At 33.8% G+C, this 72,089-nt stretch overlaps 13 non-coding genes across 13 annotated transcripts; all 13 read right to left on the reverse strand.

Moving 5' to 3' along the window:
* Window positions 1-1,541: 1,541 nt before the first annotated feature.
* On the reverse strand, window positions 1,542-1,615 carry TRNAI-AAU (transfer RNA isoleucine (anticodon AAU)). Its single transcript has one exon. It is a non-coding gene; the product is annotated as a tRNA-Ile (tRNA).
* A 4,239-nt stretch (window positions 1,616-5,854) lies between these two features.
* TRNAN-AUU (transfer RNA asparagine (anticodon AUU)) lies at window positions 5,855-5,928 on the reverse strand. Its single transcript has one exon. It is a non-coding gene; the product is annotated as a tRNA-Asn (tRNA).
* A 2,511-nt stretch (window positions 5,929-8,439) lies between these two features.
* On the reverse strand, window positions 8,440-8,513 carry TRNAI-AAU (transfer RNA isoleucine (anticodon AAU)). Its single transcript has one exon. It is a non-coding gene; the product is annotated as a tRNA-Ile (tRNA).
* A 4,236-nt stretch (window positions 8,514-12,749) lies between these two features.
* Window positions 12,750-12,823, reverse strand: TRNAI-AAU (transfer RNA isoleucine (anticodon AAU)). Its single transcript has one exon. It is a non-coding gene; the product is annotated as a tRNA-Ile (tRNA).
* Window positions 12,824-17,798: 4,975 nt separating this feature from the next.
* TRNAN-AUU (transfer RNA asparagine (anticodon AUU)) lies at window positions 17,799-17,872 on the reverse strand. Its single transcript has one exon. It is a non-coding gene; the product is annotated as a tRNA-Asn (tRNA).
* A 2,511-nt stretch (window positions 17,873-20,383) lies between these two features.
* On the reverse strand, window positions 20,384-20,457 carry TRNAI-AAU (transfer RNA isoleucine (anticodon AAU)). The gene has a single exon. It is a non-coding gene; the product is annotated as a tRNA-Ile (tRNA).
* Window positions 20,458-24,696: 4,239 nt separating this feature from the next.
* Window positions 24,697-24,770, reverse strand: TRNAI-AAU (transfer RNA isoleucine (anticodon AAU)). Its single transcript has one exon. It is a non-coding gene; the product is annotated as a tRNA-Ile (tRNA).
* Window positions 24,771-27,285: 2,515 nt separating this feature from the next.
* Window positions 27,286-27,359, reverse strand: TRNAN-AUU (transfer RNA asparagine (anticodon AUU)). The gene has a single exon. It is a non-coding gene; the product is annotated as a tRNA-Asn (tRNA).
* A 2,511-nt stretch (window positions 27,360-29,870) lies between these two features.
* On the reverse strand, window positions 29,871-29,944 carry TRNAI-AAU (transfer RNA isoleucine (anticodon AAU)). The gene has a single exon. It is a non-coding gene; the product is annotated as a tRNA-Ile (tRNA).
* A 5,102-nt stretch (window positions 29,945-35,046) lies between these two features.
* On the reverse strand, window positions 35,047-35,120 carry TRNAI-AAU (transfer RNA isoleucine (anticodon AAU)). Its single transcript has one exon. It is a non-coding gene; the product is annotated as a tRNA-Ile (tRNA).
* Window positions 35,121-35,909: 789 nt separating this feature from the next.
* Window positions 35,910-35,983, reverse strand: TRNAI-AAU (transfer RNA isoleucine (anticodon AAU)). The gene has a single exon. It is a non-coding gene; the product is annotated as a tRNA-Ile (tRNA).
* A 3,378-nt stretch (window positions 35,984-39,361) lies between these two features.
* On the reverse strand, window positions 39,362-39,435 carry TRNAI-AAU (transfer RNA isoleucine (anticodon AAU)). Its single transcript has one exon. It is a non-coding gene; the product is annotated as a tRNA-Ile (tRNA).
* A 24,639-nt stretch (window positions 39,436-64,074) lies between these two features.
* On the reverse strand, window positions 64,075-64,148 carry TRNAI-AAU (transfer RNA isoleucine (anticodon AAU)). Its single transcript has one exon. It is a non-coding gene; the product is annotated as a tRNA-Ile (tRNA).
* Between the last annotated feature and the right edge of the window lie 7,941 nt (window positions 64,149-72,089).

Below are 72,089 nucleotides of genomic sequence, written 5' to 3' on the forward strand. Positions count from 1 at the left end.
TATAATATCAACATGAAGAAACTAATATGACTTTAAAAAAATTACAATACAAAAGAGATTTTCATACTTAGTGTTAGAACTTAGAACCATTAATGTTTTTTCCATGTATTTTAGCAATAAATAACAATTCATCACTTATATGCAATTGACTAATTTAATCATTCTATCAGCTTCCCCTCAAAGGAAATATATAGATACACACGATACAGAAGAAAATACATCTATTTTCAACATTAAAGGAGCATCAAGTATTGGCTTGGAGACTGATTGAAAGTATTTCCTTGGCATTTTTAACTTTATGCTCTAAAGACTAAACTAATAGGCTCAATAAATATATAGCATACTATTGAAGAAATAGCAGATGATGAAGTGATCCCGATTGTTAACCCGGGATAGTTGGAAAGCTTATATTCAGCTGTTTACATTCATACTATCTTTATATTTCATCAACAAGACAAAACAAAAATTACCTCAATAAATTGCAATAAATAAGAGATTTAGTTACTTGGCGTTAGAACTTAGAACCATTAATAGATATTCCAGGAGCTTTCAGAATAATAATTATTTCTACAACTATATCAAATGTATTCATCCAATCCTTCAAGCAGCGTTTGATCCAAGATGATAAACAGTCAAAAATGAGACACAAGAAAAATTAATCTTTTTTCAAACAATTAAACTTGGCCTGTACAGGGATCGAACCAGTGACCTTGGCGTTATTAGCACCACGCTCTAACCATCTGAGCTAACAGGCCATTGTGCACAAATTCCTGGAAGTCCAGCATATGAAGAAGAGCTAATGATAGTTAACCAGGGAGATTTGGAAAGCTTAATTTCAGAGGTTTACCATGAAGTTATAAATATATAATATCAACATGAAGAAACTAATATGACTTTAAAAAAATTACAATACAAAAGAGATTTTCATACTTAGTGTTAGAACTTAGAACCATTAATGTTTTTTCCATGTATTTTAGCAATAAATAACAATTCATCACTTATATGCAATTGACTCATTTAATCATTCTATCAGCTTCCCCTCAAAGGAAATATATAGCTACACACGATACAGAAGAAAATACATCTATTTTCAACATTAAAGGAGCATCAAGTATTGGCTTGGAGACTGATTGAAAGTATGTCCTTGGCATTTTTAACTTTATGCTCTAAAGACTAAACTAATAGGCTCAATAAATATATAGCATACTATTGAAGAAATAGAAGATGGTGAAGTGCTACCGATTGTTAACCCGGGATAGTTGGAAAGCTTATATTCAGCTGTTTACATTCATACTATCTTTATATTTCATCAACAAGACAAAACAAAATGACCTCAATAAATTGCAATAAATAAGAGATTTAGTTACTTGGCGTTAGAACTTAGAACCATTAGTAGATATCCCAGGAGCTTTCAGAATAATAATTAATTCTACAACTATATCAAATGTATTCATCTAATCCTTCAAGCAGCGTTTGATCCAAGGTGATAAACAGTCAAAAATGAGACAAGAAAAATTAATCTTTTTTCAAACAATTAAACTTGGCCTGTACAGGGATCGAACCTGTGACCTTGGCGTTATTAGCACCACGCTCTAACCATCTGAGCTAACAGGCCATTTTGCACAAATTCCTGGAAGTCCAGCATATGAAGAAGTGCTAATGATAGTTAACCCGGGAGATTTGGAAAGCTTAATTTCAGAGGTTTACCATGAAGTTATAAATATATAATATCAACATGAAGAAACTAATATGACTTTAAAAAAATAACAATACGAGAGAGATTTTCATACTTAGTGTTAGAACTTAGAACCATTAATGTTTTTTCCATGTGTTTTAGCACTAAATAACAATTCATCACCTATATGCAATTGAATCATCTAATCATTCTGTCAGCTTCCTCTCAAAGGAAATGTAGACATACACATGATACAGAAGAAAATACATCTATTTTCAACATTAAAGGAGCATCAAGTATTGGCTTGGAGACTGATTGAAAGTATGTCCTTGGCATTTTTAACTTTATGCTCTAAAGACTAATCTAATAGGCTCAATAAATATATAGCATACTATTGAAGAAATAGCAGATGATGAAGTGCTACCGATTGTTAACCCGGGATAGTTGGAAAGCTTATATTCAGCTGTTTACATTCATACTATCTTTATATTTCATCAACAAGACAAAACAAAAATGACCTCAATATATTGCAATAAATAAGAGATTTAGTTACTTGGCATTAGAACTTAGAACCATTAATAGATATTCCAGGAGCTTTCAGAATAATAATTAATTCTGCAACTATATCAAATGTATTCATCCAATCCTTCAAGCAACGTTTGATCCAAGGTGATAAACAGTCAAAAATGAGACACAAGAAAATTAATCTTTTTTCAAACAATTAAACTTGGCCTGTACAGGGATCGAACCTGTGCCCTTGGCGTTATTAGCACCACACTCTAACCATCTGAGCTAACAGGCCATTTTGCACAAATTCCTGGAAGTCTAGCATATGAAGAAGTGCTAATGATAGTTAACCCGGGAGGTTTGGAAAGCTTAATTTCAGAGGTTTACCATGAAGTTATAAATATATAATATATATTTATGAAGAAACTAATATGACTTTAAAAAAATTACAATACAAAAGAGATTTTCATACTTAGTGTAGAACTTAGAACCATTAATGTTTTTTCCATGTGTGTTTTAGCAATAAATAACAATTCATCACCTATATGCAATTGATTCATTTAATCATACTGTCAGCTTACCCTCAAAGGAAATATAGAGATACACATGATACAGAAGAAAATACATCTATTTTCAACATTAAAGGAGCATCAAGTATTGGCTTGGAGACGGATTGTAAGTATGTTCTTGGCATTTTTAACTTTATGCTCTAAAGACAAAACTAATAGGTTCACTAAATATATAGCATACTATTGAAGAAATAGCAGATGATGAAGTGCTACCGATTGTTAACCCGGGATAATTGGAAAGCTTATATTCAGCTGTTTACATTCATACTATCTTTATATTTCATCAACAAGACAAAACAAAAATGACCTCAATAAATTGCAATAAATAAGAGATTTAGTTACTTGGCGTTAGAACTTAGAACCATTAATAGATATTCCAGGAGCTTTCAGAATAATAATGAATTCTACAACTATATCAAATGTATTCATCCAATCCTTCAAGAAGCGTTTGATCCAAGGTGATAAACAGTCAAAAATGAGACACAAGAAAAATTATCTTTTTTTAAACAATTAAACTTGGCCTGTACAGGGATCGAACCTGTGACCTTGGCATTATTAGCACCACGCTCTAACCATCTGAGCTAACAGACCATTTTGCACAAATTGCTGGAAGTCCAGCATATGAAGAAGTGCTAATGATAGTTAACCCGGGAGATTTGGAAAGCTTAATTTCAGAGGTTTACCATGAAGTTAAAAATATATAATATCAACATGAAGAAACTAATATGACTTTAAAAGAATTACAATACGAGAGAGATTTTCATACTTAGTGTTAGAACTTAGAACCATTAATGTTTTTTCCATGTGTTTTAGCAATAAATAACAATTCATCACCTATATGCAATTGAATCATCTAATCATTCTATCAGCTTCCCCTCAAAGGAAATATAGACATACACATGATACAGAAGAAAATACATCTATTTTCAACATTAAAGGAGCATCAAGTATTGGCTTGGAGACTGATTGAAAGTATGTCCTTGGCATTTTTAACTTTATGCTCTAAAGACAAAACTAATAGGTTCACTAAATATATAGCATACTATTGAAGAAATAGCAGATGATGAAGTGCTACCGATTGTTAACCCGGGATAATTGGAAAGCTTATATTCAGCTGTTTACATTCATACTATCTTTATATTTCATCAACAAGACAAAAAAAAAATGACCTCAATAAATTGCAATAAATAAGAGATTTAGTTACTTGGCGTTAGAACTTAAAACCATTAATAGATATTCCAGGAGCTTTCAGAATAATAAATAATTCTGCAACTATATCAAATGTATTCATCCAATCCTTCAAGCAGTGTTAGATCCAAGGGGATAAACAGTCAAAAATTAGACACAAGAAAAATTAATCTTTTTTCAAACAATTAAACTTGGCCTGTACAGGGATCGGACCTGTGACCTTGGCGGTATTAGCACCACACTCTGACCATCTGAGCTAACAGGCCATTTTGCACAAATTCCTGGAAGTCTAGCATATGAAGAAGTGCTAATGATAGTTAACCCGGGAGGTTTGGAAAGCTTAATTTCAGAGTTTTACCATGAAGTTATAAATATATAATATCAACATGAAGAAACTAATATGACTTTAAAAAAATTACAATACAAAAGAGATTTTCATACTTAGTGTAGAACTTAGAACCATTAATGTTTTTTCCATGTGTTTTAGCAACAAATAACAATTCATCACCTATATGCAATGGATTCATTTAATCATTCTATCAGCTTCCCCTCAAAGGAAATATAGAGATACACATGATACAGAAGAAAATACATCTATTTTCAACATTAAAGGAGCATCAAGTATTGGCTTGGAGACGGATTGTAAGTATGTCCTTGGCATTTTTAACTTTATGCTCTAAAGACAAAACTAATAGGCTCACTAAATATATAGCATACTATTGAAGAAATAGCAGATGATGAAGTGCTACTGATTGTTAACCCGGGATAGTTGGAAACCTTATATTCAGCTGTTCACATTCATACTATCTTTATATTTCATCAACAGGACAAAACAAAAATGACATCAATAAATTGCAATAAATAAGAGATTTAGTTACTTGGCGTTAGAACTTAGAACCATTAATAGATATTCCAGGAGCTTTCAGAATAATAATTAATTCTACAACTATATCAAATGTATTCATCCAATCCTTCAAGCAGCGTTTGATCCAAGGTGATAAACAGTCAAAAATGAGACACACGAAAAATTAATCTTTTTTCAAACAATTAAACTTGGCCTGTACAGGGATCAAATCAGTGACCTTGGCGTTATTAGCACCACACTCTAACCATCTGAGCTAACAGGCCATTTTGCACAAATTCCTGGAAGTCCAGCATATGAAGAAGTGTTAATGATAGTTAACCCGGGAGATTTGGAAAGCTTAATTTCAGAGGTTTACCATGAAGTTATAAATATATATTATCAACATGAAGAAATTAATATGACTTTAAAAAATTACAATACAAAAAAATTTTCATACTTAGTGTTAGAACTTAGAACCATTAATGTTTTTTCCATGTGTTTTAGCAATAAATAACAATTCATCACCTATATGCAGTTGAATCATCTAATCATTCTATCAGCTTCCCCTCAAAGGAAATATAGACATACACATGATACAGAAGAAAATACATCTATTTTCAACATTAAAGGAGCATCAAGTATTGGCTTGGAGACTGATTGAAAGCATGTCCTTGGCATTTTTAACTTTATGCTCTAAAGACTAAACTACTAGGCTCACTAAATATATAGCATACTATTGAGGAAATAGCAGATGATGAAGTGCTACCGATTGTTAACCCGGGATAGTTGGAAAGCTTATATTCAGCTGTTTACATTCATACTATCTTTATATTTCATCAACAAGACAAAACAAAAATGACCTCAATAAATTGCAATAAATAAGAGATGTAGTTACTTAGCGTTAGAACTTAGAACCATTAATAGATATTCCAGGAGCTTTCAGAATAATAATTAATTCTACAACTATATCAAATGTTTTCATCCAATCCTTCAAGCAGCGTTTGATCCAAGGTGATAAACAGTCAAAAATGAGACACAAGAAAAATAAATCTTTTTTCAAACAATTAAACTTGGCCTGTACAAGGATCGAACCTGTGACCTTAGCGTTAATAGCACCACACTCTAACCATCTGAGCTAACAGGCCATTTTGCACAAATTGCTGGAAGTCCAGCATATGAAGGAGTGCTAATGATAGTTAACCCGGGGGATTTGGAAAGCTTAATTTCAGAGGTTTACCATGAAGTTATAAATATATAATATCAACATGAAGAAACTAATATGACTTTAAAAGAATTACAATACGAGAGAGATTTTCATACTTAGTGTTAGAACTTAGAACCATTAATGTTCTTTCCATGTGTTTTAGAAATAAATAACAATTTATCACCTATATGCAATTGATTCATTTAATCATTCTATCAGCTTCCCCTCAAAATAAATATAGAGATACACATGATACAGAAGAAAATACATCTATTTTCAACATTAAAGGAGCATCAAGTATTGGCTTGGAGACTGATTGAAATTATGTCCTTGGCATTTTTAACTTTATGCTCTAAAGACTAAACTAATAGGCTCAATAAATATATAGCATACTATTGAAGAAATAGCAGATGATGAAGTGATACCGATTGTTAACCCGGGATAGTTGGAAAGCTTATATTCAGCTGTTTACATTCATACTATCTTCATATTTCATCAACAAGACAAAACAAAAATGACCTCAATAAATTGCAATAAATAGGAGATTTAAGTACTTGGCGTCAGAACTTAGAACCATTGATAGATATTCCAGGAGCTTTCAGAATAATAATTAATTCTACAACTATATCAAATGTATTTATCCAATCCTTCAAGCAGCGTTTGATCCAAGGTGATAAACAGTCAAAAATGAGACACAAGAAAAATTTATCTTTTTTCAAACAATTAAACTTGGCCTGTGTAGGGATCGAACCTCTGACCTTGGCGTTATTAGCACCACACTCTAACCATCTGAGCTAACAGGCCATTTTGCACAAGCTCCTGGAAGTCCAGCATATGAAGAAGTGCTAATGATAACCCGGGAGATTTGGAAAGCTTAATTTCGGAGATTTACCATGAAGTTATAAATATATAATATCAACATAAAGAAACTAATATGACTTTAAAAAAATTACAATACAAAAGAGATTTTCATACTTAGTGTTAGAACTTAGAACTATTAATGCTTTTTCCATGTGTTTTAGCAATAAATAACAATTCATCACCTATATGCAATTGATTCATTTAATCATTCTATCAGCTTCCCCTCAAAATAAATATAGAGATACACATGGTACAGAAGAAAATACATCTATTTTCAACATTAAAGGAGCATCAAGTATTGGCTTGGAGACTGATTGAAAGTATGTCCTTGGCATTTTTAACTTTATGCTCTAAAGACTAAATTAATAGGCTCAATAAATATATAGCATACTATGGAAGAAATAGCAGATGATGAAGTGCTACCGATTGTTAACCCGGGATAGTTGGAAAGCTTATATTCAGCTGTTTACATTCATACTATCTTTATATTTCATCAACAAGACAAAACAAAAATGACCTCAATAAATTGCAATAAATAAGAGATTTAGTTACTTGGCATTAGAACTTAGAACCATTAATAGATATACCAGGAGCTTTCAGAATAATAATTAATTCTACAACAATATCAAATGTATTCATCCAATCCTTCAAGCAGCGTTTGATCCAAGGTGATAAACAGTCAAAAATGAGACACAAGAAAAATTAATCTTTTTTCAAACAATTAAACTTGGCCTGTACAGGAATCGAACCTGTGACCTTGGCGTTATTAGCACCAAGCTCTAACGATCTGAGCTAACAGGCCATTTTGCACAAGTTCCTGGAAGTCCAGCATATGAAGAATTGCTAATGATAGTTAACCCGGGAGATTTGGAAAGCTTAATTTCAAAGGTTTACCATGAAGTTATAAATATATAATATCAACATGAAGAAACTAATATGACTGTAAAAAAATTACAATACAAAAGAGATTTTCATACTTAGTGTTAGAACTTAGAACAATTAATGCTTTTTCCATGTGTTTTAGCAATAAATAACAATTCATCACCTATATGCAATTGATTCATTTAATCATTCTATCAGCTTCCCCTCAAAATAAATATAGAGATACACATGATACAGAAGAAAATACATCTATTTTCAACATTAAAGGAGCATCAAGTATTGGCTTGGAGACTGATTGAAAGTATGTCCTTGGCATTTTTAACTTTATGCTCTAAAGACTAAACTAATAGGCTCAATAAATATATAGCATACTATTGAAGAAATAGCAGATGATGAAGTGCTACCGATTGTTAACCCGGGATAGTTGGAAAGCTTATATTCAGCTGTATACATTCATACTATCTTTATATTTCATCAAAAAGACAAAACAAAAATGACCTCAATAAATTGCAATAAATAAGAGATTTAGTTCCTTGGCGTTAGAACTTAGAACCATTAATAGATATTCCAGGAGCTTTCAGAATAATAATTAATTCTACAACTATATCAAATGTATTCATCCAATCCTTCAAGCAGCGTTTGATCCAAGGTGATAAACAGTCAAAAATGAGACACAAGAAAAATTAATCTTTTTTCAAACAATTAAACTTGGCCTGTACAGGGATCGAACCTGTGACCTTGGCGTTATTAGCACCACGCTCTAACCATCTGAGCTAACAGGCCATTTTGAACAAATTCCTGGAAGTCCAGCATATGAAGAAGTGTTAATGATAGTTAACCCGGGAGATTTGGAAAGCTTAATTTCAGAGGTTTACCATGAAGTTATAAATATATAATATCAACATGAAGAAACTAATATGACTTTAAAAAAATTACAATACAAAAGGTATTTTCATACTTAGTGTTAGAACTTAGAACCATTAATGTTTTTTCCATGTGTTTTAGCAATAAATAACAATTCATCACCTATATGCAATTGATTCATTTAATCTTTCTATCAGCTTCCCCTCAAAATAAATATAGAGATACACATGATACAGAAGAAAATACATCTATTTTCAAAATTAAAGCAGCATCAAATATAGGCTTGGAGACTGATTGAAAGTATGTCCTTGGCATTTTTAACTTTATGCTCTAAAGAATAAATTAATAGACTCAATAAATATATAGCATACTATTGAAGAAATAGCAGATGATGAAGTGCTACCGATTGTTAACCCGGCATGGTTGGAAAGCTTATATTCAGCTGTTTACATTCATACTATCTTTATATTTCATCAACAAGACAAAACAAAAATGACCTCAATAAATTGTAATAAATAAGAGATTTAGTTACTTGGCGTTAGAACTTAGAACCATTAATAGATATTCCAGGAGCTTTCAGAAAAATAATTATTCTAAAACTATATCAAATGTATTCATCCAATCCTTCAAGCAGCGTTTGATCCAAGGTGATAAACAGTCAAAAATGAGACACAAGAAAAATTAATCTTTTTTCAAACAATTAAACTTGGCCTGTACAGGGATCGAACCTGTGACCTTGGCGTTATTAGCACCACGCTCTAACCATCTGAGCTAACAGACCATTTTGCACAAGCTTCTGGAAGTCCAGCATATGAAGAATTGCTAATGATAGTTAACCCGGGAGATTTGGAAAGCTTAATTTCATAGGTTTACCATGAAGTTATAAATATATAATATCAACATGAAGAAACTAATATGACTTTAAAAAAATTACAATACAAAAGAGATTTTCATACTTAGTGTTAGAACTTAGAACCTATAATGTTTTTTCCATGTGTTTTAGCAATAAATAACAATTCATCACCTATATGCAATTGAATCATCTAATAATTCTATCAGCTTCCTCTCAAAGGAAATATAGACATACACATGATACAGAAGAAAATACATCTATTTTCAACATTAAAGGAGCATCAAGTATTGGCTTGGAGACTGATTGAAAGTATGTCCTTGGCATATTTAACTTTATGCTCTAAAGACTAAACGAATAGGCTCAATAAATATATAGCATACTATTGAAGAAATAGCAGATGATGAAGTGCTACCGATTGTTAACCCGGGATAGTTGGAAAGCTTATATTCAGCTGTATACATTCATACTATCTTCATATTTCATCAACAAGACAAAACAAAAATGACCTCAATAAATTGCAATAAATAGGAGATTTAAGTACTTGGCGTCAGAACTTAGAACCATTAATAGATATTCCAGGAGCTTTCAGAATAATAATTAATTCTACAACTATATCAAATGTATTTATCCAATCCTTCAAGCAGCGTTTGATCCAAGGTGATAAACAGTCAAAAATGAGACACAAGAAAAATTTATCTTTTTTCAAACAATTAAACTTGGCCTGTGTAGGGATCGAACCTCTGACCTTGGCGTTATTAGCACCACACTCTAACCATCTGAGCTAACAGGCCATTTTGCACAAGTTCCTGGAAGTCCAGCATATAAAGAAGTGCTAATGATAACCCGGGAGATTTGGAAAGCTTAATTTCGGAGATTTACCATGAAGTTATAAATATATAATATCAACATAAAGAAACTAATATGACTTTAAAAAAATTACAATACAAAAGAGATTTTCATACTTAGTGTTAGAACTTAGAACTATTAATGCTTTTTCCATGTGTTTTAGCAATAAATAACAATTCATCACCTATATGCAATTGATTCATTTAATCATTCTATCAGCTTCCCCTCAAAATAAATATAGAGATACACATGATACAGAAGAAAACACATCTATTTTCAACATTAAAGGAGCATCAAGTATTGGCTTGGAGACTGATTGAAAGTATGTCCTTGGCATTTTTAACTTTATGCTCTAAAGACTAAATTAATAAGCTCAATAAATATATAGCATACTATGGAAGAAATAGCAGATGATGAAGTGCTACCGATTGTTAACCCGGGATAGTTGGAAAGCTTATATTCAGCTGTTTACATTCATACTATCTTTATATTTCATCAACAAAACAAAACAAAAATGACCTCAATAAATTGCAATAAATAAGAGATTTAGTTACTTGGCGTTAGAACTTAGAACCATTAATAGATATACCAGGAGCTTTCAGAATAATAATTAATTCTACAACAATATCAAATGTATTCATCCAATCCTTCAAGCAGCGTTTGATCCAAGGTGATAAACAGTCAAAAATGAGACACAAGAAAAATTAATCTTTTTTCAAACAATTAAACTTGGCCTGTACAGGAATCGAACCTGTGACCTTGGCGTTATTAGCACCAAGCTCTAACGATCTGAGCTAACAGGCCATTTTGCACAAGTTCCTGGAAGTCCAGCATATGAAGAATTGCTAATGATAGTTAACCCGGGAGATTTGGAAAGCTTAATTTCAAAGGTTTACCATGAAGTTATAAATATATAATATCAACATGAAGAAACTAATATGACTTTAAAAAAATTACAATACAAAAGAGATTTTCATACTTAGTGTTAGAACTTAGAACTATTAATGCTTTTTCCATGTGTTTTAGCAATAAATAACAATTCATCACCTATATGCAATTGATTCATTTAATCATTCTATCAGCTTCCCCTCAAAATAAATATAGAGATACACATGATACAGAAGAAAATACATCTATTTTCAACATTAAAGGAGCATCAAGTATTGGCTTGGAGACTGATTGAAAGTATGTCCTTGGCATTTTTAACTTTATGCTCTAAAGACTAAACTAATAGGCTCAATAAATATATAGCATACTATTGAAGAAATAGCAGATGATGAAGTGCTACCGATTGTTAACCCGGGATAGTTGGAAAGCTTAAATTCAGCTGTATACATTCATACTATCTTTATATTTCATCAAAAAGACAAAACAAAAATGACCTCAATAAATTGCAATAAATAAGAGATTTAGTTCCTTGGCGTTAGAACTTAGAACCATTAATAGATATTCCAGGAGCTTTCAGAATAATAATTAATTCTACAACTATATCAAATGTATTCATCCAATCCTTCAAGGAGCGTTTGATCCAAGGTGATAAACAGTCAAAAATGAGACACAAGAAAAATTAATCTTTTTTCAAACAATTAAACTTGGCCTGTACAGGGATCGAACCTGTAACCTTGGCGTTATTAGCACCACGCTCTAACCATCTGAGCTAACAGGCCATTTTGAACAAATTCCTGGAAGTCCAGCATATGAAGAAGTGTTAATGATAGTTAACCCGGGAGATTTGGAAAGCTTAATTTCAGAGGTTTACCATGAAGTTATAAATATATAATATCAACATGAAGAAACTAATATGACTTTAAAAAAATTACAATACAAAAGGTATTTTCATACTTAGTGTTGGAACTTAGAACCATTAATGTTTTTTCCATGTGTTTTAGCAATAAATAACAATTCATCACCTATATGCAATTGATTCATTTAATCATTCTATCAGCTTCCCCTCAAAATAAATATAGAGATACACATGATACAGAAGAAAATACATCTATTTTCAAAATTAAAGCAGCATCAAATATAGGCTTGGAGACTGATTGAAAGTATGTCCTTGGCATTTTTAACTTTATGCTCTAAAGAATAAATTAATAGACTCAATAAATATATAGCATACTATTGAAGAAATAGCAGATGATGAAGTGCTACCGATTGTTAACCCGGCATGGTTGGAAAGCTTATATTCAGCTGTTTACATTCATACTATCTTTATATTTCATCAACAAGACAAAACAAAAATGACCTCAATAAATTGTAATAAATAAGAGATTTAGTTACTTGGCGTTAGAACTTAGAACCATTAATAGATATTCCAGGAGCTTTCAGAAAAATAATTAATTCTAAAACTATATCAAATGTATTCATCCAATCCTTCAAGCAGCGTTTGATCCAAGGTGATAAACAGTCAAAAATGAGACACAAGAAAAATTAATCTTTTTTCAAACAATTAAACTTGGCCTGTACAGGGATCGAACCTGTGACCTTGGCGTTATTAGCACCACGCTCTAACCATCTGAGCTAACAGGCCATTTTGCACAAGCTCCTGGAAGTCCAGCATATGAAGAATTGCTAATGATAGTTAACCCGGGAGATTTGGAAAGCTTAATTTCATAGGTTTACCATGAAGTTATAAATATATAATATCAACATGAAGAAACTAATATGACTTTAAAAAAATTACAATACAAAAGAGATTTTCATACTTAGTGTTAGAACTTAGAACCTATAATGTTTTTTCCATGTGTTTTAGCAATAAATAACAATTCATCACCTATATGCAATTGAATCATCTAATAATTCTATCAGCTTCCCCTCAAAGGAAATATAGACATACACATGATACAGAAGAAAATACATCTATTTTCAACATTAAAGGAGCATCAAGTATTGGCTTGGAGACTGATTGAAAGTATGTCCTTGGCATATTTAACTTTATGCTCTAAAGACTAAACTACTAGGCTCACTAAATATATAGCATACTCAATAAATTGCAATAAATAAGAGATTTAGTTCCTTGGCGTTAGAACTTAGAACCATTAATAGATATTCCAGGAGCTTTCAGAATAATAATTAATTCTACAACTATATCAAATGTATTCATCCAATCCTTCAAGCAGCGTTTGATCCAAGGTGATAAACAGTCAAAAATGAGACACAAGAAAAATTAATCTTTTTTCAAACAATTAAACTTGGCCTGTACAGGGATCGAACCTGTGACCTTGGTGTTATTAGCACCACGCTCTAACCATCTGAGCTAACAGGCCATTTTGAACAAATTCCTGGAAGTCCAGCATATGAAGAAGTGTTAATGATAGTTAACCCGGGAGATTTGGAAAGCTTAATTTCAGAGGTTTACCATGAAGTTATAAATATATAATATCAACATGAAGAAACTAATATGACTTTAAAAAAATTACAATACAAAAGGTATTTTCATACTTAGTGTTAGAACTTAGAACCATTAATGTTTTTCCATGTGTTTTAGCAATAAATAACAATTCATCACCTATATGCAATTGATTCATTTAATCTTTCTATCAGCTTCCCCTCAAAATAAATATAGAGATACACATGATACAGAAGAAAATACATCTATTTTCAAAATTAAAGCAGCATCAAATATAGGCTTGGAGACTGATTGAAAGTATGTCCTTGGCATTTTTAACTTTATGCTCTAAAGACTAAATTAATAGGCTCAATAAATATATAGCATACTATGGAAGAAATAGCAGATGATGAAGTGCTACCGATTGTTAACCCGGGATAGTTGGAAAGCTTATATTCAGCTGTTTACATTCATACTATCTTTATATTTCATCAACAAGACAAAACAAAAATGACCTCAATAAATTGCAATAAATAAGAGATTTAGTTACTTGGCATTAGAACTTAGAACCATTAATAGATATACCAGGAGCTTTCAGAATAATAATTAATTCTACAACAATATCAAATGTATTCATCCAATCCTTCAAGCAGCGTTTGATCCAAGGTGATAAACAGTCAAAAATGAGACACAAGAAAAATTAATCTTTTTTCAAACAATTAAACTTGGCCTGTACAGGAATCGAACCTGTGACCTTGGCGTTATTAGCACCAAGCTCTAACGATCTGAGCTAACAGGCCATTTTGCACAAGTTCCTGGAAGTCCAGCATATGAAGAATTGCTAATGATAGTTAACCCGGGAGATTTGGAAAGCTTAATTTCAAAGGTTTACCATGAAGTTATAAATATATAATATCAACATGAAGAAACTAATATGACTTTAAAAAAATTACAATACAAAATAGATTTTCATACTTAGTGTTAGAACTTAGAACTATTAATGCTTTTTCCATGTGTTTTAGCAATAAATAACAATTCATCACCTATATGCAATTGATTCATTTACTCATTCTATCAGCTTCCCCTCAAAATAAATAAAGAGATACACATGATACAGAAGAAAATACATCTATTTTCAACATTAAAGGAGCATCAAGTATTGGCTTGGAGACTGATTGAAAGTATGTCCTTGGCATTTTTAACTTTATGCTCTAAAGACTAAACTAATAGGCTCAATAAATATATAGCATACTATTGAAGAAATAGCAGATGATGAAGTGCTACCGATTGTTAACCCGGGATAGTTGGAAAGCTTATATTCAGCTGTATACATTCATACTATCTTTATATTTCATCAAAAAGACAAAACAAAAATGACCTCAATAAATTGCAATAAATAAGAGATTTAGTTCCTTGGCGTTAGAACTTAGAACCACTAATAGATATTCCAGGAGCTTTCAGAATAATAATTAATTCTACAACTATATCAAATGTATTCATCCAATCCTTCAAGCAGCGTTTGATCCAAGGTGATAAACAGTCAAAAATGAGACACAAGAAAAATTAATCTTTTTTCAAACAATTAAACTTGGCCTGTACAGGGATCGAACCTGTGACCTTGGCGTTATTAGCACCACGCTCTAACGATCTGAGCTAACAGGCCATTTTGAACAAATTCCTGGAAGTCCAGCATATGAAGAAGTGTCAATGATAGTTAACCCGGGAGATTTGGAAAGCTTAATTTCAGAGGTTTACCATGAAGTTATAAATATATAATATCAACATGAAGAAACTAATATGACTTTAAAAAAATTACAATACAAAAGGTATTTTCATACTTAGTGTTAGAACTTAGAACCATTAATGTTTTTTCCATGTGTTTTAGCAATAAATAACAATTCATCACCTATATGCAATTGATTCATTTAATCTTTCTATCAGCTTCCCCTCAAAATAAATATAGAGATACACATGATACAGAAGAAAATACATCTATTTTCAAAATTAAAGCAGCATCAAATATAGGCTTGGAGACTGATTGAAAGTATGTCCTTGGCATTTTTAACTTTATGCTCTAAAGAATAAATTAATAGACTCAATAAATATATAGCATACTATTGAAGAAATAGCAGATGATGAAGTGCTACCGATTGTTAACCCGGCATGGTTGGAAAGCTTATATTCAGCTGTTTACATTCATACTATCTTTATATTTCATCAACAAGACAAAACAAAAATGACCTCAATAAATTGTAATAAATAAGAGATTTAGTTACTTGGCGTTAGAACTTAGAACCATTAATAGATATTCCAGGAGCTTTCAGAAAAATAATTATTCTAAAACTATATCAAATGTATTCATCCAATCCTTCAAGCAGCGTTTGATCCAAGGTGATAAACAGTCAAAAATGAGACACAAGAAAAATTAATCTTTTTTCAAACAATTAAACTTGGCCTGTACAGGGATCGAACCTGTGACCTTGGCGTTATTAGCACCACGCTCTAACCATCTGAGCTAACAGACCATTTTGCACAAGCTTCTGGAAGTCCAGCATATGAAGAATTGCTAATGATAGTTAACCCGGGAGATTTGGAAAGCTTAATTTCATAGGTTTACCATGAAGTTATAAATATATAATATCAACATGAAGAAACTAATATGACTTTAAAAAAATTACAATACAAAAGAGATTTTCATACTTAGTGTTAGAACTTAGAACCTATAATGTTTTTTCCATGTGTTTTAGCAATAAATAACAATTCATCACCTATATGCAATTGAATCATCTAATAATTCTATCAGCTTCCTCTCAAAGGAAATATAGACATACACATGATACAGAAGAAAATACATCTATTTTCAACATTAAAGGAGCATCAAGTATTGGCTTGGAGACTGATTGAAAGTATGTCCTTGGCATATTTAACTTTATGCTCTAAAGACTAAACTAATAGGCTCAATAAATATATAGCATACTATTGAAGAAATAGCAGATGATGAAGTGCTACCGATTGTTAACCCGGGATAGTTGGAAAGCTTATATTCAGCTGTATACATTCATACTATCTTCATATTTCATCAACAAGACAAAACAAAAATGACCTCAATAAATTGCAATAAATAGGAGATTTAAGTACTTGGCGTCAGAACTTAGAACCATTAATAGATATTCCAGGAGCTTTCAGAATAATAATTAATTCTACAACTATATCAAATGTATTTATCCAATCCTTCAAGCAGCGTTTGATCCAAGGTGATAAACAGTCAAAAATGAGACACAAGAAAAATTTATCTTTTTTCAAACAATTAAACTTGGCCTGTGTAGGGATCGAACCTCTGACCTTGGCGTTATTAGCACCAAGCTCTAACGATCTGAGCTAACAGGCCATTTTGCACAAGTTCCTGGAAGTCCAGCATATGAAGAATTGCTAATGATAGTTAACCCGGGAGATTTGGAAAGCTTAATTTCAAAGGTTTACCATGAAGTTATAAATATATAATATCAACATGAAGAAACTAATATGACTTTAAAAAAATTACAATACAAAAGAGATTTTCATACTTAGTGTTAGAACTTAGAACTATTAATGCTTTTTCCATGTGTTTTAGCAATAAATAACAATTCATCACCTATATGCAATTGATTCATTTAATCATTCTATCAGCTTCCCCTCAAAATAAATATAGAGATACACATGATACAGAAGAAAATACATCTATTTTCAACATTAAAGGAGCATCAAGTATTGGCTTGGAGACTGATTGAAAGTATGTCCTTGGCATTTTTAACTTTATGCTCTAAAGACTAAACTACTAGGCTCACTAAATATATAGCATACTATTGAGGAAATAGCAGATGATGAAGTGCTACCGATTGTTAACCCGGGATAGTTGGAAAGCTTATATTCAGCTGTTTACATTCATACTATCTTTATATTTCATCAACAAGACAAAACAAAAATGACCTCAATAAATTGCAATAAATAAGAGATGTAGTTACTTAGCGTTAGAACTTAGAACCATTAATAGATATTCCAGGAGCTTTCAGAATAATAATTAATTCTACAACTATATCAAATGTTTTCATCCAATCCTTCAAGCAGCGTTTGATCCAAGGTGATAAACAGTCAAAAATGAGACACAAGAAAAATAAATCTTTTTTCAAACAATTAAACTTGGCCTGTACAAGGATCGAACCTGTGACCTTAGCGTTAATAGCACCACACTCTAACCATCTGAGCTAACAGGCCATTTTGCACAAATTGCTGGAAGTCCAGCATATGAAGGAGTGCTAATGATAGTTAACCCGGGGGATTTGGAAAGCTTAATTTCAGAGGTTTACCATGAAGTTATAAATATATAATATCAACATGAAGAAACTAATATGACTTTAAAAGAATTACAATACGAGAGAGATTTTCATACTTAGTGTTAGAACTTAGAACCATTAATGTTTTTTCCATGTGTTTTAGCAATAAATAACAATTTATCACCTATATGCAATTGATTCATTTAATCATTCTATCAGCTTCCCCTCAAAATAAATATAGAGATACACATGATACAGAAGAAAATACATCTATTTTCAACATTAAAGGAGCATCAAGTATTGGCTTGGAGACTGATTGAAATTATGTCCTTGGCATTTTTAACTTTATGCTCTAAAGACTAAACTAATAGGCTCAATAAATATATAGCATACTATTGAAGAAATAGCAGATGATGAAGTGATACCGATTGTTAACCAGGGATAGTTGGAAAGCTTATATTCAGCTGTTTACATTCATACTATCTTCATATTTCATCAACAAGACAAAACAAAAATGACCTCAATAAATTGCAATAAATAGGAGATTTAAGTACTTGGCGTCAGAACTTAGAACCATTGATAGATATTCCAGGAGCTTTCAGAATAATAATTAATTCTACAACTATATCAAATGTATTTATCCAATCCTTCAAGCAGCGTTTGATCCAAGGTGATAAACAGTCAAAAATGAGACACAAGAAAAATTTATCTTTTTTCAAACAATTAAACTTGGCCTGTGTAGGGATCGAACCTCTGACCTTGGCGTTATTAGCACCACACTCTAACCATCTGAGCTAACAGGCCATTTTGCACAAGTTCCTGGAAGTCCAGCATATGAAGAAGTGCTAATGATAACCCGGGAGATTTGGAAAGCTTAATTTCGGAGATTTACCATGAAGTTATAAATATATAATATCAACATAAAGAAACTAATATGACTTTAAAAAAATTACAATACAAAAGAGATTTTCATACTTAGTGTTAGAACTTAGAACTATTAATGCTTTTTCCATGTGTTTTAGCAATAAATAACAATTCATCACCTATATGCAATTGATTCATTTAATCATTCTATCAGCTTCCCCTCAAAATAAATATAGAGATACACATGGTACAGAAGAAAATACATCTATTTTCAACATTAAAGGAGCATCAAGTATTGGCTTGGAGACTGATTGAAAGTATGTCCTTGGCATTTTTAACTTTATGCTCTAAAGACTAAATTAATAGGCTCAATAAATATATAGCATACTATGGAAGAAATAGCAGATGATGAAGTGCTACCGATTGTTAACCCGGGATAGTTGGAAAGCTTATATTCAGCTGTTTACATTCATACTATCTTTATATTTCATCAACAAGACAAAACAAAAATGACCTCAATAAATTGCAATAAATAAGAGATTTAGTTACTTGGCATTAGAACTTAGAACCATTAATAGATATACCAGGAGCTTTCAGAATAATAATTAATTCTACAACAATATCAAATGTATTCATCCAATCCTTCAAGCAGCGTTTGATCCAAGGTGATAAACAGTCAAAAATGAGACACAAGAAAAATTAATCTTTTTTCAAACAATTAAACTTGGCCTGTACAGGAATCGAACCTGTGACCTTGGCGTTATTAGCACCAAGCTCTAACGATCTGAGCTAACAGGCCATTTTGCACAAGTTCCTGGAAGTCCAGCATATGAAGAATTGCTAATGATAGTTAACCCGGGAGATTTGGAAAGCTTAATTTCAAAGGTTTACCATGAAGTTATAAATATATAATATCAACATGAAGAAACTAATATGACTTTAAAAAAATTACAATACAAAAGAGATTTTCATACTTAGTGTTAGAACTTAGAACTATTAATGCTTTTTCCATGTGTTTTAGCAATAAATAACAATTCATCACCTATATGCAATTGATTCATTTAATCATTCTATCAGCTTCCCCTCAAAATAAATATAGAGATACACATGATACAGAAGAAAATACATCTATTTTCAACATTAAAGGAGCATCAAGTATTGGCTTGGAGACTGATTGAAAGTATGTCCTTGGCATTTTTAACTTTATGCTCTAAAGACTAAACTAATAGGCTCAATAAATATATAGCATACTATTGAAGAAATAGCAGATGATGAAGTGCTACCGATTGTTAACCCGGGATAGTTGGAAAGCTTATATTCAGCTGTATACATTAATACTATCTTTATATTTCATCAAAAAGACAAAACAAAAATGACCTCAATAAATTGCAATAAATAAGAGATTTAGTTCCTTGGCGTTAGAACTTAGAACCATTAATAGATATTCCAGGAGCTTTCAGAATAATAATTAATTCTACAACTATATCAAATGTATTCATCCAATCCTTCAAGCAGCGTTTGATCCAAGGTGATAAACAGTCAAAAATGAGACACAAGAAAAATTAATCTTTTTTCAAACAATTAAACTTGGCCTGTACAGGGATCGAACCTGTGACCTTGGCGTTATTAGCACCACGCTCTAACCATCTGAGCTAACAGGCCATTTTGAACAAATTCCTGGAAGTCCAGCATATGAAGAAGTGTTAATGATAGTTAACCCGGGAGATTTGGAAAGCTTAATTTCAGAGGTTTACCATGAAGTTATAAATATATAATATCAACATGAAGAAACTAATATGACTTTAAAAAAATTACAATACAAAAGGTATTTTCATACTTAGTGTTAGAACTTAGAACCATTAATGTTTTTCCATGTGTTTTAGCAATAAATAACAATTCATCACCTATATGCAATTGATTCATTTAATCTTTCTATCAGCTTCCCCTCAAAATAAATATAGAGATACACATGATACAGAAGAAAATACATCTATTTTCAAAATTAAAGCAGCATCAAATATAGGCTTGGAGACTGATTGAAAGTATGTCCTTGGCATTTTTAACTTTATGCTCTAAAGACTAAATTAATAGGCTCAATAAATATATAGCATACTATGGAAGAAATAGCAGATGATGAAGTGCTACCGATTGTTAACCCGGGATAGTTGGAAAGCTTATATTCAGCTGTTTACATTCATACTATCTTTATATTTCATCAACAAGACAAAACAAAAATGACCTCAATAAATTGCAATAAATAAGAGATTTAGTTACTTGGCATTAGAACTTAGAACCATTAATAGATATACCAGGAGCTTTCAGAATAATAATTAATTCTACAACAATATCAAATGTATTCATCCAATCCTTCAAGCAGCGTTTGATCCAAGGTGATAAACAGTCAAAAATGAGACACAAGAAAAATTAATCTTTTTTCAAACAATTAAACTTGGCCTGTACAGGAATCGAACCTGTGACCTTGGCGTTATTAGCACCAAGCTCTAACGATCTGAGCTAACAGGCCATTTTGCACAAGTTCCTGGAAGTCCAGCATATGAAGAATTGCTAATGATAGTTAACCCGGGAGATTTGGAAAGCTTAATTTCAAAGGTTTACCATGAAGTTATAAATATATAATATCAACATGAAGAAACTAATATGACTTTAAAAAAATTACAATACAAAAGAGATTTTCATACTTAGTGTTAGAACTTAGAACTATTAATGCTTTTTCCATGTGTTTTAGCAATAAATAACAATTCATCACCTATATGCAATTGATTCATTTACTCATTCTATCAGCTTCCCCTCAAAATAAATAAAGAGATACACATGATACAGAAGAAAATACATCTATTTTCAACATTAAAGGAGCATCAAGTATTGGCTTGGAGACTGATTGAAAGTATGTCCTTGGCATTTTTAACTTTATGCTCTAAAGACTAAACTAATAGGCTCAATAAATATATAGCATACTATTGAAGAAATAGCAGATGATGAAGTGCTACCGATTGTTAACCCGGGATAGTTGGAAAGCTTATATTCAGCTGTATACATTCATACTATCTTTATATTTCATCAAAAAGACAAAACAAAAATGACCTCAATAAATTGCAATAAATAAGAGATTTAGTTCCTTGGCGTTAGAACTTAGAACCATTAATAGATATTCCAGGAGCTTTCAGAATAATAATTAATTCTACAACTATATCAAATGTATTCATCCAATCCTTCAAGCAGCGTTTGATCCAAGGTGATAAACAGTCAAAAATGAGACACAAGAAAAATTAATCTTTTTTCAAACAATTAAACTAGGCCTGTACAGGGATCGAACCTGTGACCTTGGCGTTATTAGCACCACGCTCTAACCATCTGAGCTAACAGGCCATTTTGAACAAATTCCTGGAAGTCCAGCATATGAAGAAGTGTTAATGATAGTTAACCCGGGAGATTTGGAAAGCTTAATTTCAGAGGTTTACTATGAAGTTATAAATATATAATATCAACATGAAGAAACTAATATGACTTTAAAAAAATTACAATACAAAAGGTATTTTCATACTTAGTGTTAGAACTTAGAACCATTAATGTTTTTTCCATGTGTTTTAGCAATAAATAACAATTCATCACCTATATGCAATTGATTCATTTAATCTTTCTATCAGCTTCCCCTCAAAATAAATATAGAGATACACATGATACAGAAGAAAATACATCTATTTTCAAAATTAAAGCAGCATCAAATATAGGCTTGGAGACTGATTGAAAGTATGTCCTTGGCATTTTTAACTTTATGCTCTAAAGAATAAATTAATAGACTCAATAAATATATAGCATACTATTGAAGAAATAGCAGATGATGAAGTGCTACCGATTGTTAACCCGGCATGGTTGGAAAGCTTATATTCAGCTGTTTACATTCATACTATCTTTATATTTCATCAACAAGACAAAACAAAAATGACCTCAATAAATTGTAATAAATAAGAGATTTAGTTACTTGGAGTTAGAACTTAGAACCATTATTAGATATTCCAGGAGCTTTCAGAAAAATAATTATTCTAAAACTATATCAAATGTATTCATCCAATCCTTCAAGCAGCGTTTGATCCAAGGTGATAAACAGTCAAAAATGAGACACAAGAAAAATTAATCTTTTTTCAAACAATTAAACTTGGCCTGTACAGGGATCGAACCTGTGACCTTGGCGTTATTAGCACCACGCTCTAACCATCTGAGCTAACAGACCATTTTGCACAAGCTTCTGGAAGTCCAGCATATGAAGAATTGCTAATGATAGTTAACCCGGGAGATTTGGAAAGCTTAATTTCATAGGTTTACCATGAAGTTATAAATATATAATATCAACATGAAGAAACTAATATGACTTTAAAAAAATTACAATACAAAAGAGATTTTCATACTTAGTGTTAGAACTTAGAACCTATAATGTTTTTTCCATGTGTTTTAGCAATAAATAACAATTCATCACCTATATGCAATTGAATCATCTAATAATTCTATCAGCTTCCTCTCAAAGGAAATATAGACATACACATGATACAGAAGAAAATACATCTATTTTCAACATTAAAGGAGCATCAAGTATTGGCTTGGAGACTGATTGAAAGTATGTCCTTGGCATATTTAACTTTATGCTCTAAAGACTAAACTAATAGGCTCAATAAATATATAGCATACTATTGAAGAAATAGCAGATGATGAAGTGCTACCGATTGTTAACCCGGGATAGTTGGAAAGCTTATATTCAGCTGTTTACATTCATACTATCTTTATATTTCATCAACAAAACAAAACAAAAATGACCTCAATAAATTGCAATAAATAAGAGATTTAGTTACTTGGCGTTAGAACTTAGAACCATTAATAGATATACCAGGAGCTTTCAGAATAATAATTAATTCTACAACAATATCAAATGTATTCATCCAATCCTTCAAGCAGCGTTTGATCCAAGGTGATAAACAGTCAAAAATGAGACACAAGAAAAATTAATCTTTTTTCAAACAATTAAACTTGGCCTGTACAGGAATCGAACCTGTGACCTTGGCGTTATTAGCACCAAGCTCTAACGATCTGAGCTAACAGGCCATTTTGCACAAGTTCCTGGAAGTCCAGCATATGAAGAATTGCTAATGATAGTTAACCCGGGAGATTTGGAAAGCTTAATTTCAAAGGTTTACCATGAAGTTATAAATATATAATATCAACATGAAGAAACTAATATGACTTTAAAAAAAATACAATACAAAAGAGATTTTCATACTTAGTGTTAGAACTTAGAACCTATAATGTTTTTTCCATGTGTTTTAGCAATAAATAACAATTCATCACCTATATGCAATTGAATCATCTAATAATTCTATCAGCTTCCTCTCAAAGGAAATATAGACATACACATGATACAGAAGAAAATACATCTATTTTCAACATTAAAGGAGCATCAAGTATTGGCTTGGAGACTGATTGAAAGTATGTCCTTGGCATATTTAACTTTATGCTCTAAAGACTAAACTAATAGGCTCAATAAATATATAGCATACTATTGAAGAAATAGCAGATGATGAAGTGCTACCGATTGTTAACCCGGGATAGTTGGAAAGCTTATATTCAGCTGTTTACATTCATACTATCTTTATATTTCATCAACAAAACAAAACAAAAATGACCTCAATAAATTGCAATAAATAAGAGATTTAGTTACTTGGCGTTAGAACTTAGAACCATTAATAGATATACCAGGAGCTTTCAGAATAATAATTAATTCTACAACAATATCAAATGTATTCATCCAATCCTTCAAGCAGCGTTTGATCCAAGGTGATAAACAGTCAAAAATGAGACACAAGAAAAATTAATCTTTTTTCAAACAATTAAACTTGGCCTGTACAGGGATCGAACCTGTGACCTTGGCGTTATTAGCACCACGCTCTAACCATCTGAGCTAACAGGCCATTTTGAACAAATTCCTGGAAGTCCAGCATATGAAGAAGTGTTAATGATAGTTAACCCGGGAGATTTGGAAAGCTTAATTTCAGAGGTTTACCATGAAGTTATAAATATATAATATCAACATGAAGAAACTAATATGACTTTAAAAAAATTACAATACAAAAGGTATTTTCATACTTAGTGTTAGAACTTAGAACCATTAATGTTTTTTCCATGTGTTTTAGCAATAAATAACAATTCATCACCTATATGCAATTGATTCATTTAATCATTCTATCAGCTTCCCCTCAAAATAAATATAGAGATACACATGATACAGAAGAAAATACATCTATTTTCAAAATTAAAGCAGCATCAAATATAGGCTTGGAGACTGATTGAAAGTATGTCCTTGGCATTTTTAACTTTATGCTCTAAAGAATAAATTAATAGACTCAATAAATATATAGCATACTATTGAAGAAATAGCAGATGATGAAGTGCTACCGATTGTTAACCCGGCATGGTTGGAAAGCTTATATTCAGCTGTTTACATTCATACTATCTTTATATTTCATCAACAAGACAAAACAAAAATGACCTCAATAAATTGTAATAAATAAGAGATTTAGTTACTTGGCGTTAGAACTTAGAACCATTAATAGATATTCCAGGAGCTTTCAGAAAAATAATTAATTCTAAAACTATATCAAATGTATTCATCCAATCCTTCAAGCAGCGTTTGATCCAAGGTGATAAACAGTCAAAAATGAGACACAAGAAAAATTAATCTTTTTTCAAACAATTAAACTTGGCCTGTACAGGGATCGAACCTGTGACCTTGGCGTTATTAGCACCACGCTCTAACCATCTGAGCTAACAGACCATTTTGCACAAGCTTCTGGAAGTCCAGCATATGAAGAATTGCTAATGATAGTTAACCCGGGAGATTTGGAAAGCTTAATTTCATAGGTTTACCATGAAGTTATAAATATATAATATCAACATGAAGAAACTAATATGACTTTAAAAAAATTACAATACAAAAGAGATTTTCATACTTAGTGTTAGAACTTAGAACCTATAATGTTTTTTCCATGTGTTTTAGCAATAAATAACAATTCATCACCTATATGCAATTGAATCATCTAATAATTCTATCAGCTTCCTCTCAAAGGAAATATAGACATACACATGATACAGAAGAAAATACATCTATTTTCAACATTAAAGGAGCATCAAGTATTGGCTTGGAGACTGATTGAAAGTATGTCCTTGGCATACTTAACTTTATGCTCTAAAGACTAAACTAATAGGCTCAATAAATATATAGCATACTATTGAAGAAATAGCAGATGATGAAGTGCTACCGATTGTTAACCCGGGATAGTTGGAAAGCTTATATTCAGCTGTATACATTCATACTATCTTCATATTTCATCAACAAGACAAAACAAAAATGACCTCAATAAATTGCAATAAATAGAAGATTTAAGTACTTGGCGTCAGAACTTAGAACCATTAATAGATATTCCAGGAGCTTTCAGAATAATAATTAATTCTACAACTATATCAAATGTATTTATCCAATCCTTCAAGCAGCGTTTGATCCAAGGTGATAAACAGTCAAAAATGAGACACAAGAAAAATTTATCTTTTTTCAAACAATTAAACTTGGCCTGTGTAGGGATCGAACCTCTGACCTTGGCGTTATTAGCACCAAGCTCTAACGATCTGAGCTAACAGGCCATTTTGCACAAGTTCCTGGAAGTCCAGCATATGAAGAATTGCTAATGATAGTTAACCCGGGAGATTTGGAAAGCTTAATTTCAAAGGTTTACCATGAAGTTATAAATATATAATATCAACATGAAGAAACTAATATGACTTTAAAAAAATTACAATACAAAAGAGATTTTCATACTTAGTGTTAGAACTTAGAACTATTAATGCTTTTTCCATGTGTTTTAGCAATAAATAACAATTCATCACCTATATGCAATTGATTCATTTAATCATTCTATCAGCTTCCCCTCAAAATAAATATAGAGATACACATGATACAGAAGAAAATACATCTATTTTCAACATTAAAGGAGCATCAAGTATTGGCTTGGAGACTGATTGAAAGTATGTCCTTGGCATTTTTAACTTTATGCTCTAAAGACTAAACTACTAGGCTCACTAAATATATAGCATACTATTGAGGAAATAGCAGATGATGAAGTGCTACCGATTGTTAACCCGGGATAGTTGGAAAGCTTATATTCAGCTGTTTACATTCATACTATCTTTATATTTCATCAACAAGACAAAACAAAAATGACCTCAATAAATTGCAATAAATAAGAGATGTAGTTACTTAGCGTTAGAACTTAGAACCATTAATAGATATTCCAGGAGCTTTCAGAATAATAATTAATTCTACAACTATATCAAATGTTTTCATCCAATCCTTCAAGCAGCGTTTGATCCAAGGTGATAAACAGTCAAAAATGAGACACAAGAAAAATAAATCTTTTTTCAAACAATTAAACTTGGCCTGTACAAGGATCGAACCTGTGACCTTAGCGTTAATAGCACCACACTCTAACCATCTGAGCTAACAGGCCATTTTGCACAAATTGCTGGAAGTCCAGCATATGAAGGAGTGCTAATGATAGTTAACCCGGGGGATTTGGAAAGCTTAATTTCAGAGGTTTACCATGAAGTTATAAATATATAATATCAACATGAAGAAACTAATATGACTTTAAAAGAATTACAATACGAGAGAGATTTTCATACTTAGTGTTAGAACTTAGAACCATTAATGTTTTTTCCATGTGTTTTAGCAATAAATAACAATTTATCACCTATATGCAATTGATTCATTTAATCATTCTATCAGCTTCCCCTCAAAATAAATATAGAGATACACATGATACAGAAGAAAATACATCTATTTTCAACATTAAAGGAGCATCAAGTATTGGCTTGGAGACTGATTGAAATTATGTCCTTGGCATTTTTAACTTTATGCTCTAAAGACTAAACTAATAGGCTCAATAAATATATAGCATACTATTGAAGAAATAGCAGATGATGAAGTGATACCGATTGTTAACCAGGGATAGTTGGAAAGCTTATATTCAGCTGTTTACATTCATACTATCTTCATATTTCATCAACAAGACAAAACAAAAATGACCTCAATAAATTGCAATAAATAGGAGATTTAAGTACTTGGCGTCAGAACTTAGAACCATTGATAGATATTCCAGGAGCTTTCAGAATAATAATTAATTCTACAACTATATCAAATGTATTTATCCAATCCTTCAAGCAGCGTTTGATCCAAGGTGATAAACAGTCAAAAATGAGACACAAGAAAAATGTATCTTTTTTCAAACAATTAAACTTGGCCTGTGTAGGGATCGAACCTCTGACCTTGGCGTTATTAGCACCACACTCTAACCATCTGAGCTAACAGGCCATTTTGCACAAGTTCCTGGAAGTCCAGCATATGAAGAAGTGCTAATGATAACCCGGGAGATTTGGAAAGCTTAATTTCGGAGATTTACCATGAAGTTATAAATATATAATATCAACATAAAGAAACTAATATGACTTTAAAAAAATTACAATACAAAAGAGATTTTCATACTTAGTGTTAGAACTTAGAACTATTAATGCTTTTTCCATGTGTTTTAGCAATAAATAACAATTCATCACCTATATGCAATTGATTCATTTAATCATTCTATCAGCTTCCCCTCAAAATAAATATAGAGATACACATGGTACAGAAGAAAATACATCTATTTTCAACATTAAAGGAGCATCAAGTATTGGCTTGGAGACTGATTGAAAGTATGTCCTTGGCATTTTTAACTTTATGCTCTAAAGACTAAATTAATAGGCTCAATAAATATATAGCATACTATGGAAGAAATAGCAGATGATGAAGTGCTACCGATTGTTAACCCGGGATAGTTGGAAAGCTTATATTCAGCTGTTTACATTCATACTATCTTTATATTTCATCAACAAGACAAAACAAAAATGACCTCAATAAATTGCAATAAATAAGAGATTTAGTTACTTGGCATTAGAACTTAGAACCATTAATAGATATACCAGGAGCTTTCAGAATAATAATTAATTCTACAACAATATCAAATGTATTCATCCAATCCTTCAAGCAGCGTTTGATCCAAGGTGATAAACAGTCAAAAATGAGACACAAGAAAAATTAATCTTTTTTCAAACAATTAAACTTGGCCTGTACAGGAATCGAACCTGTGACCTTGGCGTTATTAGCACCAAGCTCTAACGATCTGAGCTAACAGGCCATTTTGCACAAGTTCCTGGAAGTCCAGCATATGAAGAATTGCTAATGATAGTTAACCCGGGAGATTTGGAAAGCTTAATTTCAAAGGTTTACCATGAAGTTATAAATATATAATATCAACATGAAGAAACTAATATGACTTTAAAAAAATTACAATACAAAAGAGATTTTCATACTTAGTGTTAGAACTTAGAACTATTAATGCTTTTTCCATGTGTTTTAGCAATAAATAACAATTCATCACCTATATGCAATTGATTCATTTAATCATTCTATCAGCTTCCCCTCAAAATAAATATAGAGATACACATGATACAGAAGAAAATACATCTATTTTCAACATTAAAGGAGCATCAAGTATTGGCTTGGAGACTGATTGAAAGTATGTCCTTGGCATTTTTAACTTTATGCTCTAAAGACTAAACTAATAGGCTCAATAAATATATAGCATACTATTGAAGAAATAGCAGATGATGAAGTGCTACCGATTGTTAACCCGGGATAGTTGGAAAGCTTATATTCAGCTGTATACATTCATACTATCTTTATATTTCATCAAAAAGACAAAACAAAAATGACCTCAATAAATTGCAATAAATAAGAGATTTAGTTCCTTGGCGTTAGAACTTAGAACCATTAATAGATATTCCAGGAGCTTTCAGAATAATAATTAATTCTACAACTATATCAAATGTATTCATCCAATCCTTCAAGCAGCGTTTGATCCAAGGTGATAAACAGTCAAAAATGAGACACAAGAAAAATTAATCTTTTTTCAAACAATTAAACTTGGCCTGTACAGGGATCGAACCTGTGACCTTGGCGTTATTAGCACCACGCTCTAACCATCTGAGCTAACAGGCCATTTTGAACAAATTCCTGGAAGTCCAGCATATGAAGAAGTGTTAATGATAGTTAACCCGGGAGATTTGGAAAGCTTAATTTCAGAGGTTTACCATGAAGTTATAAATATATAATATCAACATGAAGAAACTAATATGACTTTAAAAAAATTACAATACAAAAGGTATTTTCATACTTAGTGTTAGAACTTAGAACCATTAATGTTTTTCCATGTGTTTTAGCAATAAATAACAATTCATCACCTATATGCAATTGATTCATTTAATCTTTCTATCAGCTTCCCCTCAAAATAAATATAGAGATACACATGATACAGAAGAAAATACATCTATTTTCAAAATTAAAGCAGCATCAAATATAGGCTTGGAGACTGATTGAAAGTATGTCCTTGGCATTTTTAACTTTATGCTCTAAAGACTAAATTAATAGGCTCAATAAATATATAGCATACTATGGAAGAAATAGCAGATGATGAAGTGCTACCGATTGTTAACCCGGGATAGTTGGAAAGCTTATATTCAGCTGTTTACATTCATACTATCTTTATATTTCATCAACAAGACAAAACAAAAATGACCTCAATAAATTGCAATAAATAAGAGATTTAGTTACTTGGCATTAGAACTTAGAACCATTAATAGATATACCAGGAGCTTTCAGAATAATAATTAATTCTACAACAATATCAAATGTATTCATCCAATCCTTCAAGCAGCGTTTGATCCAAGGTGATAAACAGTCAAAAATGAGACACAAGAAAAATTAATCTTTTTTCAAACAATTAAACTTGGCCTGTACAGGAATCGAACCTGTGACCTTGGCGTTATTAGCACCAAGCTCTAACGATCTGAGCTAACAGGCCATTTTGCACAAGTTCCTGGAAGTCCAGCATATGAAGAATTGCTAATGATAGTTAACCCGGGAGATTTGGAAAGCTTAATTTCAAAGGTTTACCATGAAGTTATAAATATATAATATCAACATGAAGAAACTAATATGACTTTAAAAAAATTACAATACAAAAGAGATTTTCATACTTAGTGTTAGAACTTAGAACTATTAATGCTTTTTCCATGTGTTTTAGCAATAAATAACAATTCATCACCTATATGCAATTGATTCATTTACTCATTCTATCAGCTTCCCCTCAAAATAAATAAAGAGATACACATGATACAGAAGAAAATACATCTATTTTCAACATTAAAGGAGCATCAAGTATTGGCTTGGAGACTGATTGAAAGTATGTCCTTGGCATTTTTAACTTTATGCTCTAAAGACTAAACTAATAGGCTCAATAAATATATAGCATACTATTGAAGAAATAGCAGATGATGAAGTGCTACCGATTGTTAACCCGGGATAGTTGGAAAGCTTATATTCAGCTGTATACATTCATACTATCTTTATATTTCATCAAAAAGACAAAACAAAAATGACCTCAATAAATTGCAATAAATAAGAGATTTAGTTCCTTGGCGTTAGAACTTAGAACCATTAATAGATATTCCAGGAGCTTTCAGAATAATAATTAATTCTACAACTATATCAAATGTATTCATCCAATCCTTCAAGCAGCGTTTGATCCAAGGTGATAAACAGTCAAAAATGAGACACAAGAAAAATTAATCTTTTTTCAAACAATTAAACTAGGCCTGTACAGGGATCGAACCTGTGACCTTGGCGTTATTAGCACCACGCTCTAACCATCTGAGCTAACAGGCCATTTTGAACAAATTCCTGGAAGTCCAGCATATGAAGAAGTGTTAATGATAGTTAACCCGGGAGATTTGGAAAGCTTAATTTCAGAGGTTTACTATGAAGTTATAAATATATAATATCAACATGAAGAAACTAATATGACTTTAAAAAAATTACAATACAAAAGGTATTTTCATACTTAGTGTTAGAACTTAGAACCATTAATGTTTTTTCCATGTGTTTTAGCAATAAATAACAATTCATCACCTATATGCAATTGATTCATTTAATCTTTCTATCAGCTTCCCCTCAAAATAAATATAGAGATACACATGATACAGAAGAAAATACATCTATTTTCAAAATTAAAGCAGCATCAAATATAGGCTTGGAGACTGATTGAAAGTATGTCCTTGGCATTTTTAACTTTATGCTCTAAAGAATAAATTAATAGACTCAATAAATATATAGCATACTATTGAAGAAATAGCAGATGATGAAGTGCTACCGATTGTTAACCCGGCATGGTTGGAAAGCTTATATTCAGCTGTTTACATTCATACTATCTTTATATTTCATCAACAAGACAAAACAAAAATGACCTCAATAAATTGTAATAAATAAGAGATTTAGTTACTTGGAGTTAGAACTTAGAACCATTATTAGATATTCCAGGAGCTTTCAGAAAAATAATTATTCTAAAACTATATCAAATGTATTCATCCAATCCTTCAAGCAGCGTTTGATCCAAGGTGATAAACAGTCAAAAATGAGACACAAGAAAAATTAATCTTTTTTCAAACAATTAAACTTGGCCTGTACAGGGATCGAACCTGTGACCTTGGCGTTATTAGCACCACGCTCTAACCATCTGAGCTAACAGACCATTTTGCACAAGCTTCTGGAAGTCCAGCATATGAAGAATTGCTAATGATAGTTAACCCGGGAGATTTGGAAAGCTTAATTTCATAGGTTTACCATGAAGTTATAAATATATAATATCAACATGAAGAAACTAATATGACTTTAAAAAAATTACAATACAAAAGAGATTTTCATACTTAGTGTTAGAACTTAGAACCTATAATGTTTTTTCCATGTGTTTTAGCAATAAATAACAATTCATCACCTATATGCAATTGAATCATCTAATAATTCTATCAGCTTCCTCTCAAAGGAAATATAGACATACACATGATACAGAAGAAAATACATCTATTTTCAACATTAAAGGAGCATCAAGTATTGGCTTGGAGACTGATTGAAAGTATGTCCTTGGCATATTTAACTTTATGCTCTAAAGACTAAACTAATAGGCTCAATAAATATATAGCATACTATTGAAGAAATAGCAGATGATGAAGTGCTACCGATTGTTAACCCGGGATAGTTGGAAAGCTTATATTCAGCTGTTTACATTCATACTATCTTTATATTTCATCAACAAAACAAAACAAAAATGACCTCAATAAATTGCAATAAATAAGAGATTTAGTTACTTGGCGTTAGAACTTAGAACCATTAATAGATATACCAGGAGCTTTCAGAATAATAATTAATTCTACAACAATATCAAATGTATTCATCCAATCCTTCAAGCAGCGTTTGATCCAAGGTGATAAACAGTCAAAAATGAGACACAAGAAAAATTAATCTTTTTTCAAACAATTAAACTTGGCCTGTACAGGAATCGAACCTGTGACCTTGGCGTTATTAGCACCAAGCTCTAACGATCTGAGCTAACAGGCCATTTTGCACAAGTTCCTGGAAGTCCAGCATATGAAGAATTGCTAATGATAGTTAACCCGGGAGATTTGGAAAGCTTAATTTCAAAGGTTTACCATGAAGTTATAAATATATAATATCAACATGAAGAAACTAATATGACTTTAAAAAAAATACAATACAAAAGAGATTTTCATACTTAGTGTTAGAACTTAGAACCTATAATGTTTTTTCCATGTGTTTTAGCAATAAATAACAATTCATCACCTATATGCAATTGAATCATCTAATAATTCTATCAGCTTCCTCTCAAAGGAAATATAGACATACACATGATACAGAAGAAAATACATCTATTTTCAACATTAAAGGAGCATCAAGTATTGGCTTGGAGACTGATTGAAAGTATGTCCTTGGCATATTTAACTTTATGCTCTAAAGACTAAACTAATAGGCTCAATAAATATATAGCATACTATTGAAGAAATAGCAGATGATGAAGTGCTACCGATTGTTAACCCGGGATAGTTGGAAAGCTTATATTCAGCTGTTTACATTCATACTATCTTTATATTTCATCAACAAAACAAAACAAAAATGACCTCAATAAATTGCAATAAATAAGAGATTTAGTTACTTGGCGTTAGAACTTAGAACCATTAATAGATATACCAGGAGCTTTCAGAATAATAATTAATTCTACAACAATATCAAATGTATTCATCCAATCCTTCAAGCAGCGTTTGATCCAAGGTGATAAACAGTCAAAAATGAGACACAAGAAAAATTAATCTTTTTTCAAACAATTAAACTTGGCCGGTACAGGGATCGAACCTGTGACCTTGGCGTTATTAGCACCACGCTCTAACCATCTGAGCTAACAGGCCATTTTGAACAAATTCCTGGAAGTCCAGCATATGAAGAAGTGTTAATGATAGTTAACCCGGGAGATTTGGAAAGCTTAATTTCAGAGGTTTACCATGAAGTTATAAATATATAATATCAACATGAAGAAACTAATATGACTTTAAAAAAATTACAATACAAAAGGTATTTTCATACTTAGTGTTAGAACTTAGAACCATTAATGTTTTTTCCATGTGTTTTAGCAATAAATAACAATTCATCACCTATATGCAATTGATTCATTTAATCATTCTATCAGCTTCCCCTCAAAATAAATATAGAGATACACATGATACAGAAGAAAATACATCTATTTTCAAAATTAAAGCAGCATCAAATATAGGCTTGGAGACTGATTGAAAGTATGTCCTTGGCATTTTTAACTTTATGCTCTAAAGAATAAATTAATAGACTCAATAAATATATAGCATACTATTGAAGAAATAGCAGATGATGAAGTGCTACCGATTGTTAACCCGGCATGGTTGGAAAGCTTATATTCAGCTGTTTACATTCATACTATCTTTATATTTCATCAACAAGACAAAACAAAAATGACCTCAATAAATTGTAATAAATAAGAGATTTAGTTACTTGGCGTTAGAACTTAGAACCATTAATAGATATTCCAGGAGCTTTCAGAAAAATAATTAATTCTAAAACTATATCAAATGTATTCATCCAATCCTTCAAGCAGCGTTTGATCCAAGGTGATAAACAGTCAAAAATGAGACACAAGAAAAATTAATCTTTTTTCAAACAATTAAACTTGGCCTGTACAGGGATCGAACCTGTGACCTTGGCGTTATTAGCACCACGCTCTAACCATCTGAGCTAACAGGCCATTTTGCACAAGCTCCTGGAAGTCCAGCATATGAAGAATTGCTAATGATAGTTAACCCGGGAGATTTGGAAAGCTTAATTTCATAGGTTTACCATGAAGTTATAAATATATAATATCAACATGAAGAAACTAATATGACTTTAAAAAAATTACAATACAAAAGAGATTTTCATACTTAGTGTTAGAACTTAGAACCTATAATGTTTTTTCCATGTGTTTTAGCAATAAATAACAATTCATCACCTATATGCAATTGAATCATCTAATAATTCTATCAGCTTCCTCTCAAAGGAAATATAGACATACACATGATACAGAAGAAAATACATCTATTTTCAACATTAAAGGAGCATCAAGTATTGGCTTGGAGACTGATTGAAAGTATGTCCTTGGCATATTTAACTTTATGCTCTAAAGACTAAACTAATAGGCTCAATAAATATATAGCATACTATTGAAGAAATAGCAGATGATGAAGTGCTACCGATTGTTAACCCGGGATAGTTGGAAAGCTTATATTCAGCTGTATACATTCATACTATCTTTATATTTCATCAAAAAGACTTAACAAAAATGACCTCAATAAATTGCAATAAATAAGAGATTTAGTTCCTTGGCGTTAGAACTTAGAACCATTAATAGATATTCCAGGAGCTTTCAGAAAAATAATTAATTCTAAAACTATATCAAATGTATTCATCCAATCCTTCAAGCAGCGTTTGATCCAAGGTGATAAACAGTCAAAAATGAGACACAAGAAAAATTAATCTTTTTTCAAACAATTAAACTTGGCCTGTACAGGGATCGAACCTGTGACCTTGGCGTTATTAGCACCACGCTCTAACCAGCTGAGCTAACAGGCCATTTTGCACAAGCTCCTGGAAGTCCAGCATATGAAGAATTGCTAATGATAGTTAACCCGGGAGATTTGGAAAGCTTAATTTCATAGGTTTACCATGAAGTTATAAATATATAATATCAACATGAAGAAACTAATATGACTTTAAAAAAATTACAATACAAAAGAGATTTTCATACTTAGTGTTAGAACTTAGAACCTATAATGTTTTTTCCATGTGTTTTAGCAATAAATAACAATTCATCACCTATATGCAATTGAATCATCTAATAATTCTATCAGCTTCCTCTCAAAGGAAATATAGACATACACATGATACAGAAGAAAATACATCTATTTTCAACATTAAAGGAGCATCAAGTATTGGCTTGGAGACTGATTGAAAGTATGTCCTTGGCATATTTAACTTTATGCTCTAAAGACTAAACTAATAGGCTCAATAAATATATAGCATACTATTGAAGAAATAGCAGATGATGAAGTGCTACCGATTGTTAACCCGGGATAGTTGGAAAGCTTATATTCAGCTGTATACATTCATACTATCTTTATATTTCATCAAAAAGACTTAACAAAAATGACCTCAATAAATTGCAATAAATAAGAGATTTAGTTCCTTGGCGTTAGAACTTAGAACCATTAATAGATATTCCAGGAGCTTTCAGAAAAATAATTAATTTAAAACTATATCAAATGTATTCATCCAATCCTTCAAGCAGCGTTTGATCCAAGGTGATAAACAGTCAAAAATGAGACACAAGAAAAATTAATCTTTTTTCAAACAATTAAACTTGGCCTGTACAGGGATCGAACCTGTGACCTTGGCGTTATTAGCACCACGCTCTAAGCATCTGAGCTAACAGGCCATTATGCACAAGTTCCTGGAAGTCCAGCATATGAAGAATTGCTAATGATAGTTAACCCGGGAGATTTGGAAAGCTTAATTTCATAGGTTTACCATGAAGTTATAAATATATAATATCAACATGAAGAAACTAATATGACTTTAAAAAAATTACAATACAAAAGAGATTTTCATACTTAGTGTTAGAACTTAGAACCAATAATGTTTTTTCCATGTGTTTTAGCAATAAATAACAATTCATCACCTATATGCAATTGAATCATCTAATAATTCTACCAGCTTCCTCTCAAAGGAAATATAGACATACACATGATACAGAAGAAAATACATCTATTTTCAACATTAAAGGAGCATCAAGTATTGGCTTGGAGACTGATTGAAAGTATGTCCTTGGCATATTTAACTTTATGCTCTAAAGACTAAACTAATAGGCTCAATAAATATATAGCATACTATTGAAGAAATAGCAGATGATGAAGTGCTACCGATTGTTAACCCGGGATAGTTGGAAAGCTTATATTCAGCTGTATACATTCATACTATCTTTATATTTCATCAAAAAGACTTAACAAAAATGACCTCAATAAATTGCAATAAATAAGAGATTTAGTTGCTTGGCGTTAGAACTTAGAACCATTAACAGATATTCCAGGAGCTTTCAGAATAATAATTATTTCTACAACTATATCAAATGTATTCATCCAATCCTTCAAGCAGCGTTTGATCCAAGGTGATAAACAGTCAAAAATGAGACACAAGAAAAATTCATCTTTTTACAAACAATTAAACTTGGCCTGTACAGGGATCGAACCTGTGACCTTGGCGTTATTAGCACCACACTTTAACCATCTGAGCTAACAGGGCATTTTGCACAAGTTCCTGGAAGTCCAGCATATGAAGAATTACTAATGGTAGTTAACCCGGGAGATTTGGAAAGCTTAATTTCAGAGGTTTACCATGAAGTTATAAATATATAATATCAACATGAAGAAACTAATATGACTTTAAAAAAATAACAATACAAAAGAGATTTTCATACTTAGTGTTAGAACTTAGAACAATTAATGTTGTTTCCATGTGTTTTAGCAATAAATAACAATTCATCACCTATATGCAATTGAATCATCTAATCATTCGATCAGCTTCCCCTCAAAGGAAATATAGACATACACATGATACAGAAGAAAATACATCTATTTTCAACATTAAATAAGCATCAAGTATTGGCTTGGAGACTGATTGAAAGTATCTCCTTGGCATTTTTAACTTTATGCTCTAAAGACTAAACTAATAGGCTCAATAAATATATAGCATACTATGGAAGAAATAGCAGATGATGAAGTGCTACCGATTGTTAACCCGGGATAGTTGGAAAGCTTATATTCAGCTGTTTACATTCATACTATCTTTATATTTCATCAACAAGACAAAACAAAAATGACCTCAATAAATTGCAATAAATAAGAGATTTAGTTACTTGGCATTAGAACTTAGAACCATTAATAGATATACCAGGAGCTTTCAGAATAATAATTAATTCTACAACAATATCAAATGTATTCATCCAATCCTTCAAGCAGCGTTTGATCCAAGGTGATAAACAGTCAAAAATGAGACACAAGAAAAATTAATCTTTTTTCAAACAATTAAACTTGGCCTGTACAGGAATCGAACCTGTGACCTTGGCGTTATTAGCACCAAGCTCTAACGATCTGAGCTAACAGGCCATTTTGCACAAGTTCCTGGAAGTCCAGCATATGAAGAATTGCTAATGATAGTTAACCCGGGAGATTTGGAAAGCTTAATTTCAAAGGTTTACCATGAAGTTATAAATATATAATATCAACATGAAGAAACTAATATGACTTAAAAAAAATTACAATACAAAAGAGATTTTCATACTTAGTGTTAGAACTTAGAACTATTAATGCTTTTTCCATGTGTTTTAGCAATAAATAACAATTCATCACCTATATGCAATTGATTCATTTAATCATTCTATCAGCTTCCCCTCAAAATAAATATAGAGATACACATGATACAGAAGAAAATACATCTATTTTCAACATTAAAGGAGCATCAAGTATTGGCTTGGAGACTGATTGAAAGTATGTCCTTGGCATTTTTAACTTTATGCTCTAAAGACTAAACTAATAGGCTCAATAAATATATAGCATACTATTGAAGAAATAGCAGATGATGAAGTGCTACCGATTGTTAACCCGGGGCTAGTTGGAAAGCTTATATTCAGCTGTATACATTCATACTATCTTTATATTTCATCAAAAAGACAAAACAAAAATGACCTCAATAAATTGCAATAAATAAGAGATTTAGTTCCTTGGCGTTAGAACTTAGAACCATTAATAGATATTCCAGGAGCTTTCAGAATAATAATAAATTCTACAACTATATCAAATGTATTCATCCAATCCTTCAAGCAGCGTTTGATCCGAGGTGATAAACAGTCAAAAATGAGACACAAGAAAAATTAATCTTTTTTCAAACAATTAAACTTGGCCTGTACAGGGATCGAACCTGTGACCTTGGCGTTATTAGCACCACGCTCTAACCATCTGAGCTAACAGGCCATTTTGAACAAATTCCTGGAAGTCCAGCATATGAAGAAGTGTTAATGATAGTTAACCCGGGAGATTTGGAAAGCTTAATTTCAGAGGTTTACCATGAAGTTATAAATATATAATATCAACATGAAGAAACTAATATGACTTTAAAAAAATTAAAATACAAAAGGTATTTTCATACTTAGTGTTAGAACTTAGAACCATTAATGTTTTTTCCATGTGTTTTAGCAATAAATAACAATTCATCACCTATATGCAATTGATTCATTTAATCTTTCTATCAGCTTCCCCTCAAAATAAATATAGAGATACACATGATACAGAAGAAAATACATCTATTTTCAACATAAAAAGGAGCATCAAGTATTGGCTTGGAGACTGATTGAAAGTATGTCCTTGGCATTTTTAACTTTATGCTCTAAAGAATAAATTAATAGACTCAATAAATATATAGCATACTATTGAAGAAATAGCAGATGATGAAGTGCTACCGATTGTTAACCCGGCATGGTTGGAAAGCTTATATTCAGCTGTTTACATTCATACTATCTTTATATTTCATCAACAAGACAAAACAAAAATGACCTCAATAAATTGTAGAAAATAAGAGATTTAGTTACTTGGCGTTCGAACTTAGAACCATTAATAGATATTCCAGGAGCTTTCAGAAAAATAATTATTCTAAAACTATATCAAATGTATTCATCCAATCCTTCAAGCAGCGTTTGATCCAAGGTAATAAACAGTCAAAAATGAGACACAAGAAAAATTAATCTTTTTTCAAACAATTAAACTTGGCCTGTACAGGGATCGAACCTGTGACCTTGGCGTTATTAGCACCACGCTCTAACCATCTGAGCTAACAGACCATTTTGCACAAGCTTCTGGAAGTCCAGCATATGAAGAATCGCTAATGATAGTTAACCCGGGAGATTTGGAAAGCTTAATTTCATAGGTTTACCATGAAGTTATAAATATATAATATCAACATGAAGAAACTAATATGACTTTAAAAAAATTACAATACAAAAGAGATTTTCATACTTAGTGTTAGAACTTAGAACCTATAATGTTTTTTCCATGTGTTTTAGCAATAAATAACAATTCATCACCTATATGCAATTGAATCATCTAATAATTCTATCAGCTTCCTCTCAAAGGAAATATAGACATACACATGATACAGAAGAAAATACATCTATTTTCAACATAAAAAGGAGCATCAAGTATTGGCTTGGAGACTGATTGAAAGTATGTCCTTGGCATATTTAACTTTATGCTCTAAAGACTAAACTAATAGGCTCAATAAATATATAGCATACTATTGAAGAAATAGCAGATGATGAAGTGCTACCGATTGTTAACCCGGGATAGTTGGAAAGCTTATATTCAGCTGTATACATTCATACTATCTTCATATTTCATCAACAAGACAAAACAAAAATGACCTCAATAAATTGCAATAAATAGGAGATTTAAGTACTTGGCGTCAGAACTTAGAACCATTAATAGATATTCCAGGAGCTTTCAGAATAATAATTAATTCTACAACTATATCAAATGTATTTATCCAATCCTTCAAGCAGCGTTTGATCCAAGGTGATAAACAGTCAAAAATGAGACACAAGAAAAATTTATCTTTTTTCAAACAATTAAACTTGGCCTGTGTAGGGATCGAACCTCTGACCTTGGCGTTATTAGCACCACACTCTAACCATCTGAGCTAACAGGCCATTTTGCACAAGCTCCTGGAAGTCCAGCATATGAAGAAGTGCTAATGATAACCCGGGAGATTTGGGAAGCTTAATTTCGGAGATTTACCATGAAGTTATAAATATATAATATCAACATAAAGAAACTAATATGACTTAAAAAAAATTACAATACAAAAGAGATTTTCATACTTAGTGTTAGAACTTAGAACTATTAATGCTTTTTCCATGTGTTTTAGCAATAAATAACAATTCATCACCTATATGCAATTGATTCATTTAATCATTCTATCAGCTTCCCCTCAAAATAAATATAGAGATACACATGATACAGAAGAAAATACATCTATTTTCAACATTAAAGGAGCATCAAGTATTGGCTTGGAGACTGATTGAAAGTATGTCCTTGGCATTTTTAACTTTATGCTCTAAAGACTAAATTAATAGGCTCAATAAATATATAGCATACTATGGAAGAAATAGCAGATGATGAAGTGCTACCGATTGTTAACCCGGGATAGTTGGAAAGCTTATATTCAGCTGTTTACATTCATACTATCTTTATATTTCATCAACAAAACAAAACAAAAATGACCTCAATAAATTGCAATAAATAAGAGATTTAGTTACTTGGCGTTAGAACTTAGAACCATTAATAGATATACCAGGAGCTTTCAGAATAATAATTAATTCTACAACAATATCAAATGTATTCATCCAATCCTTCAAGCAGCGTTTGATCCAAGGTGATAAACAGTCAAAAATGAGACACAAGAAAAATTAATCTTTTTTCAAACAATTAAACTTGGCCTGTACAGGAATCGAACCTGTGACCTCGGCGTTATTAGCACCAAGCTCTAACAATCTGAGCTAACAGGCCATTTTGCACAAGTTCCTGGAAGTCCAGCATATGAAGAATTGCTAATGATAGTTAACCCGGGAGATTTGGAAAGCTTAATTTCAAAGGTTTACCATGAAGTTATAAATATATAATATCAACATGAAGAAACTAATATGACTTTAAAAAAATTACAATACAAAAGAGATTTTCATACTTAGTGTTAGAACTTAGAACCTATAATGTTTTTTCCATGTGTTTTAGCAATAAATAACAATTCATCACCTATATGCAATTGAATCATCTAATAATTCTATCAGCTTCCTCTCAAAGGAAATATAGACATACACATGATACAGAAGAAAATACATCTATTTTCAACATTAAAGGAGCATCAAGTATTGGCTTGGAGACTGATTGAATGTATGTCCTTGGCATATTTAACTTTATGCTCTAAAGACTAAACTAATAGGCTCAATAAATATATAGCATACTATTGAAGAAATAGCAGATGATGAAGTGCTACCGATTGTTAACCCGGGATAGTTGGAAAGCTTATATTCAGCTGTATACATTCATACTATCTTCATATTTCATCAAAAAGACTTAACAAAAATGACCTCAATAAATTGCAATAAATAAGAGATTTAGTTCCTTGGCGTTAGTACTTAGAACCATTAATAGATATTCCAGGAGCTTTCAGAAAAATAATTAATTTAAAACTATATCAAATGTATTCATCCAATCCTTCAAGCAGCGTTTGATCCAAGGTGATAAACAGTCAAAAATGAGACACAAGAAAAATTAATCTTTTTTCAAACAATTAAACTTGGCCTGTACAGGGATCGAACCTGTGACCTTGGCGTTATTAGCACCACGCTCTAACCATCTGAGCTAAAAGGCCATTTTGCACAAGTTCCTGGAAGTCCAGCATATGAAGAATTGCTAATGATAGTTAACCCGGGAGATTTGGAAAGCTTAATTTCATAGGTTTACCATGAAGTTATAAATATATAATATCAACATGAAGAAACTAATATGACTTTAAAAAAATTACAATACAAAAGAGATTTTCATACTTAGTGTTAGAACTTAGAACCAATAATGTTTTTTCCATGTGTTTTAGCAATAAATAACAATTCATCACCTATATGCAATTGAATCATCTAATAATTCTATCAGCTTCCTCTCAAAGGAAATATAGACATACACATGATACAGAAGAAAATACATCTATTTTCAACATTAAAGGAGCATCAAGTATTGGCTTGGAGACTGATTGAAAGTATGTCCTTGGCATATTTAACTTTATGCTCTAAAGACTAAACTAATAGGCTCAATAAATATATAGCATACTATTGAAGAAATAGCAGATGATGAAGTGCTACCGATTGTTAACCCGGGATAGTTGGAAAGCTTATATTCAGCTGTATACATTCATACTATCTTTATATTTCATCAAAAAGACTTAACAAAAATGACCTCAATAAATTGCAATAAATAAGAGATTTAGTTGCTTGGCGTTAGAACTTAGAACCATTAACAGATATTCCAGGAGCTTTCAGAATAATAATTATTTCTACAACTATATCAAATGTATTCATCCAATCCTTCAAGCAGCGTTTGATCCAAGGTGATAAACAGTCAAAAATGAGACACAAGAAAAATTCATCTTTTTACAAACAATTAAACTTGGCCTGTACAGGGATCGAACCTGTGACCTTGGCGTTATTAGCACCACACTTTAACCATCTGAGCTAACAGGGCATTTTGCACAAGTTCCTGGAAGTCCAGCATATGAAGAATTACTAATGGTAGTTAACCCGGGAGATTTGGAAAGCTTAATTTCAGAGGTTTACCATGAAGTTATAAATATATAATATCAACATGAAGAAACTAATATGACTTTAAAAAAATAACAATACAAAAGAGATTTTCATACTTAGTGTTAGAACTTAGAACAATTAATGTTGTTTCCATGTGTTTTAGCAATAAATAACAATTCATCACCTATATGCAATTGAATCATCTAATCATTCGATCAGCTTCCCCTCAAAGGAAATATAGACATACACATGATACAGAAGAAAATACATCTATTTTCAACATTAAATAAGCATCAAGTATTGGCTTGGAGACTGATTGAAAGTATCTCCTTGGCATTTTTAACTTTATGCTCTAAAGACTAAACTAATAGGCTCAATAAATATATAGCATACTATTGAAGAAATAGCAGATGATGAAGTGCTACCGATTGTTAACCCGGGATAGTTGGAAAGCTTATATTCAGCTGTATACATTCATACTATCTTTATATTTCATCAAAAAGACTTAACAAAAATGACCTAAATAAATTGCAATAAATAAGAGATTTAGTTCCTTGGCGTTAGAACTTAGAACCATTAATAGATATTCCAGGAGCTTTCAGAAAAATAATTAATTCTAAAACTATATCAAATGTATTCATCCAATCCTTCAAGCAGCGTTTGATCCAAGGTGATAAACAGTCAAAAATGAGACACAAGAAAAATTTATCTTTTTTCAAACAATTAAACTTGGCCTGTACAGGGATCGAACCTGTGACTTTGGCGTTATTAGCATCACGCTCTAACCATCTGAGCTAACAGGCCATTTTGCACAAGTTCCTGGAAGTCCAGCATATGAAGAATTGCTAATGATAGTTAACCCGGGAGATTTGGAAAGCTTAATTTCATAGGTTTACCATGAAGTTATAAATATATAATATCAACATGAAGAAACTAATATGACTTTAAAAAAATTAAAATACAAAAGAGATTTTCATACTTAGTGTTAGAACTTAGAACCAATAATGTTTTTTCCATGTGATTTAGCAATAAATAACAATTCATCACCTATATGCAATTGAATCATCTAATAATTCTATCAGCTTCCTCTCAAAGGAAATATAGACATACACATGATACAGAAGAAAATACATCTAATTTCAACATTAAAGGAGCATCAAGTATTGGCTTGGAGACTGATTGAAAGTATGTCCTTGGCATATTTAACTTTATGCTCTAAAGACTAAACTAATAGGCTCAATAAATATATAGCATACTATTGAAGAAATAGCAGATGATGAAGTGCTACCGATTGTTAACCCGGGATAGTTGGAAAGCTTATATTCAGCTGTATACATTCATACTATCTTTATATTTCATCAAAAAGACTTAACAAAAATGACCTCAATAAATTGCAATAAATAAGAGATTTAGTTGCTTGGCGTTAGAACTTAGAACCATTAACAGATATTCCAGGAGCTTTCAGAATAATAATTAATTCTACAACTATATCAAATGTATTCATCCAAACCTTCAAGCAGCGTTTGATCCAAGGTGATAAACAGTCAAAAATGAGACACAAGAAAAATTCATCTTTTTACAAACAATTAAACTTGGCCTGTACAGGGATCGAACCTGTGACCTTGGCGTTATTAGCACCACACTTTAACCATCTGAGCTAACAGGGCATTTTGCACAAGTTCCTGGAAGTCCAGCATATGAAGAATTACTAATGGTAGTTAACCCGGGAGATTTGGAAAGCTTAATTTCAGAGGTTTACCATGAAGTTATAAATATATAATATCAACATGAAGAAACTAATATGACTTTAAAAAAATAACAATACAAAAGAGATTTTCATACTTAGTGTTAGAACTTAGAACAATTAATGCTGTTTCCATGTGTTTTAGCAATAAATAACAATTCATCACCTATATGCAATTGAATCATCTAATAATTCTATCAGCTTCCTCTCAAAGGAAATATAGACATACACATGATACAGAAGAAAATACTTCTAATTTCAACATTAAATAAGCATCAAGTATTGGCTTGGAGACTGATTGAAAGTATCTCCTTGGCATTTTTAACTTTATGCTCTAAAGACTAAACTAATAGGCTCAATAAATATATAGCATACTATTGAAGAAATAGCAGATGATGAAGTGCTACCAATTGTTAACCCGGGATAGTTGGAAAGCTTATATTCAGCTGTATACATTCATACTATCTTTATATTTCATCAAAAAGACAAAACAAAAATGACCTCAATAAATTGCAATAAATAAGAGATTTAGTTACTTGGCGTTAGAACTTAAAACCATTAATAGATATTCCAGGAGCTTTCAGAATAATAATTAATTCTACAACTATATCAAATGTATTCATCCAATCCTTCAAGCAGCGTTTGATCCAAGGTGATAAACAGTCAAAAATGAGACACAAGAAAAATTAATCTTTTTTCAAACACTTAAACATGGCCTGTACAGGGATCAAACCTGTGACCTTGGCGTTATTAGCACCACGCTCTAACCATCTGAGCTAACAGGCCATTTTGCACAAATTCCTGGAAGTCCAGCATATGAAGAAGTGTTAATGATAGTTAACCCGGGAGATTTGGAAAGCTTAATTTCAGAGGTTTACCATGAAGTTATAAATATATAATATCAACATGAAGAAACTAATATGACTTAAAAAAATTACAATACAAAAGGTATTTTCATACTTAGTGTTAGAACTTAGAACCATTAATGTTTTTTCCATGTGTTTTAGCAATAAATAACAATTCATCACCTATATGCAATTGATTCATTTAATCATTCTATCAGCTTCCCCTCAAAGGAAATATAGAGATACACATGATACACAAGAAAATACATCTATTTTCAACATTAAAGAAGCATCAAGTATTGGCTTGGAGACAGATTGTAAGTATCTCCTTGGCATTTTTAACTTTATGCTCTAAAGACAAAACTAATAGGCTCACTAAATATATAGCATACTATTGAAGAAATAGCAGATGATGAAGTGCTACTGATTGTTAACCCGGGATAGTTGGAAAGCTTATATTCAGCTGTTTACATTCATACTATCTTTATATTTCATCAACAGGACAAAACAAAAATGACCTCAATAAATTGCAATAAATAAGAGATTTAGTTACTAGGCGTTAGAACTTAGAACCATTAATAGATATTCCAGGAGCTTTCAGAATAATAATTAATTCTACAACTATATCAAATGTATTCATCCAATCCTTCAAGCAGCGTTTGATCCAAGGTGATAAACAGTCAAAAATGAGACACAAGAAAAATTAATCTTTTTTCAAACAATTAAACTTGGCCTGCACAGGGATCGAACCTGTGACCTTGGCATTATTAGCACCATGCTCTAACCATCTGAGCTAACAGGTCATTTCGCACACTTGCCTGGAAGTCCAGCATATGAAGAAGTGCTAATGATAGTTAACCCGGGAGATTTGGAAAGCTTAATTTCAGAGGTTTACCATGAAGTTATAAATATATAATATCAACATGAAGAAACTAATATGACTTTAAAAAAATTACAATACAAAAGAGATTTTCATACTTAGTGTTAGAACTTAGAACCATTAATGTTTTTCCATGTGTTTTAGCAATAAATAACAATTCATCACCTATATGCAATTGATTAATTTAATCATTCTATCAGCTTCCCCTCAAAGGAAATATAGAGACACACATGATACAGAAGAAAAAACATCTATTTTCAACATTAAAGGAGCATCAAGTATTGGCTTGGAGACTGATTGAAAGCATGTGCTTGGCATTTTTAACTTTATGCTCTAAAGACTAAACTACTAGGCTCACTAAATATATAGCATACTATTGAGGAAATAGCAGATGATGAAGTGCTACCGATTGTTAACCCGGGATAGTTGGAAAGCTTATATTCAGCTGTTTACATTCATACTATCTTTATATTTCATCAACAGGACAAAACAAAAATGACCTCAATCAATTGCAATAAATAAGAGATTTAGTTACTTGGCGTTAGAACTTAGAACCATTAATAGATATTCCAGGAGCTTTCAGAATAATAATGAATTCTACAACTATATCAAATATATTCATCCAATCCTTCAAGCAGCTTTTGATCCAAGGTGATAAACAGTCAAAAATGAGACACAAGAAAAATTAATCTTTTTTCAAATAATTAAACTAGGCCTGTACAGGGATCGAACCTGTGACCTTGGCGTTATTAGCACAACGCTCTAACCATCTGAGCTAACAGGCCATTTTGCACAAGTTTCTGGAAGTCCAGCATATGAAGAAGTGCTAATGATAACCCGGGAGATTTGGAAAGCTTAATTTCGGAGGTTTACCATGAAGTTATAAATATATAATATCAACATGAAGAAACTAATATGACTTTAAAAAAATTACAATACAAAAGAGATTTTCATACTTAGTGTTAGAACTTAGAACTATTAATAGATATTCCAGGAGCATTCAGAATAATAATTAATTCTACAACTATATCAAATGTATTCATCCAATCCTTCAAGCAGCGTTTAATCCAAGGTGATAAACAGTCAAAAATGAGACACAAGAAAAATTTATCTTTTTTCAAACAATTAAACTTGGCCTGTACAGGGATCGAACCTGTGACCTTGGCGTTATTAGCACCACGCTCTGTCCATCTGAGATAACAGGTCATTTTGCACACTTGCCTGGAAGTCCAGCATATGAAGAAGGGCTAATGATAGTTAACCCGGGAGATTTGGAAAGCTTAATTTCAGAGGTTTACCATGAAGTTATAAATATATAATATCAACATGAAGAAACTAATATGACTTTAAAAAAATTACAATACAAAAGAGATTTTCATACTTAGTGTTAGAGCTTAGAACCATTAATGTTTTTTCCATGTGTTTTAGCAATAAATAACAATTCATCACCTATATGCAATTGAATCATCTAATCATTCTATCAGCTTCCCCTCAAAGGAAATATAGACATACACATGATACAGAAGAAAATGGAAAGGGGCGACCACTCGGTCCCCCCGAACGTATGGTGGGGGGCCGGGATCCCCCCGGGAAGCCATTTTGGACGGGGGGCGTGTCACGGCTGGTATGCCCGAAGCGGCGTAGCTGGGGCGCGCCTTTTCCCGCCCAAGAAGGGTTGTCCTAGACACCTACACCGTTGGCCACGCCCCGTAGGCGTACCGGAGGAGGGTACACGCCCTCCCGAAGAGGAATAAAAGGAGCAGCAATCCGAAGAAGCATCCTCTTGTTCCTGTGCTTGGAAGCTGCACCCTCTCGTTGCACGTGAGCCCTCGACGGAACAAGGAGCAATTTTTGAGAACTTGTAATTTTTGTGTTTCTCTTCCAGTGACTTCGAACCTTCGGATCCAGGACCGTGTTGAGCAACAAGGATCGAACATCCGACCACAATGCCTGGCAGGAAGGCTGGAAAGAAGTCAGGGACTGATCAGATGCTTCGCATGCTGATGAAAGATATGGCGAGTATGAAGAAGCAGATGGCAGCGATGAACAATACGGGCAGACCGAAGAAGGTCATAGGACCGGCGTTGCCCGGAGCCGTCCCCGCTGGGAGAGGTAAAAGGATCAGGAATAGGGCAGCAGGGGGGGAGGCCCTGATTCCCAAATTACCCCCGGCAAGCCTGGTCATTCCAGTTGAGGCCCCAGTCCCGATCCCGGATGCGGGCCAACCGATTCCGGTTGTTGTTACGCCCGCCAGCGGGGAGGATATGCCTCCGGAGATAGCCGCCCAGTTAGCCGCATGGCTCGGCAGGAACACAGGGGGTGCTACGGCACCGGGAGACACGGCCGAAGAGGCCAAACTACTAATGCAGCAGTTGCGGCAGTCGCGAGACGCCGCGAAGGCGAATCTCCCTCTTGTCCCCCCACAGGTGACCTCGGAAGGACCAGCAGCCGGCGTCGAAAAAACGGCGGGACCAGCAATGGAGCCGGGTAAGCAGGCATTGCCAATGGCAAGGGAGGGGTCGTTGCCCTCGAGAAGGGAAAAGGTGGTCCAACATATACCGCTGGCCACAAAAGAGATGATTTGGGCTGATAAATATGTGAATATGTTTTCTCTCCTGACCGACCATCGCGAGATGGAGTATGTAAAGACTCAGAAGGATTTGTGGCATCCGAGTGTGTGGCGAGCAAAAATGGCGGGATTCAGGGTTGACGAGATGATCTCAAATTGGGCCAGGCCTTTGCAATGTTTACGGCAATTATTGGGGAACGTCAGCCCGAGGTTTTGACCGAATTGGCCTGCTATCAGGCACGTATAATGGATTTTTATGAAACTTATGAGGGAGATGAATGGATGGGTTATGATATGAAGTTTCGCAAAGCCAAGGAGTACGATTCATCTCTGACGTGGGATTGTCTCGACTCGATCTCTTGGCAGAAGCAGCTCCTGCCGGGCGCGACAAAGTCGTCCTCGCTTGGCGGGAATGGGTCGGGGCCGTCCCGCCACCAGCCGGCGGCACCATTTCGAGCGGGCCCCGCTGGTGACCACCAACCAAAGAGTGGTGGGAACGGGGTAGAAAAGGGGTCTGTTGGAATTTTAACAGGGGCAAGTGCACTAGGCCACAAGGGACGTGTAAGTTCAGACATGAATGTGCAAGTTGCGGAAACTCTTCTCACCCCGAGAGTTCGTGCAGAGCCAAGAATGGTGATACGGGGGTAGAGGAGGGGCCAAACAGGTCTGATGTGGACCAAGGAGTTCCGCTACCAACCCCCGTAGATATCATGGCAATGATCCCCTGGCTAAATGAATACCCTGATCATGTCTCCGCTGGGGTGTTGAGGAACGGCTTCTCGTACGGTTTCCGCATCCCGGCGGTGGATTTTCGGGGGGAATCATTGTGTAGAAACCAACTGTCGGCACAGCATAATCCAGCGGTGGTGGAAAGAAAGATTGCAAAAGAGATTGCCCTTGGCCGAGTCGCTGGACCATATAGGCACCCGCCAGTCACTAATTTCATCTGTTCCCCTGTTGGGAGTAGTCCCCAAGAGGGACCCGGGGGAGTTTAGGTTGATCCACAACTTGTCAGCTCCTAGGGGTCTTTCGGTGAACGATGCGATTGACCCGGGAGTTTGTTCGGTGTGGTACGCATCCTTCGATGATTCCATCGCCATGTTGAATCGCCTGGGGCCCGGAGCGCTGATGGCAAAGTCAGATATCGAGTCAGCGTTCCGGTTGCTCCCGGTACACCCACAGGATCAGCGTCTGTTAGGCTTTGTTTTTCAAAGACGTTACTACATGGATAGATGTATGCCAATGGGTTGCTCCATTTCTTGTGCTTATTTTGAAAAGTTCAGTTCTTTTCTGCAATGGGCGTTCACCAAGGCCACGGGCCATACCCAGGTTATGCATTACCTAGACGATTTCTTGTTCTTGGGGGCAGCCGGCGACACTCAGTGTGCGCTGGTGTTACGAGATTTTTGCACTCTCATGGAGCGATTCGGGGTGCCATTGGCACCAAGTAAGACGGTTGGACCATCGACTTCACTCGAGTTTCTAGGCATTGAGCTCGATTCTGTGGAGGGATGTTTCCGTTTGCCGGTGGGGAAGGTAGCGAAGTTCAGGGCTTCCTTGGAATTGTGCATCAGCAAAGAAAAAGTCACGCTCCATCAGCTACAACAAGCTGTGGGCCAGCTTAACTTTGCCCTCCGAGTGATACCAATGGCCCGCCCCTTTTCCCACTCTATTGCACAAGCCATGGTTGGTCTCAAGGAAGGACACCATTGCACGAGACTGTCTGCAGAAGTTCGCCAGGACATGCGCATATGGTTGGCATTTCTGGCGGATTTCAACGGTCGAGTGGTGTGGACCAAACCACCAGCGTCCTCGGACGAGCTGGGTTTGTGGACCGACTCGGCGGGGAGCGTGGAATTTGGCGCCATCTTTGGTAATCGCTGGTCGGCGCAAACATGGCCGACGTGGTGGCACACCAGCGGTCTCACAGGTAACATTGGGTTTCTCGAGTTGTTCCCCATTTTGGTGGCTCTGATGGCATGGCCGGATGAGTTCAGAGATCGCTCTGTGGTGTTTTGGTCCGACAATATGACTGTTGTTGAATGTATAAATAGTCAGGCAGCACGCTGCAAGTGGATATTGAGATTACTGAAGGAAATTGTACTAATTTGCATGAGACTGAACGTACAATTCAGGGCGAAGCATGTGCCAGGGGTACAGATCCAGGCGACTGATGCACTCTCTCGTTCACACATGCAGGCTTTCAGGGGTTATCTACCTTCCGCGGACCTAGCGGCGGCCCCATTTCCCGAAGCACTCTGGCTACTCGGTGCCCCGGATTACAAGACCTCGTGGCAGCAAGCCTAACCGCCAGGACATGGAAGGCATACGAAGGAGCGTTTCGTTCCTATTGTGCATTTTTGGGTCCGGCAGGGGGGGTCAATTGGGGTCAGGAGGAGTATGTCCTGAAGTTTCTTGTAGCACTACAAAGTGCAGGCCGATCAGTCGCAACGGCCAATAGGCACCGGGCCGCCATTTCATTCATGGCGCAGGCGCATGGCATCGAGGACCCCACATCGTCCTTTTTGGTAAAGAAGGCCCTTCGTGGTTGGCAACGCCTTGAGGGTCGTAGAGTAGACGAAAGGCACCCTTTTGGGTTAGAAAGGTTGTCCCTGCTAATGTCGATACTCCCCACGACATGTTCCTCCCAGTTCGAGGCAGTGCTGTTCCGGGCCACTTTCGCATTAGCGTTCCATGGGGCGATGCGGGTGAGCAAGCTGGTAGCAAGAAATAAGAAAGATGTAGAGGGAGGCCTGTGTCGGGATCACATTCTGATCAAGGGTGATTCAATGGTGGTCACAATAGCCAGGTCCAAGACCGACCAGGGTGCTATGGGAGACAGTATTGTCGTCCAGCGCATGCGAGGGTCCCCCATGTGCCCGGTGAAGTGCGTTGAGGAATATTTGGCGCGAAGGGCGGATGCATGGGGGGGAAGCTTGCTGAGACACATCGACGCCACCCCACTGACAAGGTTTCAGTTTCAGCGGGTGCTAACGATGGCAATCGCAGCGGCTGGCTTGGACCCGGGCGATTTCGGGACCCATTCCTTTAGGATAGGGGCTGCTACAGAGGCTACAGCCAGGGGTCAGAGTGTTGAGAAGGTGAAACAACTGGGACGATGGTCCTCGAACTGTTATAAAAGGTATGTGCGGTTGCACATGTTGTGAAGCCAATGTCATGCACTCACGCTTCTTGTCTTCTGTTTGGTTTACAGTTTCGCGAGCATGCGATGCGGCGCGGACTGTGCAGTCCACCCGGCACCTGGGGACCAGCGGTCAGAGATCACGGGCTGAGGAAAGAGTGGTGTGGGTCGTGGGCCACTCATACGTGAGGTGGGCCGGGGACGTATTCAAAGCAGGTGACGTGATTCACGCAGCTGGGGAATACGGGTACAGGGTGACCTTCCATGGAAGGGGCGGGCTCTGTATTGACCGGTTTCAATGTTTTGTTGAGGAACTGTTAGGGCGGACAAGGTCACCGCCGTCTGTAATCATAGTTCACCTGGGAGGCAATGACTTGGTGACACTCGGTCGGCGAGTACTACTCGAGCGAGTTCTATCTACTGTTAGCTGGCTGGCGAGAAGGATCCCTGGGTGCACGATAGCATGGTCCCACATGATTCCCAGGAAGGTGTGGCGGGGGGGCCTCTCTGTGTCAGCACTGAACCATTCAGTGAAGAAGGTCAATAACAAACTTGGTAAGTTGTTTCGCTCGGCGCAGTTGCACTGTATTCCGCGTGGATGTATTCGGGGGGATCACATGTATCTCGAGGATGGGGTCCATTTGTCCCGGGAGGGGAATGTCTTACTCATAGGAGACTTCATAGCATGGTTAAGGGGTTTGTAAAAGCATGACCTTTAGTAGGAGTTTGTGGGGGGGCCGGATAGCCGGTCAACTATCCGGCCTGTGGCGGTAAGGTCATGATCGGTGAGCAGTAATTTCAAGGTCCCTAGAGGGGGGGCGCCACCCATTATGGATGGGAGCGCCCGGGGGAGGCGGCCATTGGCCCCTCACACGGGGAGGCGGCACCCACTAAGTATGGGGTCGCCTAAGGGAAGGCGGTCATAGGCCCCTTCCAGGGGAGGAGGCGGCTAGATGCCTCTCCTACGAATTTCCCGGGGCTCGGATATCCGCGACGGCGGATGTGATAAACAGTGTGGGGTGGGAGGGGGGTCCACGCTACCTTCTAGACACCTCACACGAGTCCTCGGACGACCATTAAGATGGCGTCGAGTTAAATAGGGGGCCCCCGCAAAGACAAGGGAAATTGGAGTTGGCACAGAGGTACAGTCCTCGGTGCGCCCGCCCCTCACACCGTGAGGGGGGAGTTCTGGTAGTAGGGATCTGACACCGGTTGCGACCTTGCCGTTGGCCCGTAATGCTAGGATGTACAATTTTAATTTAGAAAGTATGCATTTGCAGGATGCTAGACTCGGCTAGGAAAACCTTTGTACTAGAGATTTGTTAAGGTTAGCCAATGAACGTGTCTTCATCGTAATGTAATAAATGAAAATTGTACATGATATGAAACTGTTATTTTAATGTTTTATTTTGTTTCATATTTTAATAAATACGGCCGGGAGGGTAACTCCCTCCCGCCTTCCAAAAGTTTAAAACTGCGTCCGTCTTCCCATCCTTGGGGATTGTGTTGGGAGCGGGTGACAGGCATCCCGGCCATATGGAAAGGGGCGACCACTCGGTCCCCCCAAACGTATGGTGGGGGGCCCGGATCCCCCCGGGAAGCCATTTTGGGCAGGGGGCGTGTCACGGCTGGTATGCCCGAAGCGGCGTAGCCGGGGCGCGCCTTTTCCTGCCCAAGAAGGGTTGTCCTAGACACCTACACCGTTGGCCACGCCCCGTAGGCGTACCGGAGGAGGGTACACGCCCTCCCGAAGAGGAATAAAAGGAGCAGCAATCCGAAGAAGCATCCTCTTGTTCCTGTGCTTCGAAGCTGCACCCTCTCGTTGCACGTGAGCCCTCGACGGAACAAGGAGCAATTTTTGACCCACCCACCAGCCCCTTATGGCAACGTTAGTACTGCAATAAAATGATTTGCTTTTATAATATCTTTTCTCTCCTGGTTTAGTGGTTAATAGAATGTCAATGTTGGTACTGCAATACAGTGATTTGCTTCATAACATTTTCTTCCTTAGCGGAGCGGAGTATAACAGTCTAGTTGAAGGATGTGTTGGATGTATAAGTAATAGGATAAATATTGCAATGTGAAGTTGATTTTCTTTCTTAGTAGGTAAACAAACGTCGTATTTATTTTAGGTCGGGCGGTAAGGTCATGATGGGTGAGCAGTAATTTCAAGGTCCCTAGAGGGGGGGCGCCACCCATTATGGATGGGAGCGCCCGGGGGGAGGCGGCCATTGGCCCCTCACACGGGGAGGCGGCACCCACTAAGTATGGGGTCGCCTAAGGGAAGGCGGTCATAGGCCCCTTCCAGGGGAGGAGGCGGCTAGATGCCCCTCCTACGAATTTCCCGGGGCCCGGATATCCGCGACGGCGGATGTGATAAACAGTGTGGGGTGGGAGGGGGTCCACGCTACCTTCTAGACACCTCACACGAGTCCTCGGACGACCATTAAGATGGCGTCGAGTTAAATAGGGGGCCCCAGCAAAGACAAGGGAAATTGGAGTTGGCACAGAGGTACAGTCCTCGGTGCGCCCGCCCCTCACACCGTGAGGGGGGAGTTCTGGTAGTAGGGATCTGACACCGGTTGCGACCTTGCCGTTGGCCCGTAATGCTAGGATGTACAATTTTAATTTAGAAAGTATGCGTTTGCAGGATGCTAGACTCGGCTAGGAAAACCTTTGTACTAGAGATTTGTTAAGGTTAGCCAATGAACGTGTATTCATCGTAATGTAATAAATGAAAATTGTACATGATATGAAACTGTTATTTTAATGTTTTCATTTTGTTTCATATTTTAATAAATACGGCCGAGAGGGTAACTCCCTCCCGCCTTCCAAAAGTTCAAAACTGCGTCCGTCTTCCCATCCTTGGGGATTGTGTTGGGAGGGGGTGACAGGCATCCCGGCCATATACATCTATTTTCCACATTAAAGAAGCATCAAGTATAGGCTTGGAGACTGATTGAAAGTATGTCCTTGGCATTTTTAACTTTATGCTCTAAAGACTAAACTAATAGGCTCAATAAATATATAGCATACTGTTGAAGAAATAGCAGATGATGAAGTGCTACTGATTGTTAACCCGGGATAGATGGAAAGCTTATATTCAGCTGTTTACATTCATACTATCTGTATATTTCATCAACAAGACAAAACAAAAATGACCTCAATAAATTGCAATAAATAAGAGATTTAGTTACTTGGCGTTAGAACTTAGAACCATTAATAGATATTCCAGGAGCTTTCAGAATAATAATTAATTCTACAACTATATCAAATGTATTCATCCAATCCTTCAAGCAGCGTTTGATCCAAGGTGATAAACAGTCAAAAATGAGACACAAGAAAAATGTATATTTTTTCAAACAATTAAACTTGGCCTGTACAGGGATCGAACCAGTGACCTTGGCGTTATTAGCACCACAATCTAACCATCTGAGCTAACAGGCCATTTTGCACAAATTCCTGGAAGTCTAGCACATGAAGAAGTGCTAATGATAGTTAACCCGGGAGGTTTGGAAAGCTTAATTTCAGAGGTTTACCATGAAGTTATAAATATATAATATCAACATGAAGAAACTAATATGACTTTAAAAAAATTACAATACAAACGAAATTTTCATATTTAGTGTAGAACTTAGAACAATTAATGTTTTTTCCATGTGTTTTAGCAATAAATAACAATTCATCACCTATATGCAATTGATTAATTTAATCATTCCATCAGCTTCCCCTCAAAGGAAATATAGAGATACACATGATACAGAAGAAAATACATCTATTTTCAACATTAAAGGAGCATCAAGTATTGGCTTGGAGACTGATTGAAAGCATGTCCTTGGCATTTTTAACTGTATGCTCTAAAGACTAAACTACTAGGCTCACTAAATATATAGCATACTATTGAGGAAATAGCAGATGATGAAGTGCTACCGATTGTTAACCCGGGATAGTTGGAAAGCTTATATTCAGCTGTTTACATTCATACTATCTTTATATTTCATCAACAAGACAAAACAAAAATGACCTCAATAAATTGCAATAAATAAGAGATTTAGTTACTTGGCGTTAGAACTTAGAACCATTAATAGGTATTCCAGGAGCTTTCAGAATAATAATTAATTCTACAACTATATCAAATGTATTCATCCAATCCTTCAAGCAGCGTTTGATCCAAGGTGATAAACAGTCAAAAATGAGACACAAGAAAAATTTATCTTTTTTCAAACAATTAAACTTGGCCTGTACAGGGATCGAACCAGTGACCTTGGCGTTATTAGCACCACAATCTAACCATCTGAGCTAACAGGCCATTTTGCACAAATTCCTGGAAGTCTAGCATATGAAGAAGTGCTAATGATAGTTAACCCAGGAGGTTTGGAAAGCTTAATTTCAGAGGTTTACCATGAAGTTATAAATATATAATATCAACATGAAGAAACTAATATGACTTTAAAAAAATTACAATACAAAAGAGATTTTCATATTTAGTGTAGAACTTAGAACAATTAATGTTTTTTCCATGTGTTTTAGCAATAAATAACAATTCATCACCTATATGCAATTGATTAATTTAATCATTCTATCAGCTTCCCCTCAAAGGAAATATAGAGATACACATGATACAGAAGAAAATACATCTATTTTCAACATTAAAGGAGCATCAAGTATTGGCTTGGAGACTGATTGAAAGCATGTCCTTGGCATTTTTAACTGTATGCTCTAAAGACTAAACTACTAGGCTCACTAAATATATAGCATACTATTGAGGAAATAGCAGATGATGAAGTGCTACCGATTGTTAACCCGGGATAGTTGGAAAGCTTATATTCAGCTGTTTACATTCATACTATCTTTATATTTCATCAACAAGACAAAACAAAAATGACCTCAATAAATTGCAATAAATAAGAGATTTAGTTACTTGGCATTAGAACTTAGAACCATTAATAGATATTCCAGGAGCTTTCAGAATAATAATTAATTCTACAACTATATCAAATATATTCATCCAATCCTTCAAGCAGCGTTTGATCCAAGGTGATAAACAGTCAAAAATGAGACACAAGAAAAATTAATCTTTTTTCAAACAATTAAACTTGGCCTGTACAGGGATCGAATCTGTGACCTTGGCGTTATTAGCACCAGGCTGTAACCATCTGAGCTAACAGGTCATTTCGCACACTTGCCTGGAAGTCCAGCATATGAAGGAGTGCTAATGATAGTTAACCCGGGAGATTTGGAAAGCTTAATTTCAGAGGTTTACCATGAAGTTATAAATATGTAATATCAACATGAAGAAACTAATATGACTTTAAAAGAATTACAATACGAGAGAGATTTTCATACTTAGTGTTAGAACTTAGAACCATTAATGTTTTTTCCATGTGTTTTAGCAATAAATAACAATTCATCACCTATATGCAATTGATTCATTTAATCATTCTATCAGCTTCCCCTCAAAATAAATATAGAGATACACATGATACAGAAGAAAATACATCTATTTTCAGCATTAAAGGAGCATCAAGTATTGGCTTGGAGACTGATTGAAAGTATGTCCTTGTCATTTTTAACTTTATGCTATAAAGACTAAACTAATAGGCTCAATAAATATATAGCATACTATTGAAGAAATAGCAGATGATGAAGTGCTACCGATTGTTAACCCGGCATGGTTGGAAAGCTTATATTCAGCTGTGTACATTCATACTATCTTTATATATCATCAAAAGAAAAAACAAAAATGACCTCAATAAATTGCAATAAATAAGAGATTTAGTTACTTGGCGTAAGAACTTAGAACCATTAATAGATATTCCAGGAGCTTTCATAATAATAATTAATTCTACAACTATATCAAATGTATTCATCCAATCCTTCAGGCAGCATTTGATTTAGGTGATAAACAGTCAAAAATGAGACACAAGAAAAATTAATCTTTTTTCAAATAATTAATCTAGGCCTGTACAGGGATCGAACCTGTGACCTTGGCGTTATTAGCACCACGCTCTAACAATCCAGCATTTGAAGAAGTGCTAATGATAACCCGGGAGATTTGGAAAGCTTAATTTCGGAGGTTTACCATGAAGTTATAAATATATAATATCAACATGAAGAAACTAATATGACTTTAAAAAAATTACAATACAAAAGAGATTTTCATACTTAGTGTTAGAACTTAGAACTATCAATGCTTTTTCCATGTGTTTTAGCAATAAATAACAATTCATCACCTATATGCAATTGATTCATTTAATCATTCTATCAGCTTCCCCTCAAAATAAATATAGAGATACACATGATACAGAAGAAAATACATCTATTTTCAACATTAAAGGAGCATCAAGTATTGGCTTGGAGACTGATTGAAAGTATGTCCTTGGCATTTTTAACTTTATGCTCTAAAGACAAAACTAATAGTCTCACTAAATATATAGCATACTATTGAAGAAATAGCAGATGATGAAGTGCTACTGATTGTTAACCCGGGATAGTTGGAAAGCTTATATTCAGCTGTTCACATTCATACTATCTTTATATTTCATCAACAGGACAAAACAAAAATGACCTCAATAAATTGCAATAAATAACAGATTTAGTTACTTGGCGTTAGAACTTAGAACCATTAATAGATATTCCAGGAGCTTTCAGAATAATAACTAATCCTACAACTATATCAAATGTATTCATCCAATCCTTCAAGCAGCATTTGATCCAAGGTGATAAACAGTCAAAAATAAGACACAAGAAAAATTAATCTTTTTTCAAACAATTAAACTTGGCCTGTACAGGGATCGAACCTCTGACCTTGGCGTTATTAGCACCACGCTCTAACCATCTGAGCTAGCAGGCCATTTTGCACAAATTCCTGGAAGTCCAGCATATGAAGAAGTGCTAATGATAGTTAACCCGGGAGATTTGAAAAGCTTCATTTCAGAGGTTTACCATGAATTTATAAATATATAATATCAACATGAAGAAACTAATATGACTTTACAAAATTACAATACAAAAGAGATTGTCATACTTAGTGTTAGAACTTAGAACTATCAATGTTTTTTCCATGTGTTTTAGCAATAAATAACAATTCATCACCTATATGCAATTGATTCATTTAACCATTCTATCAGCTTCCCCTCAAAGGAAATATAGAGATACACATTTTACAGAAGAAAATACATTTATTTTCAACATTAAAGGAGCATCAAGTATTGGCTTGGAGACGGATTGTAAGTATGTTCCTGGGATTTTTAACTTTATGCTCTAAAGACTAAACGAATAGGCTCACTAAATATATAGCATACTATTGAAGAAATAGCAGATGATGAAGTGCTACTGATTGTTAAGCCGGGATAGTTGGAAAGCTTATATTCAGCTGTTTGCATTCATACTATCTTTATATTTCATCAACAGGACAAAACAAAAATGACCTCAATAAATTGCAATAAATAGGAGATTTAGTTACTTGGCGTTAGAACTTAGAACCATTAATAGATATTCCAGGAGCTTCCAGAATAATAATTAATTCTACAACTATATCAAATGTATTCATCCAATCCTTCAAGCAGCGTTTGATCCAAGGTGATAAACAGTCAAAAATGAGACACAAGAAAAATTAATCTTTTTTCAAACAATTAAACTTGGCCTGTACAGGCATCGAACCTGTGACCTTGGCGTTATTAGCACCAAGCTCTAACCATCTGTGCTAACAGGCCATTTTGCGCAAATTCCTGGAAGTCCAGCATATGAAGAAGAGCTAATGATAGTTAACCAGGGAGATTTGGAAAGCTTAATTTCAGAGGTGTACCATGAAGTTATAAATATATAATATCAACATGAAGAAACTAATATGACATTAAAAAAATTACAATACGAGAGAGATTTTCATACTTAGTGTTAGAACTTAGAACCATTAATGTTTTTCCATGTGTTTTAGCAATAAATAACAATTCATCACCTATATGCAATTGATTCATTTAATCATTCTATCAGCTTCCCCTCAAAATAAATATAGAGATACACATGATACAGAAGAAAATACATCTATTTTCAACATTAAAGGAGCATCAATTATTGGCTTGGAGACTGATTGAAAGTATGTCCTTGGCATTTTTAACTTTATGCTCTAAAGACTAAACTAATAGGCTCAATAAATATAAAGCATACTATTGAAGAAATAGCAGATGATGAAGTGCTACCGATTGTTAACCCGGGATATTTGGAAAGCTTATATTCAGCTGTTTACATTCATACTATCTTTATATTTTATCAACAAGACAAAACAAAAATGACCTCAATAAATTGCAATAAATAAGAGATTTAGTTACTTGGCGTTAGAACTTAGAACCATTAATAGATATTCCAGGAGCTTTCAGAATAATAATTAATTCTGAACTATATCAAATGTATTCATCCAATCCTTCAAGCAGCGTTTGATCCAAGGTGATAAACAGTCAAAAATGAGACACAAGAAAATTAATCTTTTTTCAAACAAATAAACTTGGCCTGTACAGGGATCGAACCTGTGACCTTGGCGTTATTAGCACCACACTCTAACCATCTGAGCTAACAGCCCATTTTGCACAAATTCCTGGAAGTCCAGCATATGAAGAAGTGCTAATGATAGTTAACCCGGGAGATTTGGAAAGCTTCATTTCAGAGGTTTACCATGAATTTATAAATATATAATATCCACATGAAGAAACTAATATGACTTTAAAAAAATTACAATACAAAAGAGATTTTCATACTTAGTGTTAGAACTTAGAACCATTAATGTTTTTTCCATGTGTTTTAGCAATAAATAACAATTCATCACCTATATGCAATTGATTCATTTAACCATTCTATCAGCTTCCCCTCAAAGGAAATATAGAGATACACATTTTACAGAAGAAAATACATTTATTTTCAACATTAAAGGAGCATCAAGTATTGGCTTGGAGACGGATTGTAAGTATGTCCTTGGCATTTTTAACTTTATGCTCTAAAGACTAAACGAATAGGCTCACTAAATATATAGCATACTATTGAAGAAATAGCAGATGATGAAGTGCTACTGATTGTTAAGCCGGGATAGTTGGAAAGCTTATATTCAGCTGTTTGCATTCATACTATCTTTATATTTCATCAACAGGACAAAACAAAAATGACCTCAATAAATTGCAATAAATAGGAGATTTAGTTACTTGGCGTTAGAACTTAGAACCATTAATAGATATTCCAGGAGCTTCCATAATAATAATTAATTCTACAACTATATCAAATGTATTCATCCAATCCTTCAAGCAGCGTTTGATCCAAGGTGATAAACAGTCAAAAATGAGACACAAGAAAAATTTATCTTTTTTCAAACAATTAAACTTGGCCTGTACAGGCATCGAACCTGTGACCTTGGCGTTATTAGCACCAAGCTCTAACCATCTGTGCTAACAGGCCATTTTGCGCAAATTCCTGGAAGTCCAGCATATGAAGAAGAGCTAATGATAGTTAACCAGGGAGATTTGGAAAGCTTAATTTCAGAGGTGTACCATGAAGTTATAAATATATAATATCAACATGAAGAAACTAATATGACATTAAAAAAATTACAATACAAAAGAGATTTTCATACTTAGTGTTAGAACTTAGAACCATTAATGTTTTTTCCATGTGTTTTAGCAATAAATAACAATTCATCACCTATATGCAATTGAATCATCTAATCATTCTATCAGCTTCCCCTCAAAGGAAATATAGACATACACATGATACAGAAGAAAATACATCTATTTTCAACATTAAAGGAGCATCAAGTATTGGTTTGGAGACTGATTGAAAGTATGTCCTTGGCATTTTCAACTTTATGCTCTAAAGACTAAACTGATAGGCTCAATAAATATATAGCATACTATTGAAGAAATAGCAGATGATGAAGCGCTACCGATTGTTAACCCGGGATAGTTGGAAAGCTTATATTCAGCTGTTACATTCATACTATCTTTATATTTCATCAAAAAGACAAAACAAAAAAAACCTCAATAAATTGCAATAAATAAGAGATTTAGTTGCTTGGCGTTAGAACTTAGAACCATTATTAGATATTCCAGGAGCTTTCAGAATAATAAATAATTCTACAACTATATCAAATGTATTCATCCAATCCTTCAAGCAGCGTTTGATCCAGGGTGATAAACAGTCAAAAATGAGACACAAGAAAAATTAATCTTTTTTCAAACAATTAAACTTGGCCTGTACAGGGATCGAACCTGTGACCTTGGCGCTATTAGCACCAAGCTCTAACCATCTGTGCTAACAGGCCATTTTGCACAAATTCCTGGAAGTCCAGCATATGAAGATGAGCTAATGATAGTTAACCAGGGAGATTCGGAAAGCTTAATTTCAGAGGTGTACCATGAAGTTATAAATATATAATATCAACATGAAGAAACTAATATGACATTAAAAAAATTACAATACAAAAGAGATTTTCATACTTAGTGTTAGAACTTAGAACCATTAATGTTTTTTCCATGTGTTTTAGCAATAAATGACAATTCATCACCTATATGCAATTGAATCATCTAATCATTCTATCAGCTTCCCCTCAAAGGAAATATAGACATACACATGATACAGAAGAAAATACATCTATTTTCAACATTAAAGGAGCATCAAGTATTGGTTTGGAGACTGATTGAAAGTATGTCCTTGGCATTTTCAACTTTATGCTCTAAAGACTAAACTAATAGGCTCAATAAATATATAGCATACTATTGAAGAAATAGCAGATGATGAAGTGCTACCGATTGTTAACTCGGGATAGTTGGAAAGCTTATATTCAGCTGTTTACATTCATACTATCTTTATATTTCATCAAAAAGACAAAACAAAAATGACCTCAATAAATTGCAATAAATAAGAGATTTAGTTGCTTGGCGTTAGAACTTAGAACCATTAATAGATATTCCAGGAGCTTTCAGAATAATAAATAATTCTACAACTATGTCAAATGTATTCATCCAATCCTTCAAGCAGCGTTTGATCCAGGGTGATAAACAGTCAAAAATGAGACACAAGAAAAATTAATCTTTTTTCAAACAATTAAACTTGGCCTGTACAGGGATTGAACCTGTGACCTTGGCGTTATTAGCACCACGCTCTAACCATCTGAGCTAACAGGCCATTTTGCACAAATTCTTGGAAGTCCAGCATATGAAGAAGTGCTAATGATAGTTAACCTGGGAGATGTGGAAACCTTAATTTCAGAGGTTTACCATGAATTTATAAATATATAATATCAACATGAAGAAACTAATATGACTTTAAAAAAATTACAATACGAGAGAGATTTTCATACTTAGTGTTAGAACTTAGAACCATTAATGTTTTTTCCATGTGTTTTAGCAATAATTAACAATTCATCACCTATATGCAATTGATTCATTTAATCATTCTATCAGCTTCCCCTCAAAATAAATATAGAGATACACATGATACAGAAGAAAATACATCTATTTTCAACATTAAAGGAGCATCAATTATTGGCTTGGAGACTGATTGAAAGTATGTCCTTGGCATTTTTAACTTTATGCTCTAAAGACTAAACTAATAGGCTCAATAAATATATAGCATACTATTGAAGAAATAGCAGATGATGAAGTGCTACCGATTGTTAACCCGGGATAGTTGGAAAGCTTATATTCAGCTGTTTACATTCATACTATCTTTATATTTCATCAACAAGACAAAACAAAAATGACCTCAATAAATTGCAATAAATAAGAGATTTAGTTACTTGGCGTTAGAACTTAGAACCATTATTAGATATTCCAGGAGCTTTCAGAATAATAATTAATTCTTCAACTATATCAAATGTATTCATCCAATCCTTCATGCAGCGTTTGATGCAAGGTGATAAACAGTCAAAAATGAGACACAAGAAAAATTAATCTATTTTCAAACAATTAAACTTGGCCTGTACAGGGATCGAACCTGTGACCTTGGCGTTATTAGCACCAAGCTCTAACCATCTGTGCTAACAGGCCATTTTGCACAAATTCCTGGAAGTCCAGCATATGAAGAAGAGCTAATGACAGTTAACCAGGGAGATTTGGATAGCTTAATTTCAGAGGTGTACCATGAAGTTATAAATATATAATATCAACATGAAGAAACTAATATGACATTAAAAAAATTACAATACAAAAGAGATTTTCATACTTAGTGTTAGAACTTAGAACCATTAATGTTTTTTCCATGTGTTTTAGCAATAAATAACAATTCATCACCTATATGCAATTGAATCATCTAATCATTCTATCAGCTTCCCCTCAAAGGAAATATAGACAAACACATGATACAGAAGAAAATACATCTATTTTCAACATTAAAGGAGCATCAAGTATTGGTTTGGAGACTGATTGAAAGTATGTCCTTGGCATTTTCAACTTTATGCTCTAAAGACTAAACTAATAGGCTCAATAAATATAGAGCATACTATTGAAGAAATAGCAGATGATGAAGTGCTACCGATTCTTAACCCGGGATAGTTGGAAAGCTTATATTCAGCTGCTTACATTCATTCTATCTTTATATTTCATCAACAAGACAAAACAAAAATGACCTCAATAAATTGCAATAAATAAGAGATTTAGTTACTTGGCATTAGAACTTAGAACCATTAATAGATATTCCAGGAGCTTTCAGAATAATAATTAATTCTGCAACTATATCAAATGTATTCATCCAATCCTTCAAGCAGTGTTTGATCGAAGGTGATAAACAGTCAAAAATGAGACACAAGAAAAATTAATCTTTTTTCAAACAATTAAACTTGGCCTGTACAGAGATCGAACCTGTGACCTTGGCGTTATTAGCACCACACTCTAACCATCTGAGCTAACAGGCCATTTTGCACAAGTTCCTGGGAGTCCAGCATATGAAGAATTGCTAATGATAGTCAACTCGGGAGATTTGGAAAGCTTAATTACAGAGGTTTACCATGAAGTTATAAATATATAATATCAACATGAAGAAACTAATATGACTTTAAAAAAATTACAATACAAAAGAGATTTTCATACTTAGTGTTAGAACTTAGAACCATTAATGTTTTTTCCATGTGTTTTAGCAATAAATAACAATTCATCACCTATATGCAATTGAATCATCTAATCATTCTGTCAGCTTCCCCTCAAAGGAAATATAGACATACACATGATACAGAAGAAAATACATCTATTTTCAACATTAAAGGAGCATCAAGTATTGGCTTGGAGACTGATTGAAAGTATGTCCTTGGCATTTTTAACTTTATGCTCTAAAGACTAAACTAATAGGCTCAATAAATATATAGCATACTATTGAAGAAATAGCAGATGATGAAGTGCTACCGATTGTTAACCCGGGATAGTTGGAAAGCTTATATTCGGCTGTTTACATTCATACTATCTTTATATTTCATCAACAAGACAAAACAAAAATGACCTCAATAAATTGCAATAAATAAGAGATTTAGTTACTTGGCGTTAGAACTTAGAACCATTATTAGATATTCCAGGAGCTTTCAGAATAATAATTAATTCTTCAACTATATCAAATGTATTCATCCAATCCTTCAAGCAGCGTTTGATCCAAGGTGATAAACAGTCAAAAATGAGACACAAGAAAAATTAATCTTTTTTCAAACAATTGAACTTGGCCTGTACAGGGATCGAACCTGTGATTTTAGCGTTATTAGCACCACACTCTAACCATCTGAGCTAACAGGCCATTTTGCACAAATTCCTGGAAGTCCAGCATATGAAGAAGTGCTAATGATAGTTAACCCGGTAGATTTGGAAAGCTTAATTTCAGAGGTTTACCATGAAGTTATAAATATATAATATCAACATGAAGAAACTAATATGACTTTAAAAAAATTACAAAACGAGAGAGATTTTCATACTTAGTGTTAGAACTTAGAACCATTAATGTTTTTCCATGTGTTTTAGCAATAAATAACAATTCATCACCTATATGCAATTGATTCATTTAATCATTCTATCAGCTTCCCCTCAAAATAAATATAGAGATACACATGATACAGAAGAAAATACATCTATTTTCAACATTAAAGGAGCATCAATTATTGGCTTGGAGACTGATTGAAAGTATGTCCTTGGCATTTTTAACTTTATGCTCTAAAGACTAAACTAATAGGCTCAATAAATATAAAGCATACTATTGAAGAAATAGCAGATGATGAAGTGCTACCGATTGTTAACCCGGGATATTTGGAAAGCTTATATTCAGCTGTTTACATTCATACTATCTTTATATTTCATCAACAAGACAAAACAAAAATGACCTCAATAAATTGCAATAAATGAGAGATTTAGTTACTTGGCGTTAGAACTTAGAACCATTAATAGATATTCCAGGAGCTTTCTGAATAATAATTAATTCTACAACTATATCAAATGTATTCATCCAATGCTTCAAGCAGCGTTTGATCCAAGGTGATAAACAGTCAAAAAAGAGACACAAGAAAAATTAATCTTTTTTCAAACAATTAAACTTTGCCTGTACAGGGATCGATCCTGTGATTTTGGCGTTATTAGCACCACACTCTAACCATCTGAGCTAACAGGCCATTTTGCACAAATTCCTGGAAGTCCAGCATATGAAGAAGTGCTAATGATAGTTAACCCGGGAGGTTTGGAAAGCTTAATTTCAGAGGTTTACCATGAAGTTATAAATATATAATATATATTTATGAAGAAACTAATATGACTTTAAAAAAATTACAATACAAAAGAGATTTTCATACTTAGTGTAGAACTTAGAACCATTAATGTTTTTTCCATGTGTGTTTTAGCAATAAATAACAATTTATCACCTATATGCAATTGATTCATTTAATCATACTGTCAGCTTACCCTCAAAGGAAATATAGAGATACACATGATACAGAAGAAAATACATCTATTTTCAACATTAAAGGAGCATCAAGTATTGGCTTGGAGACGGATTGTAAGTATGTTCTTGGCATTTTTAACTTTATGCTCTAAAGACTAAACGAATAGGCTCACTAAATATATAGCATACTATTGAAGAAATAGCAGATGATGAAGTGCTACTGATTGTTAACCCGATATAGTTGGAAAGCTTATATTCAGCTGTTTGCATTCATACTATCTTTATATTTCATCAACAGGACAAAACAAAAATGACCTCAATAAATTGCAATGAATAAGAGATTTAGTTACTTGGCGTTAGAACTTAGAACCATTAATAGATATTCCAGGAGCTTTCAGAATAATAATGAATTCTACAACTATATCAAATGTATTCATCCAATCCTTCAAGCAGCGTTTGATCCAAGGTGATAAACAGTCAAAAATGAGACACAAGAAAAATTAATCTTTTTTCAAACAATTAAACTTGTCCTGTACAGGGATCGAACCTGTGACCTTGGCGTTATTAGCACCAAGCTCTAACCATCTGTGCTAACAGGCCATTTTGCACAAATTCCTGGAAGTCCAGCATATGAAGAAGAGCTAATGACAGTTAACCAGGGAGATTTGGATAGCTTAATTTCAGAGGTGTACCATGAAGTTATAAATATATAATATCAACATGAAGAAACTAATATGACATTAAAAAAATTACAATACAAAAGAGATTTTCATACTTAGTGTTAGAACTTAGAACCATTAATGTTTTTTCCATGTGTTTTAGCAATAAATAACAATTCATCACCTATATGCAATTGAATCATCTAATCATTCTATCAGCTTCCCCTCAAAGGAAATATAGACAAACACATGATACAGAAGAAAATACATCTATTTTCAACATTAAAGGAGCATCAAGTATTGGTTTGGAGACTGATTGAAAGTATGTCCTTGGCATTTTCAACTTTATGCTCTAAAGACTAAACTAATAGGCTCAATAAATATATAGCATACTATTGAAGAAATAGCAGATGATGAAGTGCTACCGATTGTTAACCCGGGATAGTTGGAAAGCTTATATTCAGCTGGTTACATTCATACTATCTTTATATTTCATCAACAAGACAAAACAAAAATGACCTCAATAAATTGCAATAAATAAGAGATTTAGTTACTTGGCATTAGAACTTAGAACCATTAATAGATATTCCCGGAGCTTTCAGAATAATAATTAATTCTGCAACTATATCAAATGTATTCATCCAATCCTTCAAGCAGTGTTTGATCGAAGGTGATAAACAGTCAAAAATGAGACACAAGAAAAATTAATCTTTTTTCAAACAATTAAACTTGGCCTGTACAGAGATCGAACCTGTGACCTTGGCGTTATTAGCACCACACTCTAACCATCTGAGCTAACAGGCCATTTTGCACAAGTTCCTGGGAGTCCAGCATATGAAGAATTGCTAATGATAGTCAACCCGGGAGATTTGGAAAGCTTAATTACAGAGGTTTACCATGAAGTTATAAATATATAATATCAACATGAAGAAACTAATATGACTTTAAAAAAATTACAATACAAAAGAGATTTTCATACTTAGTGTTAGAACTTAGAACCATTAATGTTTTTTCCATGTGTTTTAGCAATAAATAACAATTCATCACCTATATGCAATTGAATCATCTAATCATTCTGTCAGCTTCCCCTCAAAGGAAATATAGACATACACATGATACAGAAGAAAATACATCTATTTTCAACATTAAAGGAGCATCAAGTATTGGCTTGGAGACTGATTGAAAGTATGTCCTTGGCATTTTTAACTTTATGCTCTAAAGACTAAACTAATAGGCTCAATAAATATATAGCATACTATTGAAGAAATAGCAGATGATGAAGTGCTACCGATTGTTAACCCGGGATAGTTGGAAAGCTTATATTCGGCTGTTTACATTCATACTATCTTTATATTTCATCAACAAGACAAAACAAAAATGACCTCAATAAATTGCAATAAATAAGAGATTTAGTTACTTGGCGTTAGAACTTAGAACCATTATTAGATATTCCAGGAGCTTTCAGAATAATAATTAATTCTTCAACTATATCAAATGTATTCATCCAATCCTTCAAGCAGCGTTTGATCCAAGGTGATAAACAGTCAAAAATGAGACACAAGAAAAATTAATCTTTTTTCAAACAATTGAACTTGGCCTGTACAGGGATCGAACCTGTGATTTTAGCGTTATTAGCACCACACTCTAACCATCTGAGCTAACAGGCCATTTTGCACAAATTCCTGGAAGTCCAGCATATGAAGAAGTGCTAATGATAGTTAACCCGGTAGATTTGGAAAGCTTAATTTCAGAGGTTTACCATGAAGTTATAAATATATAATATCAACATGAAGAAACTAATATGACTTTAAAAAAATTACAAAACGAGAGAGATTTTCATACTTAGTGTTAGAACTTAGAACCATTAATGTTTTTCCATGTGTTTTAGCAATAAATAACAATTCATCACCTATATGCAATTGATTCATTTAATCATTCTATCAGCTTCCCCTCAAAATAAATATAGAGATACACATGATACAGAAGAAAATACATCTATTTTCAACATTAAAGGAGCATCAATTATTGGCTTGGAGACTGATTGAAAGTATGTCCTTGGCATTTTTAACTTTATGCTCTAAAGACTAAACTAATAGGCTCAATAAATATAAAGCATACTATTGAAGAAATAGCAGATGATGAAGTGCTACCGATTGTTAACCCGGGATATTTGGAAAGCTTATATTCAGCTGTTTACATTCATACTATCTTTATATTTCATCAACAAGACAAAACAAAAATGACCTCAATAAATTGCAATAAATGAGAGATTTAGTTACTTGGCGTTAGAACTTAGAACCATTAATAGATATTCCAGGAGCTTTCTGAATAATAATTAATTCTACAACTATATCAAATGTATTCATCCAATGCTTCAAGCAGCGTTTGATCCAAGGTGATAAACAGTCAAAAAAGAGACACAAGAAAAATTAATCTTTTTTCAAACAATTAAACTTGGCCTGTACAGGGATCGATCCTGTGATTTTGGCGTTATTAGCACCACACTCTAACCATCTGAGCTAACAGGCCATTTTGCACAAATTCCTGGAAGTCCAGCATATGAAGAAGTGCTAATGATAGTTAACCCGGGAGATTTGGAAAGCTTAATTTCAGAGGTTTACCATGAAGTTATAAATATATAATATCAACATGAAGAAACTAATATGACTTTAAAAAAATTACAATACGGGAGAGATTTTCATACTTAGTGTTAGAACTTAGAACCATTAATGTTTTTCCATGTGTTTTAGCAATAAATAACAATTCATCACCTATATGCAATTGATTCATTTAACCATTCTATCAGCTTCCCCTCAAAGGAAATATAGAGATACACATGTTACAGAAGAAAATACATTTATTTTCAACATTAAAGGAGCATCAAGTATTGGCTTGGAGATGGATTGTAAGTATGTCCTTGGCATTTTTAACTTTATGCTCTAAAGACTAAAGGAATAGGCTCACTAAATATATAGCATACTATTGAAGAAATAGCAGATGATGAAGTGCTACTGATTGTTAACCCGATATAGTTGGAAAGCTTATATTCAGCTGTTTGCATTCATACTATCTTTATATTTCATCAACAGGACAAAACAAAAATGACCTCAATAAATTGCAATGAATAAGAGATTTAGTTACTTGGCGTTAGAACTTAGAACCATTAATAGATATTCCAGGAGCTTTCAGAATAATAATGAATTCTACAACTATATCAAATGTATTCATCCAATCCTTCAAGCAGCGTTTGATCCAAGGTGATAAACAGTCAAAAATGAGACACAAGAAAAATTAATCTTTTTTCAAACAATTAAACTTGTCCTGTACAGGGATCGAACCTGTGACCTTGGCGTTATTAGCACCAAGCTCTAACCATCTGTGCTAACAGGCCATTTTGCACAAATTCCTGGAAGTCCAGCATATGAAGAAGAGCTAATGACAGTTAACCAGGGAGATTTGGATAGCTTAATTTCAGAGGTGTACCATGAAGTTATAAATATATAATATCAACATGAAGAAACTAATATGACATTAAAAAAATTACAATACAAAAGAGATTTTCATA

Source organism: Lissotriton vulgaris, chromosome 4_1 (genome assembly GCF_964263255.1).
Source record: "Lissotriton vulgaris chromosome 4_1, aLisVul1.2, whole genome shotgun sequence".
NCBI classification, from domain to species: domain Eukaryota; kingdom Metazoa; phylum Chordata; class Amphibia; order Caudata; family Salamandridae; genus Lissotriton; species Lissotriton vulgaris.